This window comes from Stegostoma tigrinum, chromosome 37, assembly GCF_030684315.1.
Source record: "Stegostoma tigrinum isolate sSteTig4 chromosome 37, sSteTig4.hap1, whole genome shotgun sequence".
Lineage (NCBI taxonomy): Eukaryota > Metazoa > Chordata > Chondrichthyes > Orectolobiformes > Stegostomatidae > Stegostoma > Stegostoma tigrinum.
The window spans coordinates 4,756,663-4,828,751 of NC_081390.1; the positions used below are offsets into that span (position 1 = coordinate 4,756,663).

The window sequence follows — 72,089 nt, forward strand, 5'->3', positions numbered from 1 at the left end:
TGGAGAGAGGGGAAAGATTTTTCACCCAGAGGGTGGTGCATGTATGGAATGAGCTGCTAGAGGCAGTGGTGGAGGCTGGTATAATTACAACTTTGAAAAGATATCTGGATGGGTGCATTAATAGGAAGGGTTTAGATTCATGATTCTTATGAATCTTGTAGTGAGTAGAGTCACGGCACCATAGAGCTGTACAGCATGAAAACAGACCCTTTGGTCCAACACGTTCATGCCAACCCGATATCCTAAACTAACCTAGTCCCATTTGCCAGCATTTAGCCTATTTCCTTCTAAACCCTGTCTATTCATGCACCCATGCAGATGCCTTTTAAATGTTGTCAATGTACCAGCCTCCATCACTTCCTCTGGCAGCTGATCCTATACACACACCACTCTGTGTGAAAACTTTGCCCCTTAGGCCCCTTTTAAATCTTTCCCCTCTCACCTTAAACCTATGCCCCTCTACTTTTGGACTCCCCTACCTTGGGGAAAAGACCTTGGCTATTCATCCTATCAATGGCCCGCATGATTTTATAAACCTCTATAAGGTCACCCCTCAGCATCTGACCTCCAGAGAAAATAGCCCCAGCCTATTCAGCCTTTCCCTACGGCTCAAACCCTCCAAACCTCGCAACATCCTTGTAAATCTTTTCTGAGCCTTTTTCAAGTGTCACATCATTCTTACAGCAGAGAGGCCAGAATCAAACACAGTATTCCAAAAGTGGCCAAACTAATGTCCTATACAGTCACAACATGACCTCCCAGCTCTTATACTAAAGCACTGACCAATAACGGCAAGCAAACTAAATGCCTTCTTCACTATCATGTCTACCTGGGACTACACTTTCAAACAACTTTGAACCTGCACTCCAGGGTCTCCACAGGACCTTACCATGAAGTGTATAAGTCCTGCCCTGATTTGCCTTTCCAAAATGCAGCATCTCATTTGTTTAAATTAAACTCCATCTGCCACTCCTACACCCATTGGCCCATTTGATCATGGTCCTGTTGTAATCTTCTTCGCTATCCACCACACCTCCACTTTTGGTGTCATCTACAAACTTACTAACCATTCGTCCTATGTTCACATCCAAATCATTTATGGACGAAGAGCAGTGGAACGAGCACCAATCCTTGTGGCACACTGTTGGTCACAGGCTTCCAGTGTAAAAAGTAACCTTCTACCACCACCCCCTGTCTTCTACCTTTGAGCCAGTCCTAGATCCAAATGACTATTTCTACCCATATTCCATGTAATCTAACCTTGCTAGCCATGAGAAACCTTGTCGAATGCCTTACTGAAATCTGTATAGATCATGTCCGCTACTCTGCCCTCATCAATTCTTTTAGTTACTTCTTCAAAAAACTCCATCAAGTTAGAGAGACACAATTTCCCATGCACAAAGCCATGTTGACTATCCCTAATCAGTCCCTGCCTTTCCAAATACATGAAAGTCCTGTCCCTCAGGATTCCCTCCAACAACTTACTCACCACCAATGTCAGGCTCACAGCTCTATAGTTCCCTGGCTTTTCCTTACCACCTCTTAAATAGTGGCACTGCATTAGTCTTCCAGCATCTCACCTGTAGCTATAAATGTTACAAATATCTCACCAAGTATCACCACCCCCTCATCTCCCCCACAGCCTGTCCATTATTTCCAAGGCACAAGGCAGAAGTGTGATAGCATACTCCCCACTTGCCTGGATGGGTGCAGCTCTAACAACACTGAAGAAGCCTGACACCATCCTGGACAAAGCAGCCCATTTGATTGGCACCACATCCAAAAACATTCACTCCCCCACCCCTAATGTTCAGTAGCAGCAGTGTGTACCATCTACAGGATGCACTGCAGACATTTATCAAGGCTCCTTTGACACCACCTTCTAAACCCATGACCTCTACCATCCAGAATGATAAGGGAAGCAGATACATGGGAACACCACCACCCCCTGCAAGTTCCCCTCCAAGCCACTCACATCCTGATTTCGAAATATATCGCTATTCCTTCAGTGCAACTGGGTCAAAATCCAATAATGCCCTCCCTGAGGCTATTGTGACACCAGTGGACTGCAGCAATTCAAGAAGGCAGCTCACCACCACCTTCACAAGGGCAACTAGAGATGGGCAATAAATTCTGAACTCAGCCAATGACACCCATGTCCCAGATAACAAAAAGTGAGGCTGGATGAACACAGCAGGCCAAGCAGCATCTCAGGAGCACAAAAGCTGACGTTTCGGGCCTACACCCTTCATCAGAGAGGGGGATGGGGTGAGGGTTCTGGAATAAATAGGGAGAGAGGGGGAGGCGGACCGAAGATGGAGAGAAAAGAAGATAGGTGGAGAGAGTATAGGTGGGGAGGTAGGGAGGGGATAGGTCAGTCCAGGGAAGACGGACAGGTCAAGGAGGTGGGATGAGGTTAGTAGGTAGGAGATGGAGGTGGGGCTTGGGGTGGGAGGAAGGGATGGGTGAGAGGAAGAACAGGTTAGGGAGACAGAGACAGGTTGGACTGGTTTTGGGATGCAGTGGCTGGAGGGGAAGAGCTGGGCTGGTTGTGTGGTGCAGTGGGGGGAGGGGACGAACTGGGCTGGTTTAGGGATGCGGTGGGGGAAGGGGAGATTTTGAAGCTGGTGAAGTCCACATTGATACCATTAGGCTGCAGGGTTCCCAAGCGGAATATGATTGCTGTTCCTGAAACCTTCGGGTGGCATCATTGTGGCACTGCAGGAGGCCCATGATGGACATGTCATCTAAAGAATGGGAGGGGGAGTGGAAATGGTTTGCGACTGGGAGTTGCAGTCACTCTCTCCTTGACTCCCTTGTTCGCTCCACACTGCCCTCCAACCCCACCACACCCGGCACCTTCCCCTGCAACCGCAGGAAATGCTACACTTGCCCCCACACCTCCTCCCTCACCCCTATCCCAGGCCCCAAGATGACATTCCACATTAAGCAGAGGTTCACCTGCACATCTGCCAATGTGGTATACTGCATCCACTGTACCCGGTGTGGCTTCCTCTACATTGGGGAAACCAAGCGGAGGCTTGGGGGCCGCTTTGCAGAACACCTCCGATCGGTTCGCAACAAACAACTGCACCTCCCAGTCGCAAACCATTTCCACTCCCCCTCCCATTCTTTAGATGACATGTCCATCATGGGCCTCCTGCAGTGCCACAATGATGCCACCTGAAGGTTTCAGGAACAGCAACTCATATTCCGCTTGGGAACCCTGCAGCCTAATGGTATCAATGTGGACTTCACCAGCTTCAAAATCTCCCCTTCCCCCACCGCATCCCTAAACCAGCCCAGTTCGTCCCCTCCCCCCACTGCACCACACAACCAGCCCAGCTCTTCCCCTCCATCCACTGCATCCCAAAACCAGTCCAACCTGTCTCTGTCTCCCTAACCTGTTCTTCCTCTCACCCATCCCTTCCTCCCACCCCAAGCCACACCCCCATCTCCTACCTACTAACCTCATCCCACCTCCTTGACCTGTCCGTCTTCCCTGGACTGACCTATCCCCTCCCTACCTCCCCACCTATACTCTCTCCACCTATCTTCTTTTCTCTCCATCTTCGGTCCGCCTCCCCCTCTCTCCCTATTTATTCCAGAACCCTCACCCCATCCCCCTCTCTGATGAAGGGCCTAGGCCCGAAATGTCAGCTTTTGTGCTCCTGAGATGCTGCTTGGCCTGCTGTGTTCATTCAGCCTCACATTTTGTTATCTTGGATTCTCCAGCATCTGCAGTTCCCATTATCTCTCACACCCATGTCCCATGTGTGAATGAAGAAAAATTAAGGATTGGCAACAAATTCTAGCCTCGCCAGAATTGTCCAAGTCCCATGAAGAAATAAAGAAAGCTTAGAGAAGTGTTGGAATGATATGGTGTGCCCCAGTCTGATGACAAACTTCTGGGGTGATCCAACAAGGAGTAGATGTGAGGTGTACAGTGTGAATTGTGTGACGAATACTGAAGGGTAGTCCACACTGGCTTGGATATTAGAGGGGCCAGAGATCACTGTAATCACACACTTTTCAGAATGCATGCCTTCATCTTGGGAGACTGGTACAATCGTGGAGACCCTAACCTGGTAGCTCACCCAGCAATTCAGACCTGTAGCCCTTTGCCTTGTCTCTAATCTTCAATACAACAAAACATGCAAACAGGTCCAGTCAGGGTAAATGCAGGAAGTAATTTCCTAATCACCAGGGAGCCAGGAAACATAGGTAATAGTTTTAGGAGATGGGCAAGCCATTTAGGACTGAGTTGAGAAGAAATGTCTTCATCCAGAGAGTGAAGAGCCTGTGGGATTCTCTGCCAAGGACGGAGGTTGAACCTCTCTTCCACCGTCCTACCATTGGCACAAACATCTCCAGCTGCCAGCAGGGGACACCTGCTACGCCCATCCCAAGCCGACCCCAGCTTGCTTCCAGCATGGCTAACAGCAGGGAAGGGAGGCATCTTGCTGGGGTACCTGTGAAAAAAATCAGAAAAGCAACTATGACAGACCTGAGTGATTTTTGTCCGTTTGAATTCCATTTGCAATTTCATAATTTGGAATGAAAAGTCTAAGAAACATTGGTGATTGTCAAGAAAACCCATCAGGTTCACTAATGTGCTTCAGAGAGGGAAACTGTGATTCACAGCTGCTCCGGCCTACATGTGACTCTAGACTCACACAATGTGGTTGACTCTTAACTGGCCTCTGGCCAATTAGGGATGGACAAAAAGTGTTGGTCTGGCCAGTAACAACCACATAACCCATCAACGAAATTTTTTTAAAAATTCAACAATTTTTACATCCTGGGTTAAAAAACACACATTTCAGAACAGGTACAAAGTGCATTTAGACAGCATTTGTTATGTCGTAAGATGTCTCAAGGGATTTCACAGTAGTGTTATCAAACAAGAAATTGACACCCAGCCACATAAGGAGCTATTAGGGCATGTGACCAAAAGCTTGATGGCAGCAGTAGGTTCTAATGAGAGCCTTCATAGAAAAGAGATGGGGAGAGGCAGTGAGGCTTAGAGTGGGAATACTAAAGCATAGGGACAGATAGCTACACCTCCAGGCTTGGACCATTAGAATCCACCTCTGCATGGCAGGTGAGATTGGAAAGGTTCAGAGATCTTTGAGGGTTGTAGGGCTAGAGGGGCATAGTGAGAGTTTGAGAGTGGCAAGACTGCAGAGGGCCTGGAAACCAGTTTGTCCCTTTGTCACAGACTGAGTTCCAGGCAATAGCTGTAACCCAGCCCAGTGCAGAGCTTGGGGGCCAGTTGATTCTGGTTCAGGCAGTGTTGACGCAGTATTTTGCTTAGCCTGAGCCAAGGTTACATTCAATGACTGGAAGTTGGGACGTCACTCTCATTTGGCTGGCTTTTAAATCAAACAGCTATAGCAGAGACAAATATTTTCAACAGGTACATCAATGTGGTCTGATCAGATCAATGACCTGAAGGCAGGTAACACCTGGTCAGGAAGTATCTGAAGTCACCAGCTGGAGAAAGCACATGATCTGTGAATATCCCACAGCCATCAAACACTGAGACCTGTGCTCTCTTTAGGAGGTATAGGACAGAGTACACAAAGTGGGGCTGCCCTGGCAACTTGAGATGGCACATTGCTGTGGCCCATCTAGCTCCCTGTTACCAGAGCTGTCGTCTTCTGGCTAATGTCCCCCATGTAAACAGGCTCAGACCAGTTCAGGCCAGTGTAAACTCACCCTGAAGCTGCCCTACCTTTGCTACACTTTTCAGGTCTGCAGTGAGGTGAGGAAATGGGTCTGTGGTTTGGGTTCGGGTTAGGGTTCAGTTTAGGGCTAGGGTTCAACTTAGGGTTAGGAGTAGGGTTTGGATTTGGGTTAGGTTTAGAGTTAGGGAAGGATTAGGGTTAGAGGTAGAGCTAAGGTTCACGTTAGGGTTAGGGTTAGGCTTAAGGTTAAGGTTAAGGTTGGGTTTATGGTTAGGGAAAGGTTAGGATTAGAGTTAGGGTGTGGGTTAAGGTTAAGATAGGGAAGGGTTAGGGTTTGAGTTAGCATTAAGTTTAGAGTTAGGGGTAGGGTTAGCGTTAGGGTTAGGGTTAGGATTATGGTTAGGTTTATGATTAGGGATAGAGTTACAATTAGGATTAGAGTTTGGGTTAGGGTTAGGGTTAAGGTTAGTGTTATAGTTAGGATGAGGGTTAGGGTTAGGGTTAGGGTTAGGGTTGCTAGGGTCTGGGAAAGCAATTAAAGCAAGAAATGCTATTTGAAAAGACTTACAGAGTCACAGATGTATAGAGTCATACACACAGAAACAGACCGTTTGGCCCAATTAATCAATGTTGATCAGCTTTCCTAAATTGAACTCGACCCATTTGATCCATCCCTCTAAACCTTTCCTATTCATGTACCCATTCAGATGCCAATTAAATGTTGTAATTGTACCAGGTTCCGCTACTTCTTCTGATAGTTCATTCCATACACGCATCACCCTCTGTGTGAAAAAGTTGCCTCTTGGGTGTCTCATAAAACTTTTTCCTCTTTCAAATGTTTTGATTTTATAAGGTCACCCCCCCCCCCCCAGCCTCCTATTGTGCCAGGGAAAATAATCCCAGCCCATCCAGCCTCTTGTTATAACTCAGACCCTCCAGGCTCTGTTACATTGCGCTAAATGTTTTTTTGCACCCTTTCCAGTTTTATAACATCCTTCCGATAGTAGAATGACCAGAATTGTATGAATAAACACTACCTAAAATTTCTGTGGCCATGTGCCGGAGAGGCAGACAGTTTATTCTCACACACAACAGAAACAAAAACAGAAATTGTTGGTAAAACTCAGCAGGTCTAGCAGCAGTTATGAAGAGAAATCAGAGTTAACGTTTCAGTTTCAGTGACCCTTCCACAGTTACCACTCATGTCATTTTCACTTGGGAATTGTCAGTCTTTGGCAATCCCAGATGGATAACCACACCACATTTTTTTTGCCATAAACGGTCAAACGATTTGTGTTGTGCACTACTGTCTAAAAAGTGCAGACACATACTTTTCTGACCTTCATTTTTCCAAGCTCCCCGTCCATGGTTTGCATTTAACTGGCTCCAACCAGTTAGAATGACACTGGCTTTGAGTGACCAGTTCATGTTTGTTGACATCAAGTGTGGCCGGTAATCCTTGTTTGATTTCCTGCCCTTGTCATTAACCACCAGTCCCAATGGCCTTCAGACCAATGCTCTTCTGGGTAAACTGACATTGAAATCATTGATTCTGGCAAAGCCCATATGATTAGCCTTTAATGTGATGTTCTTCAACATAAAGGGTGCTGGATAAATACTAGTTGTCTTGGTGGTTGACACACATTGCTAACTGAAGACTTTACCTGGTACAGTGTCATACCCATTTCACAGTCACTTCTCACACAAGACAACAGGTCAGCATGACTCCAGCTTCAGCCTCGTCAACACTTTTATTTCAGTTTAATCTCACTCAGAGATAGTGAGAACTGCTGATGCTGGAGTCAGTGATAACAAGGTGAGGAGCTGGAGGAACACAGGCAGGCCAGGCAGCATCAGAGGAGCAGGAAAGCTGGCCTTTCAGATTGGGACCCTTCTTCAGAAAAAAGGTCTTCTGAAGAAGGGACCCAACCCAGAACATCAACTTTCCTGCTCCTCTGATGCTGCCTGGCCTGCTGTGTTCCTCCAGCTCCACACTGTGTCATTTCAATTTAATTATTCCTTTGTCTGGACTTTCCAGGCAATGTACGCTACAAAAAAAACAGTCTATAAACAATGCATAAACAGAAGGCCTGAGGTCTTAGCCTGAAGATATTATTCAATTGTCCACTTAAAAGAAATAAATTTGCATTTATAAAATGCTGTCCACAACCTCAGGAATTTTGATGGGCAATTTGAATGAATTGGCCCAAATGCTCTTTTCTTCTATGCAATAAATTTGATCTAACCCAATCTGGTACCAATATTATTGCATTCTCTAGCCTCCAGGAAACTCAGTGTCTCATTGACCTTCATGACATGGTTAAATCATGCCCAATATCAGCAAAATATGTAAGTCACATTCCACATATTTAATCTGTAAATGTTTTAGATATTAGGCTTTTGCTCCTACTTTTAAATCTAATCCTATCAAGAAATCAGTAATGGTATTCTATTGACCGTGTGTTAGGGGTTATAAGATCACTCAGTTCGCCTGTCTTCAGATCAACTCGTATTATTCAGACCGCATTAAACTCAGATCAACCTCAAAAAACTAGAAACATTGAAACCTACAGAATTCTGAACGGGAAGGACCAAAGGAGTCTAGAAACAGAGAGCAGTCTTTTGAAACAAGAAATCTCCCATTTACGATGGAGGTGAGCAAGAATATCACCTCTGAAAGGGTTATGCTGTTCCCCAAGCAGCAGTGGAGGCTTGGTCAATAACAGAACTTGCTGGAAAAATTCAACAGGTCCAGCAGGAATGTGATATATCTGTGGAAATGAGTTTTAGCAAATACCTGGTCAAACACCAGGACTGACAGAGATGTTAATGTCAGTGGGCAAGAAGAAAGGCTGGAACAGAAATCCCGTCAGAGAGAGCAGCAGAACATCTTCAAGGTGGGCATGCTGAAAAGAGATGTGGCAGTGTGTTAAATACAAAATAAAAAAATGAAACAACTGCAGATGCTGCTGGAAAAGCTCAGCAGATCTGGCGGCATCTGTGAAGAGAAAATAGAGTTAACATTTCGAGTCCAGTGACCCTTCCTCAAAATTGATGGTAGCCAGGAAAATGTCAGTTTATATGCAGAAGATACAAGTTGGGGGAGGGGTAAATGATAGGAGTAAATGATGGGTGGGGACAGACCCAAAGAGGGAGAAGAAACAGACAAAGGAGTTGCTAACGATTAGGCTCGGAGGGGGAATAGTTGTTAGTGGGGATTATTGGTGACTAGCAACAGGTGGTGTGTAATGGCAGGCTATGTGACCACAAGGCCTGGTGTGTGGGATAGGGGTCTTGGACATGATAGAGTTCAGGCCCTAAAATTATTGAAGTCAATACTGCGTCTGGAGGACTGTAGAGTCCCCAAGCGGAAAATGAGGTGTTGTTCCTCCAGCTTGCACTGGAACTCTGCAGCAAGCCACAGGCAGAGATGTTGGCCAGGGAGCAGGGTGGTGCATTAAAGTGGTAGGCAACTGGTAGTTCAGGGTCTTTTTTGCAAGCAGAACGTAGACGTTCTGTGAAGTGGTCACCCAGTCTGTGCTTTGTTTCCCGCATGTAGAGGAGACCACACTATGAGCAGCGAATGCAGTAGACCAGATTCTGGGAAGGGAAGGTGAAGTGTTGCTTCACCTGGAAAGTATGTTTGGGCCCTTGGATACTGGGGAGTGAGGAGGTAAATGGGCAGGTGTTGCACCTTCGCTGGTTACAGGGGAAGGTGCCGTAGGGCTGTGGGGAGGTGTTGGGGGTGAAGGAAGTGTGGACCAGGGTATCCCGGAGGGAACGGTCACTGTGGAAGGCGGACAAGGGAGGGGAGGGGAATATGTGTCTGGTGGTGGCATCTTGCTGGATGTGGCGGAAATGGCACCTGATGATTTTCCGGACGTGGATGCTGGTGGGATGGTAGGTGAGGATAAGGGGAACCCTATTGCCGTTGTGGGAGGGAAGAGAAGGGGTGAGGGCGGAGGTGCGGGAGATGGGTCGGACCCAGTTGAGGGTCCTGTTGATAACGGAGCTGGGGAATCCTTGGTTGAGGAAGAATATGGACATTTCGGAGGCTCCCTTGTTGAAGTTGGCCTCATCTGAACATATGCAATGGAGTCACAGGAACTGAGAGAATGGGATGGGGTCTTTACAGAAAGTGGGGCGTGAGGATATATAGTCCAGGCAGCTGTGGGAGTGGGTGGGTTTGTAATGGATATTAGTGGCCAGTCTATTTCCAGAAATGGAAACAGAAATGTCGAGGAAGGGATGGGAGGAGTCAGATGTAGACCAGGTGAAAGTGAGGGCAGGGTGGAAATTGGAGGCGAAATTGGTGAAGTTTTCCAATTCTTGATGAGAGAGGGAAGCAGCACCGATGATATCATCGATGTATCGGAGAAACAGCTGTGGGTGGGGGCCTGGAATAGGACTGGAACAAGGAATGTTGCACGTATCCCACAAAGAGACAGGCATAACTAGGGCCCTGTGGGTACCCATGGCAACCCCTCTTACCTGAAGAAAATGAGAGGAGTTGAAAGAGAAGTTGTTGAACGTGAGGACAAGCTCGGCCCAGCAGAGGAGGGTGGTGGTGGGTGGGGATCTTTCAGGTCTTTGCTCCAGGATGAAGCAGAGAGTCCTAAGTCCCTCCAGGTGGGGAATGCATGTGTAAAGGGGTTGCACATTCACAGTAAAGAATAAGTGGCTGGAACCTGCAAACTGGAAATTCCAAAACTGACATAAAGTATCAGAGGGATCACGGATATACGTGGGCAGGGATTGGACCAGGGAAGAGAAGCCTGAGTAGGAAGAGATGAGCTCTGTGGGCCAGGAACAGACTAAAACAATGGGTCTGCCTGGACAGTCCTGTTTGTGGATTTCTGGAAGGAGGTAGAAGCGAGCTGTGCGGGGCTGGGGGACTTGCAGCCTGGAAGCAGCTGAGGAGAGATAGAATGGCCAGATGTTCCACGGTGGGGTCATGGCCCAGAGAAAAACAGGAGGAAGTATCTGAGAGCTGGCGTTCAGCCTCAGCAACGTAGAGGTCAGTCCGCCAGGCTACAACAGCACCACCCTTATCGGCAGGCTTAATAACAAAGTCAGGGTTAGATGTAAGTGCACGGAGTGCAGACAGTTCGGAGGGAGATAGGTTGGACTGGGTGAGGGGGCCAGAGAAATTGAGGCAATCAATGTCATGTTGACTGTTCTCAATGAACAGATCGAGTGCAGGTAAAAAAGCAGGAGGGAGGGGTCCAGGTGGAGGGACAGTGCTGGAACGGGGTAAAGGGGTCTGTGGGATGGGGAGAGGAATCTTATCCAAAGAAATGGGCCCGGAGGCAAAGATGATGGAAAAAAAGTTCAGTGTCATGTCATGCCCAAAATCTTTTAAGGTGGTAACACAGAGGAATAAAGCTGAGGAGTTTGCCGTGTACAGAACGTTCAGCCTGGGAGAGCGGGAGGTTGGGAGGGATGGTGAATACCTGACAGGAGGTGGGATTGCGGGAGGGGATGGAGTCAGAGGGAAGGGGAGGAGAGAAAGGTTCCAGAGGGTCGTGGGTATCTCTAAGTTGTTGCATCTTGTGGGCCTTGATGCCTGAAAGGAAAAGAAAAAGTTTCTGTTTAGCCTGGAGAAGGATCCGGAGGATGAAGTGGAACTGCAGAGTGGTGCAGTCCTGAGCCAGTGTACGGCGATGCTGTTGGAGAGAAAGGTCGAGGGTGTGCATGTGACACCGCATGGCACTGAGTGTGGCTCTCAGGATGCAGCGAGAGCATGTGGAACGTTGGAATAGGACTGGAACAAGGAATTCTGTGGAACGTTGAACATCACGGAGATATCTGTGATCCTGGCAGGATTCAAAACATGAGGGATGAAACTTCAGTTGGAATCCACGAGGGGGGAGTCTGAGCCAGAGGCAGTCACTAAGGAATGTGATATGGCTGTGGAAACGTGTTTTAGCAAATGCCTGCTCAAACACCAGGATAGACTGTGAAATTAATGTCAATAATGAAATGGACAAGAAGAAAGATTGGAATGGAAATCCCATTGGAGAGAAGTGCAGAACATCTTCACGGTGGGCTTGTCTGGAAGAGATGTGGCAGTGAGTTAAATACCAAATAAAAACCAAATGAACTGCAGATGTTTTAAATCAGGAACAAAAGCAGATGCTACTGGAAAAGCTCAGCAGGTCTGGCAGCATCTGTGAAGAGAAAACAGAGTTAATGTTTTGGGTTCGGAGACCCTTCCTGATGGTAGCTTGGAAGATTGTTGGTTTATATGCAGAAGATAAGGTGGGGAGACAGGATAAAGAGTAAACAATAGGTGGGGATGGAGCCCTAAGAGAGAGAAGAGCAGTTGGACAGACTGAGGAGTTGACAACCTTCTGGCTGGGAGGGTGAATAGCTGTTAATGCAGACCATTGGTAACTAACAATAGGCGGTCTATGAAGGCAGATTGTGATAACAAGGCCTGGTATGTGGGGTGGGATGCTAGGACATGGGAGAGTCCAGTCTCTAAAATAATTGAACTCATTATTGAGTCTGGAGGTCTGCAGGGTCCCCAAGCAGGAAATGAGGTGTTGTTCTTCCAGACTGCATTGAGAGGCAGTGCTCAAGCCTGAGGCAGAGATGTTGGCCAGGGAACAGGGTGGTGCGTTAAAGTGGCAGACAGTTGGAAGCACAGGGTCTTTGAACTCAGGCTCAGTGGAAGTTTGTCATTAAATATATTCAAGGCCAGGTTAGACACACTTATGATTATCATAACTTACAAGACCCGAGTTAAGGCCACACTAGATCAGCCATAATTATTAACTAGCAGACTAGATGGACTGAATGGCTGTATACTGCTCTTATTTCTTACGTTGGATCTTCAGCAGCCCCAGCTTGACTCTCTAAACTCTTATTCTACTTTTAGCGCTTGTCCTAAAAAATCAGACACGTTTCCATCTATTCATGCCTTCTTCTGTGAAGCTGTAAGCTCTGTTTAAAATCCGGACCACTTTCATTGCCCAGGGAGCTGTTCAGAGTCAACCACATTGCTGTCATATATCAGCCAAGCTGGGTAAGGACTGCAGATTTTGTTCCCTAAAGGGTACTGGTGAACTAGATGAGTTTGTACACAATTGTCATCATTAAACTCTTAACTCCAGATTTTTGTTGAATCCAAACTTTACCTTTGCGATGGCAGGTTTTGAACCCAGAACGGTACCTGGGTCTCTGAATTAACGGACTATCAATACTACTCAGCCATTTCCTCCCGCTGCTGATGTATAAGAGAAGATTGAACTAAATTTGCTATTTAGGCCTGAAAATGGGCAGCAACAAGGTGATACATTTATATCCCAGCTTTAACAAAATATTTCAAACTGTTTCACAGGGGGCACCTTCATTCAAAAATTGACTCTCAATCTAAGAAGGAGATTGAGTCCTTGATCAAGAATGTTGAAGGAGGGAATTCCAAAGCTTCGGGTCTAGTCTTTGGAAGGACCAATGATGGTATGAGGGAAGGGAAGAACTTGGATTCTGAGGGACATAGAGTTCTCATAGATTGGAGCAAATTGCAGAGAAAGGGAGGGATGAGGTCAATGAGAGGTTATGAACGTGTGGCAAGAATTTAAAATGAATCCTTTAGGGGTTGAGGAGTCAATATAGGTCAGCACGGTAGTTTCTGTAACATGACGGTAAACTAAAATGAGACCAGTCCTGATGAAGTGTGCCGACCCAAAATGTCTACTGTCCTGATCCTGGCCTGCTGTGCGCTTCCAGCTCTACTCTGTGTTATCTCTGACTCCAGCATCGGCAGTTCTTACTTTTCTGAAGAAGGGTCCAGATCCAGAAGGTCAGCTATCCTGCTCCTCTGATGCTGCCTGACCTGCGTTCCTCCAGCTCCACACTGTGTTAACTAAAATGAGATATGTGGACAACTGAATAAAAAGTGGCAAAGGTCAAATTTGGGATTTTCATCAAGAACGTAGTCAAAATAAGCCTGAGTGGCACATGGAGATTAGTTTTTGGAACAAGCGATGGGAATGTTTCTTATATGAACTGTGTGTCAAAACACTGTCCATGTTTTACAGATTCCTGACAGCCAGGGAACATTCATAAGATCGCTGCCATGGGGTCCATTTCCAGGCGGGAAAGATCAGAAAAGAAGCAATATTGTTCTTTCAGGATGAATGACCAACTAAGAGTCAAACGCCTTTCTCCATATTTTGAACAACTGTTTTCCATTCTGCCCCTGACCTTGACCCTATTTGGTTACAAGGTCATCTTGTCTAAGATGTTGAATCAGACTGTGTATCAACGTGTCTATAACAGCTTGAAGATTGAATGGAGGTTACTGAACTAGCTTTTTTTTTTACCTTTGAATGTAAAAGCAAATTGTAAACAGGTATGAGTTATCTAATGATGGCTTTAGCCTTGAGTTTGGGCTTTGACTTTATGCCAATGCTCTGTTTGTCCATCTGCAGCACTGGGTAACAAACAAATTTGCTGCAAATTGTGTACTTCCATAAGAAAAATATTAAACCACCTGATAAGTAAGCAGCCTTTCAGATGAGTAAGTAGATCCCTACCTTGTAAAGCAAATGTCTTAAGCTGTGTTGGCCAATAGTAATATTTGAATTGGTTTGTAGTATACCATTGACTGCATTCAAATAGCATTCTTTTTGCCCATCCTATCTATGGATGTGAGATGAATTTTACATACGCTAAGATCACTAATCAATATATTCAGAATTAAGTGCTTACAGATGTGTGACAAATAATAGTGTTGTAATTGTTCAAGAAACATCTGGAAAAAGTGCTCTTAATTTACTCCATTCAAGTTTCAAAATGGAATCACTGTGTTTTGGTCAAATATTTCTTCGAATTTAAACTGGACATCAGAATTCAAGTTCTCTGAAAGCACAATTCTACTTTCAGTCAGTTTCGATAGCCATTTCAGCCCTACCATGGGAAGAAAGGAGCACAGCTGATCAACTTGATTTACTAGTCTTAACTCCCAATACATATACCAAAACTCTTCACTCTCTACAGATGCTGTCAGGCCTGCTGAGGTTCTCCATCACTTTCCACTTTTGTTTGGCACCTGGAATGGTAGGTTGTATTGTGGGGAAATGTTGGACAGGCCAGGCTTGAATCTGCTGGAATTTAGAAGAATAGAGGTGACTTCATTAAAACACATGAATCTGAGGGGTCTTGACAAGGTACATGATGAGAGAATGCTCCTTCTTAGGTTTGGCTCAGTGGCTCAGTGGTTAGCACTGCTGCCTCACAGCGCTAGGGGCCTGGGTTTGATTCCACCCTCAGGTGACTGTCTGTGTGGAGTTTGCACTTTCTCCATGTGTCTGCGTGGGTTTCTTCTGGGTGCTCTGGTTTCCTCCCACCGTCCAAAGATGTTCAGGTTAGGTGGATTGGCAATGCTAAATTACCCATGATACGTAGGGATGTGCAGGCTAGGCGTATTAGCCATGGGAAAAGCAGGGTTATGGGATGGGATTCTGTTCAGAGAGGTAGTATGGGCTGAATGGCCTGCTTCCACATTCTAGGGATTCTTTGATTTTATGGGAAAATCTACAATAATATATATGCATACACATGTAAAGCAGAGATTATTTCTCTTGGATGATCATGAGTCTTTGAAACAATCTTCTTGTAAAGATGTTAGAAGCAGATTCCTTGAATATTTTGAAGGCAGACGTGAATAGGTTCTTGTGTTCAAGGTGTGAAAGGTTATCGGCAATGTGGAGGAATTTGAGGTTAAAATCAGATCGCCCATGGTCTTACTGAATGGCAGAACCTGGTCAACATCTGCTCCTGATACTATCTGTATTTTTGCTTGTCAGTGAAGCAAAGCAACAGTGACTGGAGTGAGGTATGTCCCTGAGATTAATACGGAGGCACCGTGGAGTGAGAGGAGTGAGGGGTGGGAAGGTGCATGGGGAACTGAGGAAGAGCAAATGGGTGGGGACACAGCCTTGAGCAGGGAGAAATAGCAGCGTTCATTCAATGTGCCCCAACCCCATTGCCCTTGCCCACCAGCAGCAATGGTAGTGCTGAGATAATGGGAACGGCAGATGCTGGAGAATCCAAGATAATAAAATGTGAAGCTGGATGAACACAGCAGGCCAAGCAGCCTCTCAGGAGCACAAAAGCTGACGTTTTGGGCCTAGACCCTTCATCAGAGAACTCTCTGATGAAGGGTCTAGGCCCGAAACATCAGCTTTTGTGCTCATGAGATGCTGCTTGGCCTGCTGTGTTCATCCAGCTTCACACTTTATTATCTAGCAATGGTAGTGCATTGACTACCTGAGTTGTCACCAAATTGGGGGCAAGGATAGGAGGTCAGTTGGGCAATTTACCCACCATCTGTATTCCGGGTGAAATTTGGGGCAAAAGATGAAGTGGGCTAACTATCCGACATGCCCCACCTCTCGTCAAAAATAGGAGACTGTAGCACCAACTCATGGTGAGCAGACTCAATAGCACTATGCTTCTCCACTCGCCTCTAGTGGCTCCCCTTGTTTCTCCCATAGCTGTGAATACTCAGTAAACACAAACACAGGGCATTTATGGGTCCTATTTGGTGTTGACTGGTTGGAGAGCACGGAGGCAAATGCAGGAGTGGTTTTCCTGTTTGAAGGCTCCAGGGCCGATGTCACTAACGGTTGCTTTCCCTTAAAGGCTCCTGACTTCCAATCCAAAACAAACAGTGCATTTCTGCAGCTATTCAGCCAAAGCAAAGTCAGGCTGGAACATTGACACCAGTTGGAGACTGTCCCCTGTGACGGAGGGTTGTTTGGGTATTTCAGAAATAAGCAGCAGATTTGGTCAGAGCGCCCAGTGGTCAGTTGGTGTCTCCGTGGGAAATATCCCTTGAAATTGCATTGGGTAGCACACTTCGGCACAAAGTTCACGGAGGTGGGCAGGAGCATTTCTGAGGAATTTGTCAGTATCAAAAAAGCTTAGTGAAGCTAGCTCTGCATTATGTCCATCGATAGCAGAGTCCAGCAGCTAACTCATCACATGGCTCAAAATAGTATTGGATATTGGGTGATGAGTTACCCCCATTGTGGTGATACAGCTGGATCTCCGCAACCTTTTATAATGATAATAATCATAATAATCTTTCATGATGACGACAACATAGTGGGTCAGATCTCAAACAATAATGAGACAGAGTACAGGAAAGACATAGACAGCTCAGTGGCATGGTGTCGAGAGAACAATCTGTCCCACAGTGTCAGAAAAATGAAGGAGCTGGTCATCAACTTCAGGAAGCACTGTCTGTAACAATGACCCTGAGGTGGACATTGTCAAAAGCTCAGGTCCTGGTTCATCCACGTCAACGCTACAGTTAAGACAGCACATCAACGCCTCTGCTTCGTCAGGAGGCTACGGAAATTCAGCATGTCCACAATGACTCTTATCAATTTTTATGGGTGCACCATACAATGTGTTCTAAATGATGTATCACAGCTTGGTATGGCATCTGGTCTGGCCAAGAGCTCAAGGAACTACAGAGGTTTGTGAATGCAGTCCATCACGAAAGCCAGCCTTCCTTCCACCGAGTCTGTCTACATTTCCCACTGCCTCGGCAAGGCAGCCAGCATTATTGAAAGACCCTCCTCCCACCCCAGTTATACTCTCTTCCACCCTCTTCCATCGGGCAGAAGGTAGAAAAGTTGGAAAGCACATACCAACAGATTCAAGAACAGCTTCTTCCATGCTGTTATCAGGCTTATAAGCAGAACTCTGATATATTAGCGTTGATCTTTCTCTGTACCTTTGCTGTAGCTGTAACACTATATTCTGCATTCTGTTCTATTGCCTTAATGTACTTTTGTAAGGTATGATTTGCCTAGATTGCATGGAAAGCAATATTTTTCACTGTCTCTCGGTACGTGCGACAATAATAAATCAAGTCTTAAAAACTCTCCCATCCAAGTGAGTCCCCATCCCAAAATTAGCCACACCCTGAAATATCTAATATAAGTACCTTCCAATCCTGTTTGCTCAGGGCCATGTGGAAGAAGTGAGCTCTCTCAGTGACGTGACTAAACATGACAGGAAATCAAAATCAGCTCTTGGATCTACGCATTCAATATTTTGATACAAATTGCAGGGGTTGAGCATTGAGTTGCTTTTACCTGTGTCTTTGACCTCTGCTTTTATGGCAAAGGAGGAGTCACTTTAAAAAAATTGTAACTGATACATCTCCCAACCAGCACGACTGAAACTGATGATATGGTCATTATCATATTGCTGTTTATGGGGTCTTACTGTGCGCAAATTAGCTGCTGCATTATGACAGCCCCAAAGTACTTAATTAGTTGTGAGGTGTGCTGAGGTTGTAAGCGTTACTTCAGAAATGTGAAACTAGGGAACAGATGGTGAATAGCATTAACCTTCAATGTCAGCAGTCGGATGGATGAGGGAATCTCGGCAACGGGAGAGATTTAGGAGAACATCTAGAAACAAAATGTTGTAATAATTCAGCAGTCAGTATATGTTTCAGAAGGGAAAATCTGGCTTGAGCAACCTTGCTGCTTTTTCCTGCAAGAGATAACAGAGAGACAGTGGACAATGTTAACACCAGGAGAGCCAGACTTTGCTGGAGCTGAACAGATTCCCAAATGTACCCCGATATAGGGTGGGTCCCAGCAAGTTGAAAGGGCCATGAGGGTATGCCATCAAGAACTCATTCCACCCCTGCAACAGTATTCACCGGGTTTCACGGCTGAGTAGGCAGCAAACATAATAGACATGTCTCTGGCACTCCCACCTTCACCTACTATCCATTTAGCAGGAAGCACAGAACACAAGACTGTGGGCAGTTCGGGCTGCCCTGTTATGGAAAGCACAAAGCTGCACGGGGAGCGAGTGCAGACAAGATCAACAAGGATGATTCCAGAAATATGTGGGCATAAATATCCAGAAAGGATTGACAGACTGGGCGTCCCTTTTTTAAAAAAATAGAGGGATGAGACATGACCCAAAAGAGGTCATAAAATTATGAAAGTGTTTCGATTAACAGAGAAAGTGTTAAATCATAAGCGATATAAGACTGTCAACAAGAAATCCAATTGGGAATTCAAAAGAAATCTCTTTGCGCAGAGAGTGGGGAGAATGTGGAACTTGCTTCCACAGGGAATTGTCAAGAGAATCATTTGGAGAAATTTAAAGGAAAACTAGACTCGTAGTGGAGCAAGAGGGAATAGAGGTTAATGAAGGTTGATTTAAGTGAGGAAAGATGCGAGGAGTCTCAAGTGTAGCACAAACATGGAGCACACAGGCTGAACAGCAAGTTTAATTACTCTCCGAACCAATCATACATACATTTTGCTTTTTCTTTGCACTATCGTACAAAACGACCCTTGTTGCATCTAAGGTGAATTGGATATGGGCAGAAATTTCATGACAAGCTAAAAACACGCAGATCCCGAAATTGATCAGACTCCTATAACAAAAGTCTATAACAAAAGGACCAGTAATTGATCACAGAATCTCTCCTCTCTAAGAACACAATAGATGATTGCCTTCATCACCTCAGTTAACTAGAATGAAACTGGCCCAGCTCCTCTCCCTGACTTCTCCTCCATTGTATGGGGCTTCTGACATATAACACAGTGTGGAGCTGAAGAAACACAGAGGCCAGGCAGCATCAGAGAAACAGGGAAGTCTGAAGAAGGGTCCCAACCTGAAACATCAAATTTCCTGCTCCTCTGATGCTGCCTGGCCTGCTGCGTTCCTCCAGCTCCACACTGTGTTGTCTCTGACTCCAGCATCTGCAGTTCTTACCATTTCTACTGATATATAAGCTGTCTTTTCTGAAACACATACCTTCTATCATATTTTCCACGGTACTAGCTAGAAGGGGGCGGGGCTTTTACAGTCTAGAAAACTTTGAGAAGTCCAGGGCTTCATGAACGAGAAAAGGCCATCTTCAAATAGGAAGGGCTTGTGCTATACCAAGAGGGATGATATCTGGCTGATTATTTTAACTGTGTTAATAATGCCACAAAACAACTCAATAATTGTGTGTTGTACTCGTCTGTTAAGTCCCATACACCTACGACCAACCGTGCCAGTTCACAATGCTGCCAATCTGATGGATGCAAACAGAATTCAATATCTCAATGGCTCATACAAGTCCTTACAGCTTTCCGTGGTTTATTCATTCACAGGATGAGGGCACCACTGGAGAGACAGCATTTATTGCCCATTCCTATTTGTCCAGAGGGCAGTTAAGCATCAACCACATTGCTGCGGGTCTGGAGTCACATGTAGGCCAAACCAGGTAAGGATGGCAGTTTCCTTCCCTAAAGGACATTAGTGAACCAGATGGGATTTTCTGACAATTGACAATAGATTCACAGTCATCATTAGATTCTTGACTCCAGATATTTATTGAATTCATATTCTACCATCTGCTGTGGTGGGTTTCAAACCTGGTTCCTCAGAATATTATCTAGGTCTCTGCATTAACAGTCCAGTGATAATACCACTAGGCCATTACCTCCCCATGTTCGAATAGTTCAGATGAGTGAAGCCGAGGTGATATTTGGGTGGTGGGAGTCAATCAATTCATCTCACTGACCTCGGAGTCTTTCCACCACTGATACAATTTCAAATATCTGAGGAGGGAGGCACTCAGACAGTTGTGTCTCCGTAGGGGGGTGTCTCAGTGAGGCCTTGGCCCATGTTCTGTTGTATCCAGTTGGTGAGCTTGGGGAGAGCATCCTGTTGTCATGTGGAAGTATCAGATGCTGACTGAGTTGGTTCTGCAATGGTTCCACCCCTTATGGAAAGCAGCTATGGACACAGTGCTTGCAGGCTGGAGACAGGCTCACAGCATTAGGAGTCCAGGATTATGATATAACCTGGTGTGCTTGAACTGAGTGCTCTGTTACTCATTCATAATGGACAATATATTTTGCAGGCATCCAGTACAAAGAAGGAGGCTCGGTCCACTAAAAACTATGCCTTTTAAGTTCAGCAGTTAGCCTGCTGTGTTGCAACCTTTTATTTAGACAAGGAAAGAAGCCTGTAGTATGGGCCCATGGTATTAAAATGTTTCTGGATGTGAGACAAATTGAAACATAACTCACTGGGGTGACACGGTGGCTCAGTGGCTAACTGAGCTCCTTCACAGCGCTGGGAACCTCGGTTTGATTCCATCCTTGGGTGACCGTATGGAGTTTGCACACTCTCCCAGTCTCCCTATGGGCTTCCTCCAGATGTTCCAGTTTCCTCCCACAGTCCAAAGAAGTGCAGGTTAGTTGGACTGGACACACTGAAATTGTCTTGAGTGTTCAGAGATGAGTAGACCAGGTGGATAGATGATGGGTTACGGGGATATAGTAGGGAGCCGGGTCTGGATGCTCTTTGGAGGATCAGTGTAAATTCGATGAGCCGAAAGGCATCCTTCTGCACTGTAGGGATTCTAAAGTAGTTTCACCAATGGGCAAAGCAGTAAAGTTGAAAATGGTCGCTCAATGTTTTAGGGTGAAGCTTTTAAATCCTGTCTATATTAACTGCAGTGACCTGTATTCAATACACATATGATATGAAGAGTCTGAAGTGACCTGTTATCCCTCGACTGTTTGTGACCCGTGTTCCTTAACCGAGTGTTCAAGGTCACTGAGAGCATGCAGGCACAGTTTCAGATAAGAAAAATCTATACAACATATTGCAAAGCACACAGTGATACCATGAAAATAAGAGCAAGTTGTAGATAAACAGTGCCTTAGCATGTCCCTCTGAATAGTCCTAAAGGCATTGCTAATATACCGAATCACTTTGAAGCATGCTTGCAAAGGTGCATGTAAACTATTAGCACACAATGAATCTCATTTCTATCAACACCAGAATTCACCCTCTACTCCCTCTCCTATTTCAGGTTCTCTTTGAAACTTGACTATTTATCAAAGCTTTGGGTCATCCTTTCTGATAACACAAGATTTGTCTCAGCATTGACTTTTGGACTTGGGAAAGTTGCTGGAGACATTTTTTGACTTTAAGCCCTGAATTAAGTTTTTGTTGTTTAAAAGTACTATTTTAGTCCTGACACGGGGAGCGCTGCGGCTACTTCTTTAAATCAGAGACAAAGAAACATAAATCATTGGAGCAGGAGTAGGCCATTCAGCCCTTTAAGCCTGCTCCATCATTTAATCTGATCCTGGCTGATCATCAAACTCTGTTCCTGCTTTCTCCCCATATCCTTTGATCCCCTTAGTCCAAAAAATTCTGTCTAACTCCTTCATGAAAACTTTCAATGTTTTGGCCACAACCACTTGCTGTGGCAGTGCATGTCACAGGCTCACCACCCTCTGGGTGAAGAAATTTCTCTTTATCTCAGTCCTACCCAATATCCTTAAATTGTGACCCCACCCCCCATCCCCGGTTCTGGATTCCCTAGTCATTGGGAACATCCCTCCTGCATTTACCCTCTTTTGCCCTGTTAGATGCCCACAGATTTATATGAGAGCCCCCAACGTCCCCTTTAAGGCGCACATAAACAGGGAGGCTTAAACATCCCAGACAAACATCTGAATCCCTCAGTGATTAAATAATGAACCCACAACTCTGACTCTGAAACAAGAAGGCAACCTAACTAGCAAGTTTTATTATAAGTCGAATACCTCACTGCTAATTCAACAGTTCAATTGTGCCACAGTTGCTAAATGTTGCTGACATCACTAAGATAGCTATGACAGGTAACAGTCAGCAGGACTCCGGGATTGAGCTGTTGGTGGCAGTGATGATGTTGTGATTGCCGGAGAGCAAACATACAGCACAACACATCGTAAGACTTGGCATCAACTCAGCTGCTTTTGGGACTCTCGCTCCTAAATTGGCATCTCTCTACTCGACTCACAAAACTTCAGTGCCCCTTGAAGGCCATGCTGTTAAAAGCAGCAAACAAGCACTGAGTGGTTAACATTCCCCAATGCCCCACCATTTATGATTTACAGCCATTGGATCATCAATGTTAAACTGTCAGACATGGGGTTGACAGGTGAAGTGGTTACATACAGCGCGGGGTCACTGAATGGCTCCTCACTTTGCTCTCTCTTCAAGAGACTGCAGCCGTTTTCTTTCCTTGAAAAGCTCATACTTGGCAATTTAAAGAATTGTTGGTTGATTACACTCTGTGAACACAAAAGAACTAATCAAACACATTTTCTGACTTTGACAACAAGAGAGTTCTTTTATTATTCTTAAGATAATGAAATACACAACAACTGTCACAGATATATTCAAAGTCCACATATAAAAATACAAATTATAGAGCGAGGAAAGAAAGTTTGACAAACTGTAACATAAACTGTGTAATTTTCAACATCATTTATTTTGAGTTTTGAATTTTGGTTTAGTGATATATGGGCTTTCTGTGTGTGTGAAGTTAACTACCTGTACTAATTATTTCCATAGCTACGGTGAGTTATTTTATAAAACAGTTTGCGAGAGTTCTTTTGGCAGTGCTGATGGAGTTTTGCTTGCCTTAGGGTGATTTATGACTTAGCAAAGTAGACTTTACCAAGGTGCTTTAAATCAGTTTGGAATTTCCCGACTTGGGGTTTCTTTAAACATCAGTGGAGTACCTTAATTAGAGGGAGGGACTTCTTTCAGTTTTATTTTGTTTTTGGCAGTTCTAGAAAGTCCTTCAGATGTAAACCATTATAAATATCATTGCTCATGAGAAGGGGAGAACATGGCAAAACTAGATTGCCTCATACTAATGAATGGTTCCAAACCAGAAGTTTTGGAATAAGAAAAGCTGTGAAGAGATTATTTGAAGCTAATTACATTTAAACTCAAGAGTGCGTGATAACTCCAGGAAGATACCAGAGGAGTTTCTAGTCTGTTACTGTCAGCTTAAGCATTCAAGGTGTTAAGAAAGTACTTTTTTCTCAGATGTGTGAACTATGCAAGTGGTGCTTTTGGGTGCAAGAAATGTTATATTATTTTGGAGCTTGTAGATGAGTGTTTGGGGATTAATGGGATTATAATTTTATTGTGCGATTAAAAATCTGCATTTTTGTTATAACCAGAGGTTGATTTACTCACATCTTCCTTTATTGTGGCTAATAAGCTTCTGTTTTGTCATTAAGGTAACATCTTCAGCATTGGATGCTTATGTTTCAGTGAGAGACGAGCTCAGCATAACTAAAACAGAATTAAAATGATCTATCAAGCCAAGTTTCGATCTGGAACTGACTCCTGCACTAATAACCTTAGCTGGGGTCATCACATTGTATAAAAAAAGGCAGAAGAGTATAGGGTCTGTAATTTGGGGACACAGCTGCCTCAAGGCTGAATCCATTGGTGTTTTCAACGTTGAGGTGATTTAAAACCAGAAATCAATGATCAATCTGTTCTTCTGAGCTCTTTGTTTAAAATTCCTGTTCATTACACTTGGTGTGACAGTCAATCAACTTCTTAGCTGCTTAATCTGAGTACTGTAGTTGGAACATGTGCTTAAAGGACACAAGATTGCTGGCTTATTGTGAGACTGATCTCTCCAAATACCATTAATTCAAACATGATTGTATATTCCAACCCTAGCTCAATTAGCTACTAAATAGTGAGCTACCTTGAACCCATGTCCCACCGTCCTAGCAATTAATCCTAAATAGTCCACGCCAACATTTGAATAAATCAGGTGGTTCCCATCAGTGCCTTATTAACAGAATAGAAAACAGTGGGAGTTCCTGGGGATCATTGTCTTTAGTGGTTTTCCAGAGTTGCTTTCTGATCCTCAATGGGTTTGGAATGGGGAATGAAGTGTCTAGGCCCAAAACGTCAGCTTTTGTGCTCCTGAGATGCTGCTTGGCCTGCTGTGTTCATCCAGCTTCACACTTTGTTATCTCACATCATGGATAAGAATGTAAGTCTGGTTTAGCCAACTTGAGCCATGAGTAATTGTTGTGTTTGAATGTCTGTTTCATAAAGATTCAATTTATGTTTCTAGCCATTGGATGAAAATTCATTACATGTTAGACGTCACTCTCAGATAAGTTGCTGATAATGTGATGGGTATAAGAATCTGTTCCTCATTGCAGTCACTGTCCCCCATGTAGGAATGTGCCTGAAATGTTACATCAGTGCTTTAAAAATTGATATGGAGTGGCACGCCTCAAGCTACAGTTTCTGATAACAGGTGCATGAGCTATTCCAGGAAAACAGTCATGGAAGCAAAGATTAGAACATGCTTGAATATTCCTCATGTACAAGTAGGGAAGGGAGAGAACAAGGATAGGAATTATCTCTCACAGTTTACCGACTGATGCCATAACTGATCTATAGTAGTCCAATTTACTAATTTTTGTTTGCACATAACCGAGTCTCCCAGGGCCTAGGTCAGGACAAAATGATGGACTGTTGAGGGCAGGAAAATTGACACTGCAAATTATTTTCTGATAAATAATCTTAAGTATTGTTTTAATTGTGTGTCTATATAAACTCGACTTTATGCTCATAACGCAGCTTTATGTAAACCTCCAAAGGGTCTTGCCCTTCTACATGATCTCTACCATCTAGGGACAAAAGCAGCAATTACATGGGAACATCAGCTCCTGCAAGATACATTCCAAGCCACGCGCCAACCTGACTGGAAACTACATTGCTGTTTCTGTGGGGTTGCTGGGTCAAAATCCTGATGCTCCCTCTATAGTCATTCAGTGAGTATTCTAACTGCCACCACCACACCCTCCTCTCAATAGGCTGCACCTTCTCCAAGGCAATTAAGGATGCGCAATGAATTCTGGCCCAACTATCAATGCCCATATCTATTGAAAGCATATTAAAAACATCTTACAATGTTACACTTGGCCTTTATTCCCTCTTGAAATTCAACTTGGGAATTTCTGTTGATAGCGTAAGGCTTGAGGGGTTAAGAATTTATTTGTGCTAATTAAATCAGGTCATGGTGAATCATAATGTATGGAAAGGAAAACTGATCAGCTTAACAGGGGCAAATGATTCATCAGCAGCCTTTCTACACGGCCATCCAAGCTGCACTGATATCCCTGCAATCTGGAATCATCTTTGTCACTTCATCAGAACCCTCTCCAGTACGAAGGTAGTTTCACCAATGATGCTAAAAGGACTTAATTTGATGTGAATTTCCAAACATCTTCCAGACAACTTATACTTCCATTAAAGAATTAAATTTTAATTATAATTGCACAACTAACCTCACTGTAATTTGGCATTTTAGGGGCTGGCACCAGAAAACAATAATGGAATGTGTTAGTTGAGTAAAATCCCAACTAGTCTCTCAAAGAGAGATCCTTTCTTCCCCTCGTCTGCTTTACACATGCCTCCAACTCTTAATTCAACTCTTAAGTTCAATAAAACAACTCGGATTGACAATAATTGCAGCCTTGTCAGTATTGTGCATGCCCCAGTTGCAAATAAACATAGAACAGTACAGCACAATACAGGCCCTTCGACCCACGATGTTGGGCTGAACTTTTACTCTAAACCTAAGGTCTATCTAACCTCCATCCCTACTTTACACTATCATCCACTTGCCTATCTAATAGCTGCTTAAATGCCCCTAATGAGGCTGGCTCCACTACTCTCTCCAGCAATGCATTCCATGCGCTGGCCACTCTCTGAGTAAAGAACCTATCTCTGACATCTCCCCTATATTTACTCCACTCACTTTAAAACTATTTACCCTCGTAATAGCTACCTCCACCCTAGGAAAAAATCTCTGGCTGTCAACTCTATCTGTATCTCTGATCACTTTGTGCACTTCTATCAAGTCACCTCTTATCCTTCGTCATTCTAAAGAGAAAAGCCCTAGCGCTCAACTTTTCCTCATAAGACCTTCCCTCCATTCCAGGCAATATCTTTGTAAATCTCCTCTGCACCTTTTTCAACGCTTCCACATCTTTCCTGTAATGAGGTGACCAGAACTGGACACAATACTCCAGGTGTGGCCAAACCAGGCTTTTGTACAGCTGGAGCATAACTACACAGCTCTTGAACTCCATCCCTCTAGTAATGAAAGCTACCACACCATATGCCCTCTTAACAATTCTATCCACCTGGGTGGCAGCTATCAGGAAACTGTGAACATGAACCCCAAGATCCCTCTGCTCCTCCACACTGCCAAGAATCTTTCCATTAACCCTGTATTCTGCTTTTAAGTTTGTCCTTCCAAACTGAATCACCTCACGCTTTTCAGGGTTAAATTCCGTCTGCTATTTCTCAGCCCAGCTCTGCATCATATCAATGTCCCTTTGTTAACCTAGAACAGCCCTCTGCACTGTCCACAACTCAACCCACCTTCATGCTTTATTAATGTATGCATATGTTATAGATTCTATAAATTCCAATCAATAATGTGGATCATGTTACATAACTGGAAGTGAGCAGCTGAGTGTAGGATTCATGGAAAGTTTCACGTTGGTGTTTGGAAGAACGGATTTTGTATTGATTCTGTACAAAACGTTGGTACAGGTAACAACAGAGTTGCATCAACTTTGCTGTCTCTCATATTTTCTATATCAAAATTTTGATCATGTTGTCATCCTATCCCCTCAAACCACCACCCCACCCTCTCCAATCCCTCCAACTCATCAAGTGATTATTACAATAGTATATTTTATCAAGCCTGCCCCAAACTCATGGGCTGGATTCTTACACCAGTTTGGTTGACTGAATTGGCTGTTGGTCTGTTAACTGAGTCAGGGCATATCCTTTTGAAAGGAAATCCCACTTCCAAGGGCTGCTGGCCAGGTGAATAGCTGAAACCCTCTAACCTTACCTGAGAAGGAAAACCTAATAAAACTGGCAAATGACATATACTGGTCTTGTACGCTTTTAAATTAAGCTTCAGTATAACCAATATGATCATTTCCAAATGTTATTGCGTTCTGACTGTTTTTATTCTCTTTCGCATGACTGGTTTTGATTGTCAAAGGAGTCAGAGCCATTTTTAAGAGATTTTGTTTATGTTTTAGCTTTGGTTCTTGCCCTGATCTGGTATCCCATCCACATAGCCATGGAAGATGGGCAAGATGGCAACAATGTGTATATGTGGGGTGGGATGTACAGTCATGTGACAAAGAGGGGATAAGTTCAGAAAGATCTGGTCATGAGGCAACAGGCACTATGTCTTGAATTTTATGCCTCTATTCAACCTCCTATCTGGATACCCATGGTGAGACATAAAATTGGGTGCCAGGTTGGCAGTACCATACTCATCACATACCCACCTCCAATGGCATTTCACCAGTGGGGCAGGACATGTGTTGGATAGCTTGCTCAATCTTGGGCCAACTCTTGGTCCTAATTGCATAATAAATGGTCACTTAGGTGCGCCCTTCCTGTGAATACTGTTTTTTTTTAAAAAGTCGCTCCCAGTGGCCACTGCTTGGATTGCAGGCTGTCCCCAACACCACGGAACGGAGGAGGAAGACAATGAGGTCAGATCAGGCTCTCTCCAGTGAATGGAGTGGTCATCCAGGGTCAGGGTGGTAGCGCTGGGGATTACACAGGGTGGGTTACGGACCACAGGGCACCTGCAAATCTCAACATCTTCTAGCACCAAAGACAATGGGAACTGCAGATGCTGGAGATTCCAAGATAATAAAATGTGAGGCTGAATGAACACAGCAGGCCAAGCAGCATCTCAGGAGCACAAAAGCTCTGATGAAGGTCTAGGCCCGAAACGTCAGCTTTTGTGCTCCTGAGATGCTGCTTGGCCTGCTGTGTTCATCCAGCCTCACATTTTATTATCTTCTAGCACCAACACAGGCTTGAACTCTCAGTCTCTCCAATAACGTGGACGGCCCCTGCTACTGGGAATGTTTGATTTTCCAATATCATTTGACCACAGCAATAAAACAACCTGACTTGATATTCACCCATGTTTTCCCTTCGGTGGCACACTTTTTTTTTCCCTCCGATTCCCCTCCTCATTTTGGAAGCTAAAAGCTGAAATGCTCCCTTGAAAATTCATAGTTTTTAAAAGTGACCAAAAGCAAATTACGTTTCTCGATGAAGTCGCTCGAATTAACGCTGCGAAGAGATCCAACAGAAAAATCTGTCAACCCTTTCTTCAAATCCACAAAACTGCTGTAGCAACAGATGTAGGTTTCCGAGGATGCTTGAAGATATTTAGGATCCAACATTTTGGAGGGGACTGTGAACCGTGAGCTGCTGGGGTCTTTCTTTTTTGCCTCAGAACGGTTTCTAGAAAGGAAACTGCAACAACTTTCCCTGCCTTTCTCTTGGTTCGTGATAACAGCTTTTAAAGAGCCACCAAGTGGAAAAAGTTTGCACAATCATTAATTGCCCGTTGCATCATCTCGCCAAGTGTGCTTCCAAAACAAAACCCCTCCGGGCTGGACCGTCCCCTTTCACCCTCCCCCTCTGTATCCATCAATCAGATCCAGCTCTCCAACAGGTCTGTCCAAAAGCAACATTGTCGGGGGGAGATCCCACCCTTAAATGTTACAAACGATTAGCAACAAGTAAGAAGAAATAGATACGGCTGATCAAGTACAGTTGGCTAGGGTGTGATTGACTGGGTACTGAGTGTCATGTGCTGCCTGGGTCGTTTACAGTAAATCAATGTCCTGGCTTTCAGTGGGTCAGTCTCTTGCCCCCTCCTCCCTGCTCACTTTGAACCTCACATGGTGCTAGTAACATTTCCCTTGGCCTTATAAAGGAACCACCGGAGCTCACTACAGCCAGACTTTGGACGCAGGAGATCAGGGACTTTCCTTGTCCCCCACCATCCCCTAACTTGAAGGGAAGCAGAGAACTGTACGAACATCCACCAGCATTTCCAACTCGTCAAACATGAGTCGACCGCTGAATGGAATCCATGACAACGCCGTACACGATGAAAGGACCTTCATGTTCACGTCAGAATCTGTGGGAGAGGGACATCCTGGTAAGTCAGAGCACAGAGGGGGCTTGCATTTCTGTAGCACCCTTCGGGACGCCCCCACAGCGCTGCCAAGTGAAATGCAGTCTCAAGGTGGGAAATGTAGCAGCCAGTTGGTGCACGCAAGATCCAAAGTGATCGTGACTGAATAACTTGTTTTTTTATGGAGGGGGGATCTTATTGGTTGAGGGATAAATACTGATCTTTGGACACTTACCCTGCTCTTTTTTGAAATAATACCAGAGGATCTTTAATGTCCAGCTGCAGAAGCAGGCAGAATCTCTGTTTATGTCCTTTTTAGAAAAGACAGTGTCCCTGACACTGCTGCACTCTCTCTGCACTGCTCTGGGAGTGAAGTTTGAGAGAGTCTGCTGGTAGTAGTTACAACGTGAGACAGTAGTGCTCGAAACGTGGAGTGGGTGAAGCAGGGGGTGCACAAGTGAGAAGATATGTTATGAGCCTTGGTCATTTTGGGGTTTGGTTAATGAGGGGAACCCAGCTTTCCGTTGGTAGGAAGTGGGGTGCCTGTGTGACAGTGGTTAAGAGAATAATGTAGAGAAGCAGACCAGTGCATTTGGCCGATTTTATGTAGGTATGGAAATGTGGGGATAAGGTAACAATCTCAGCAGTGGGGTGCCAGAGGTGGAATTTTTTTGTGTAAAGGTGCTGTACAAGTCAGTTATTCCCAAATGACTTGTGGTGATAAAATAGTTTGACTTCAGTCAGTGTTGTTCTGAGAGGCAAACCACACATTGATTTGAAATTTAGTTCATTTTGGTGCTGGGGTTTGAGGAATGAATGTTTGTCCAGATGCTGAGAGAAATCTTCCTTGTGATGTGCTGCCCCTGCCCAATGGGTGGCATCTCTGGTTGATGTCTCACCTCAAAGTCAGTGATTCCAGCACCAGACAATCCCAATGAACACAATTTGTCAATTAGCACTCCGAGGTTTAATTATCTGAGCGTATGACAACTGAAACAACCCCTGTTTTTGTGTTTTGGGGGGCTTTGGACTGATGGCCTTGCACTCTGCCTAGAGATAGTGGCTAGGAATATCCTGAGTGCTCTCCAACATGGACTGTCATAACATCAGCAATGGATCACCAGAAAATGTTGTGCAATGGTTTTGGGACCCTGAAGCAACCTTGCAATAATGTCACAGTGTAGTGTGCAGCTGAGCATAAATGGAACAGTGTGAGCAGAATTGAAACTTTGGGAGAATCAAGTGGGCATGAAACGTTAAAGTTCATTAGTCCTTGCCTAACATATCTATAAGATCAGAGCTTGATATGTTTACTATCATGTACAGCAGTATTTAGAATTAATTTTATATTACATACTGTTATTTTGAAGTTGTTGACTTTGTCTTATCCTTAACTAGTGTGTCTAGAACACAAACTCTCTCCATATGGCGAGAAACTTAAGAGAAATCAGGCCATTCCCATTCCTTGTTTTATTTCTCTCACTCCAAACCTGAACAATTTGTTTCCCAGTTGCCCTTCCTTGCAATGCCAAATAGTTTTGGGGGCTCTTTGGCAGATCATTCCACTTGCACCATCTCTTTACTTGGTGGGGATAGTCTGGGGAAGGCTGCCTGCATTTGCCACAGCTTTGCTCATTCTGGGTGAGATCTACCCACCAAGTAGAAACCTCTAGGATTCGGCTGCACAACCTGTAGTGGAATAAGAGTTATAGACTTCCAATCCCACTGATATACCACCTTACCCATAGAACTTGGTGGGTAACTGTCATTCCATTCAGTGTTAGAAAGCAGTGAACACTGACTCTCTGACTTTCCTCTATCAGTTTCCTAAGAGGGACAAAGTATTTGGTAGATATGCCCCCTTTTATATTATTGATCAATTCTTGCAAAAATAATTTGCAGGGTATATGTATAATTGGCTGGCCCTACATCTACTGCATATTTCCCCCCCCCCCCCCCCCAAACTCTTCTCAAAGGTAGATTTCTTGAACTACTGCAGTCAATGTGTTGTGACCATGCCCACTGTTCTGAGGGAGTTCCATGATTTTGACCAGTGACAGTGAAGGAATAGCAATATATTTCCAAGTCAGAATGCTTTGAGATTTGGAGGGCTCTCTGCAGAAGGTGCTGTTCCCATGTCTCTGCTGCCCTTGTCCTTATAAATTGTAGCAGTTGCAGATTTGGAAGCTGCTGCCAATTTTGGCTACAGAAGTACAATGTGCTTGGGTCTTAGGATTTCAAGAGTTCTCCATCCCACTTACATTTCTTTAGAGGTGAAGATTTGAAATGATGCGGGCCTCTAACCCTTTTATCCACAGAGAATCTGGATGTTTAGAAAGATGGGCTCACTTTGTTTTATGTTCGCAGTAGCAGGTTTCTCTTGTTGCACTCAGTTGAGGTGCAAAAATTAATCCCTAATAATTGAATGTTATAGTTCCTCAAGTTGAGAGTTCAAAACAAATTCATTTCTCTGAATGCCCCACTCCTATTTCATAGGCAGGGTCAATTTTCCTCCTCTGCTCAGAATATGCCTACAAAATCTTCTTATCAGAAACCTAATTTTATGTCCTATAACCAGAGGATTTATTTCCACTTGGCCTCATATGTAGTCTTTGATGGTTGGACCAACAGTTTTAGTATCACCCATCCACATACCAGCTTGATAAGATTGATCTTTTCATGCTCATTTTCTGGATTTCGTCTCTGCAGCGGCAACGTTGGTGAATGTTATTTGTGGAACAGGATTTTTAAATTGTTGGAGCAGTGCAACCATTAACCACAAGAAGGATCATTTCTCATTAGGAAGAGACCATATGTGAAGATTAACCGAAGGTCCTTTGTAATTCCAATATACTTCAGCAAGAAAGAAAAGGTCACCTGACCTCTCGACTCCATTTTCTCAACAATAAAGTGACTTTTTGGGTTTACTTTTCAGTAGTTCACATTTAAGTGACAAGCCTGCAATGTACAATCATGGCAAAGATGCATTTGAAGAGACTGCCATCACTAAGGCACTTGGGGGAGTTAGGCAATAGGTTTGGATCTTTCTACCATCACTCTCTCACTTAAAAATGAACTTTTAAATAAAGAACCAGCTGACCAGCTCTTCCATGTTGCAATGTATCTCTATCATACCCTGGAGAAGTGAAACTTTGCACCCAAATGATTTTAATGTTTACCCCCCCCCCCTGTCATCCCCTTACCATCTTTGTTCAATGCAAGGGATGAAGGCACTTGCCTCCACAGCATTGTAATTTTATTTGGAATGTATCAATAGTTGTGAAGTTGTTGACTAGTTTAGCACTTATTTCCTAGCCTGATTAGTGGTTTAAATGATCAGATACTACAACTGGCAATGACCAGTCTCCTTACTTACCAGTCAGAAAATCTATATTCAAGTCCCACCTGGAGATATGTCATAACATGTACAAACAGGTTGATTAAGCATTAAGATTTTCCTTGGAAGAAAATAGTGCGGGATAAAAGGTCATAAATTTAGTGCTAGCATTTTGTGGCATCTTAACCTATGCAATCCGTTCTTAACCATTTTATCACTCTGCACTCCCTCCAAGGCTAATCTTTCCTGAGCGTACTGTCTGAAGGAGGAACTTGATGTGTAAGTTCTGAAAAAAGAGTGGAGAATGACATGCATGAGGAAAACAGGAATGGTGGGTTCCAGGGAACAGGGGTCTCTCAATCCCTCTGAATACCCAGTCGCTGCAGGCAATCTCTTTTCCTGGAATGATCCTGAGTACGATTTTCACTGACAGATGTAACACAAGACAATCCTAGGAACACCCAGCTGTGCCCATTCCCCACTCTACAGTGAGCAGTTAGAAGTAGGCCATTCAGCTCATTGACTCTGCTCTGACATTCAATGAGATCATGGTTGCTCTGATAATCTTCAATTCTATTTTCCTGATATATCCCATTTCCATCCTTTGCCCCCCCCCCGCCATAACTCCTGATTCCCTTCCTGATTAAAAATCTGTCGATCTGTCTTTAACAGACCGAATACCCAACCTTGACAGCCCATTGCAGTGAAGAGTTCTAGGGATTCACTATCCACAGAAAATATTCCTTCTCCTTTCTACTTTAGATACGAGCCTTTACTGTAACCTACTCATCTCCTGTCCCCTGCCCTGGAATTTTAAAGCAGAGTCCCAAGTGTGAAATTGCAAGGGTAGGTGGTGAAGGGGGAGGGGGGGGGGGGGGGTCCTAACTTGTAACCCAAGTGTCAGAAAAAACATATTTCTGAGGGCAGGGAATCTGGTTCCATTTTCAAAGCCTATCACTAGTCCTGGAGATTGGGGGGAGGGGGGCTGGAATTTTGCAGCCTTTACCTGCAATCTAGTACATAGAACATTACAGTACAGGCCCTTCAGCCCTCGATGTTGTGCCGACCTGTCATACCGATCTGCAGCCCATCTAACCTACACAATTCCATGTACGTCCATACGCTTATCCATATTCCATGTATGTCCATATGCTTATCCAGTTGCCAGTCAGTGTGCCAGCCACGCAGCGAGAACTGACACTGGTATCAATACGTGGGAGTGCAACTCAATCAATCCTGGAGTGTCTCACACAGGAAGAACGTGGAACAGTTTGTCAAGAGGCAGCACAGCATGATCTCAAGACTGTAGATCTGAGTTGGATGAGAAATCTTATAGACATCACCTTGGCATCGACCTTGGCATAGGCTGTCAATTTTTGTTGTTGCTGCTCGTGATTTAAGTGTCTTGCCTTCTGCCACCTGGGACTCTGAAGGCAGATTTGTTAATGTGAAATACTGGGAATGCTGCCCTCTAATACCCAACTGTCCTAGGAATTCCCTGAAGAGAATCACCAACTTTTCTAAAACTGTTAGGTGACTTTCTGCTCATCATCATGACAGCTGATAGCAGCCTAACACTGTCACCTCTCAGCAGAGAGTGGGCATAGCTACGTTTCAAAGTCACAGGGTCTCACACTGGGGTGAGCTGTGCTCTTTACTGACAGTGTAATCCCAGTACAATCTGCATTCTTATTCCCATCCCACGATAAGCACCAATACTGAGGTGGAGGATAGTCCCATGTACATCAGTCGCCCTACTGCAATCAGATCCCAATAGTCAAGTCAACGTCAGCCAACACCCTCCCTATCACTGTTCTGCATCTGGAAACAGCAGCTCTGGCTGATTCTTTCTCAGCATATGCATTCCAGAGGTGCTGCAATGTCTCCAAATAAAAATGTTCATTTACATAGCATTTTGTGTGTCAGTCATCCCAAGACACTTTATGATCAACCAAGTAGACTGTGAAGCTGTTGTAAAGGCAAACACAGTGGCTAATTCACAAAGAGGAATGGTGAGTCTGTTCCTGATGTTTGGTAAGGGCTGGCTATTGGCCAGTTTACTAGAGAAAGTCACCCATCCCATCGCCCAACTCTTCTTTGATTTAATGACAGGGGAATTGTGGTATGGTAGTCAGCTCATTTTAGATGAGAATGTGGGTTCAATTCCCTCTACAGCAACCAGTGAAATTGAATTTGAATTATCATAGGGTTTAAAATCTGGTCTCTACAATAGTGACTGGCAATTTGTAGCAAAGGTTCACGCAGCTGATACAGGGGATGACCGTACTGTTCTATGAGGAGAGATTAGTTTGACTGGGCCTGTATTCACTAGAGTTCAGATGGATAAGGCAGGATCTGAGTGACAAGTGTAAAACTCTAACAAGATGGACAGACTTGATTCAGGGAGGATGATCCCACTGGTTGGGGAGTCTAGAACAAGGGATCATAGTCTCAGGAGACAAGGTAGACCATTTAGGTCTGAGATGAGGATTTATCTCTTCAGTGGTTGACCCATCACATGCTCTACCACACAAGGTTGTGGAGGCCAGGTCACTGAATATGCTGAATGAAGAAATTAGTGGTTTTTTAAAAAAGATCTTCAATGCACCGACAGGTGTGGAGTGACACTGGGAATATGGTATTGAAACAGAGGATCAGCCAAGATCATACAGAATGGCAAAGCAGGGTTAAAGGTTTCTGGTTTTGCTGCTTCTACAAAGCTTACAGGAGAGGTGATTAATTATAGATCCAAGGAATTGTTTTCTGCACCCAAGTTTGAATCCCACCATGGTAGATGGTGGAATTTGAACCTCATTAAAAATTTGAAATTAAACAGTTGAAAGAAACTGTTATGAATGTCAGGGAAAAACTCATTGGGTTCAATTATCACCTTTTTTAAGGAAGGTGACTGCTATCTTTACCTGGAATGACTTCAATGTCATTACAGACCCACAGCAACTTGGCTGAATCTTAACTGCCTGCCAAGGATAAGGGACAATAATAAATGCTAGTCTGGCCAATGATGCTCACGTCCCAAGTAGGAATATTTTTTAAACTACTTCCACAGACACTATCTGCTTCAGGGATTGCTTGTTCGTTAGCACTACTGCCTCACAGCACCAGGGACCCAGGTTCAAATTCACTCCTGGGCGACTGTGGTGTTTGCACATTTCCCTGTCTCTGTATTAGTCAGCCTTTCATAACCTTCCTCCTCTTTTCTCCATGGCTCATTCTACATCTCAGACCTCAGGACATTCCAAAGTCAAAGTCACGTACACAAATTCACTTTGTTGCTGCTGATAATACAACATTTCTCTTCCTCAGATAAAATCTGTGACCAGATCAGTGACGCTGTGCTGGATGCCCATCTTAAACAGGACCCTGATGCTAAGGTTGCCTGTGGTGAGTGAACTGTCATTGAGTCTGCAGCAATGTGATGTTCTCAGCCATTTGACTGCTGGACCCAGGAACGATTGGAGATGAATTATCTGACAGCAACAGGAATAAATTAACTCATCACCATCACCAAAGAGGTTAAAATTCATTGGCAAAACCAAGTCTGAGAGGTGATTTGATTGAAATCTTTCAAATACCCAGGGGCTTAACTTGTTAAGCATAGATGTTGTTTCTCAACTGGAGACAAATCCAAAGTTCAGTCCCATGAATATGATAGTTATCAGTAAACCCAACAGGGATCATATTAGAAGTTTCTCTATCAGAGTGATGAGTCTGTATAGCTTGCTATCACAAGAAATGGTTTAGATGAAAAGCAGAAGAATTTAAGCGAGAAGGTACATAAGGCTGTGAGAGGGAAAATAATAATTTCATTGGTGAGGTGAAGATAATAGGAAGTTCACTTTGAACATTAACACCAGCATGTGCCTTTAGGGCCTAATGACCTGTTTTTCAGTGGTTAATTCTCATCTACAGAGATGTCCTGGAGCATACATAACTGGCATCCAACAACGACAACCATCTTGATTTGTGCCACATGATTCAAACCAATGGCAAGACATACCCCCACCCCAGCCCCGATTCCCACTGATTCCAGTTTTGCTAGGGCTCCTTTGATAAGCCACCCTTATCAGCATCCCTTGGCATCTTCTAAACATTGATAATTTTGGATCTGAGGATCCAGCAAAAATGAGGTCCGATTTACTGGATGGAACTTGTGAAGTGTAATAAAATGAAAAGGATTGTGGAATGCAATTGATTACCATCTGTGCTCTGATTAGAAAACCACTTTACTGAACTTAGCAATTAACAAACATTCTCCAGAATTCAGCCAATTAAACCAAAATTCCACATAATTTCAATGGTCTCACCTACAGACCAGAATAGGGAGCATACTCAGAAGCTGCAGTGAGATATTTTGGAGCACACTGCAGGTTTCCTTCTGTACCATCACCATATTCTTTGTGGCTATGGTTAATGTTGGTTCCAGATGCTGGAAATGGCAAGTGCTTCAGTTTCCACCTCCCCACAAGTAGCAGAATAAAATGCCTCCTAATCTGACAGTGGCTTTTACACTCATTGTCACTTCCCTCCTGTGTTCCACAGAGACTGTCTGCAAGACTGGGATGGTGCTGTTATGTGGGGAGATCACCTCTCGTGCCTTTGTTGATTACCAGAAGGTGGTGAGAGACACAATACAGTACATTGGATATGACAATTCCACTAAAGGTTAGTGAAAAGTCCCATGGTGTCAATTTGTTTAAATTAAAAGATCAACACCTTGCATTGCATTAAGCAGGAACTACCATGTTAAAAGCCTCCCCATTTCAATTCTCATAATATATTTTGAACTATTTTACAAAGTAATTTGACACTGAATCTATCCAATGACTAACCACTTTGGGAACTAGCCAAAAGCATTATCAGTTTGCTCGCTTTCTCTGCTTACCATGCAGAGCTTAGCCAGATGTTCCCAGGCAGTGAAAACTGTTGTGCAAGTCATCATTCTTCACACGAGCCCAGACCACTGCAGGGTTTCACAACAAACTCTCTCTCCTGTCCCAGTGTTGATTACTGTCCAGTTGGTGCTTTCCACATGGTTTGTTGATGGTGTTCAGGTTGAATAAACTCCTGGTGGTGCTTTGACTAAATGTATCATCGCTGCTGAGATGTAGTAACTCAGCACAAAGCTCCTAGTATAGATCCATTACATGGCATTAGTGGCAATTTCTCACCACCCAAAATCTGTAAACTTGCCCTCCAACACCAGAACAGCCTTAACCCAAAGGAGCACTAAGACTGCACACTGACACAGCCAGGAGAAATCCTTACTCCTGTCTCATCCCTTCCCTCACTAACATATACTTAAAACAATCTGCACATTTAATGGTAACAGTCCTCAACTTGCTGACACAGGTGTAAACCCTAACCTTATAGCTCCACCATCTTCCAAACAATCCCTGCCAGATATCTTGACAAATTGAACTATCCTACACATGGAGAATGTGTTCATTATTCATAAAACAGTTACGGGCTTTCTCAATTCATATGGCCTGGAATTTCATGTGAGCTTATTAAAATCTTGCTCCCTCGTTTTCACTTCAGCTTAAACTTCTTGCGATTTGCACCAATAAAATAACTCTCATCATGGCACAAGCAATATAGCAAACAGAAAAAGCGCTGGCGAAACTCAGCAGGTCTGACAATGCCCGTGGACAGAAATAAGGCTCATGTATTGAGTCTGGTATGACTCCACTTCAGAACCACTGTTTCAGAATCAACAGCATTTTGCTTTTTGTAATCATTGGTGAGGTTCTGAGTGCTGCCGTGTTCCAGGATTGGCCACTGCTGCAGTGAGTGGGAAGGCAAAGAGAAATGGAAAATCTCCTCTTTAGGATTCCAGACTCTGTGCTATATGCTCTTTGCTGTGTGAGATGTGTATCTGTTGCTGGGCTCTCACTGCCTTTTGCTGTGTACAGGCTTTGACTACAAGACCTGCAATGTGCTGGTTGCCTTGGAGCAGCAGTCACCTGACATTGCACAGGGAGTCCATCTAGACAGACACGAAGATGACATTGGCGCCGGAGACCAGGTGTGTTAATGGCCATCACCATTGTGTGTGTGTGAGAGAGACCACCACATCAAGGCCCCTCTCCGTCCCAATCCAGTGTGCACTCTGAGTCAACCACCAGAGCATTGTATCTGTGACAAAACACTGACTGTCGTGAAGAATCAAGGATCTTGGGAGTATAGAGTCTCTCCTTATTGGAACACCATGTGCTTGTACTCAGTCCATCTCACTTGTTTAGCTTCAAAGCACACAGCAAGTAGCCTTTTCAAGTCCAACTCACAAATAACAAACTCCCAGCAGGTACATTATTTCTGGATTCAAATCCAAAGCTTCCCCCCCTAAGTTGAAATCAACTTTTGCTTTTAGCCTTATGGACTCCTGCAGTTGGAGCTGTTGAGAATTGGTTTAGAGAAGCTGGTAAGCCCTGCCTTTTTAAAATCAAGCTGGCACTGATTCCGCCTGAGAACAGAGGATAAATGGCTCAGACTGCCTTGGGCCTCAAACTGGCAGCCTGTGTAAAATAGTATCTAAGAAGGGACCACAAACTTTCCATTTTACACCCATGAGCAAAAGGCAACAATTATCAAAAAACCTCTTGCTCCAAATCAGAGATACTGGCCACGAAGCTGATATTTTGCTCAAATATTATCATTGCTGATAGTGTTGAGCGCAATGGCAGTATGTTAGTGATGCTGTCTATGCTTAAAATAGAAAATTGTGCCATTTAATACAGATGGTGCCAGCCTTGCTGTTCAACAGGTCAGATCACAGTTTTCAGCTCCTACTCATAGACATGAATGTAAACTGACACTCCGACTACAGCTCTGAGGGAATGCTACTCTGTAGAAAGCCCTACCTTTCTGAAGGAGCAATAAACCAAAACTCATTTTAGCTAGTCAGGAGGGGCATGCAAAACTAATTCAGTGTTGTCACTTGGAGCAGGGGAGGGGGAAGTTGGGAAGGGTGTCCTGGCTGATAAAGAATCACTAAAATTATGAGTCACTCTGTCACATTTGTTTTTATTTTGAAAGCTTGCTGTGCATATGTTGGCTACCGCTTTGCAAAAACGACTTCATTCTGAAAGTGCCGTGTTGGCTGCTGCAGAGTGCTTTGGGACATATTGTCGTTGTGAAAGATGTCATATAAATATAATCCTTCTTATTTTGAATTCCAAAGTTAGCACACAATTCGCCAAACTGAGGCAGTGCCATCTGTCGCACATTGTGACAATAAATTTCACAAACAATGCCTGACTGTCTATCAGTGTACAATCGCACTGGGTAGTGCAAAACTGCCCAAACAAAATGTTGTGAGCCCACATGGGCACAGTCTCTTGGTATCAAACAGGCAGATTATTAATACTGTATCTTCTAAATAAATTGGGGGCCAACACAAGGTCTCTCTTGGATTTTCTGCTGAGATGGCTCTGAGGTCCCGGATTTCAAGAGATGCAAAATGCTGACAGTTGCTAATGTGTCATGTTCCGTGTTCACTACAATCTCCTGTCTCCAAGTAACAGCTGGCTCCTGGTTTGTTAGCAGTGCTGAAGCCGGATTAACTATTGCATCAGTCACGGTTGTGATTCTAAGTAGTAGCAACAGTGCTGTCGGATCAGGTTGCTGTAAAACTAGACTGGGAGGCTGTTTGAATGGAATATTTCTGATTGTTGCTCAGGATTATTTGATTGCACTTTCTCTTATCAGCTAAGGGCTTTTGAGTCCATCTGATTTTTGGAGTATGGTGAGACTGAAAATCCAACTGCCAACTAACAGAGCCAGAAAACAATCTTTTAAAGGCGTCAGATACAACAGTGGACAATCCCAACATCTTTCCCCTGGAACCCCAATACAGATAATCATTGTGTCCTAAAGGAATATACATGACTGTATCTTCTCCCTCGCTGTCTGTCAGGACATTTGAATGAACCCCCAGACAATTTTGTACCACACCCCACCCCACCCAGCACCACCAATAATGCCAGCCCCCACCTGTCTATTTTGTAAGAACCAAAACAGTAACGCACCCATTCGCAGCTCATTAAGTAGGCCAGGGGTACCACTGTTAGCCTGGTTCCTTGGCTCAAGGAATCTATTCAGCTCATAGCCAAAGTGTGGCAGGAACTGAAAGACAGCTTTGGATATTAGCTAGAGATTTCCATTAAATCAAACCTGCCTTTGGCTAAGCAATGTGCATGATCAGTACGTTTATACACAGAAATGCAACTTGGGGGGGGCGGCCAGCACGGTGTATCTGAAAGACTCCAACATTGCAGGATAGCTGAACAAACATATGTATGCTAAAGAATCAACAACCATTGCAGCTAAAGCTATACTCTCACTTCCAACTAACTGCTGGTTACAAGCTGCTTTGCAGTCTGGTCACTGACATCATTTGCATAATCTTTTAAAGTGATATCACAGCAGAGCACAACCACAAGAACGTCAAGGGTGAGTAGTGAACAAATGGGACAGTGAGAGATCTCTGAAAGACAGATTCTGTGAAATTCAGGGCACACATGGGAACCGTATAAAACTATCCCATTAACTCCAGGGAAGCCTTAACAGTACAGACAGCATCTGAGGAGAAAGAAACAATGATGCTGAAACAAAAGCAGAATTTGCTGGAAAACCTCAGCAGGTCTGGCAACATCTGTGGAGAGAAATCAGTTAATGTTTCGGGACAAGTGACCCTTCTTCAGAACTGATAGTAGCTACGAAAAGTTGGTTTTCATGCAGAAGGTATGGTAGAGGAAGGGTGTAAGGAGTAAACGATAGGTGGAGATACAGCCCAAACAGAAAGAGCACTTGAACAGAGAAAGGATTGGATATCGGTCAGCTTAGGAGAATGATTGGCTGCTAATGGCTATTATTAGTGGCTAACAATGGGTAGTGTGTAATAAGTGAGATAACAAGGCCTGGCGTGTGGACTTTGGGGTAAGGACATGGGAGAAGGTGCCTCAAGCTCTAAATCTGTGAACTCGGGAGGTATGGTTAGTAAGTTTGCAGATGACACCAAAACTGGTGTAGTGGACAGTGAAGGAGGTTACCTCAGAGTTCAACAGACCTTGATCAAATTGGCCAGGGAGTGGCAGATGGCATTGAATTTAGAAAAATGAGGTGTTGCATTTTGGAACAGTAAATCAAGGAAGGACTTACAATGGGGAGTGTCACTGAATAAAGAGACCTTGGAGTGCAGGTCCATAGTTCCTTGAAAGTGGAGTCATAGATAGATAGATAGATAGAATAGTGAAGGCAGCATACGGTCTGCTGGTTTTAATGGTCAGTGCATTGAGCATAGGAGTTGGGATTTCATATTGCGTCAATACAGGACATTGGTGAGGCCACTTTTGGAATACTACATTCAATTCTGGTCTCCCTGCTATAAGAAGGATGTTGTGAAACCTGAAAGAGTTCAGGAAAGATGTTACTAGGGTTTGAGCCACAGGGAGAGGCTATTTCCCCAGACTGTCAGAGCTGAGCTTTTTAAAAAGTCATGAGGGGCATAGACAGGGAGAACAGACAAGGTCTTTTTCCTGGAGTAGGGGAGTAAAAGAACTAGACGGCAGAGGTTTAAGGTGAGAGTGGAGAGATTTAAAAAGGAACCTAAGTGGCAACATTTTCATTCAGATAGTGGTGCATATGTGGAATGAGCTGCCAGAGGAAATGGTGGAGGCTGGTACAATTACAACATTTAAAAGGCATCTGGATGGATATACAAATAGGAGGAGTATAAAGTGATACAGGCCAAATACTGGCAAGCAGGACTAGAGTAATTTAAGGTATCTGGTCAGCATAGACAAGTTGGGCCAAAGGGTCTGTTTCCATACTGTACAGCTCTATGCTGAACTCCAATAGACTCCAGAAGACTGTAGAGTTCACAAATGGAAGAGACAGGTGACAGCAAACTTTCATCAATAATTAAGATTGTCAAAAGGTTCAACATTATTTCCATTTGCAGAGAAAAAAAATTAGGGACAGTCAACGTAAGAGAATCACTACAAGATCAAACAGAGAATTCAGATGTTATCTCTCCCGACACAGCACTGAAAATCTGGAATCACTAGGAGTGACTGTATAAATATATTGAAGGCAAAGTTAAATAAACAGATGAGGAAGAAAGGAATGGAGAAATAGGTGGACAGAATAAAGCTATGTGGAGCTCAAAAAACTGCTCGACACCATATGGTTTGAGTGTAAATTCAGTCGTGTTCGTGAGGCAGGAATCTAGCCTAGAGTTTTACAGCTGTAGAAGATTAGGTTTTTCCATTTGTGCCACTGTACAAATTGTACTAGGAACAAAGTTGCTGGAAAAGGTAGCAGGAACAAAAAAGAGAGTTAACGTTCGGATCCGGAGACACTTGCTCAGAAACGTACCAGGACGAATCGGTCTCCAATGCGCCCCTATCATAGTCATAGGCAATGATATACGAAAGATGGAGGCCAGTCTATCATGTGTGCTGATATCCCAGAGCTCACTGATCTAAGTCACGGGTGTTCCAGGGCCAAGGAGGGATGGCCCAGTCCAGTTGGGGGGAAAAAGGCAAATCGAGTCCTTTCGTTTTCTAAACGTGTTTGTGCCCCGTTCTCAGGGCCTGATGTTCGGATACGCTACCGATGAGACAGAAGAGTGCATGCCGCTAACCATTATCCTCGCTCACCAGCTCAACGCTAAGATGGCCCAGCTCCGCCGTGACGGAACACTCCCATGGCTCAGGCCTGACTCGAAGACCCAGGTACATGACGCTTACCCGCGAGCTTCTGCAGGGCCGGCGGAGGCTTATGGGCCAGGTGTGCAGTCCTCCAGCGCTGGCCCTGCCCATTCCGGCGCCGGGAGCCCGCCTCCCTGCACTAGCCCCGCCCCGCAATAGCCTGGCCCACCAAACCATGTTAATAAAATGTGAGATAATGGGAACTGCAGATGCTGGAGAATTCCAAGATAATAAAATGTGAGGCTGGATGAACACAGCAGGCCAAGCAGCATCTCAGGAGCACCAAACCATGTTCCTGGCCCCTGCCCTTGGAGTCAGTCTTTGAGGTTTACAGCATGGAAACAGGATCATGACCCCACCCCCGAGCACCAAACCATCATCTCCAATACAATCCATGACCTCATCATCTCAGGGGACCTCCCACCCACAGCCTCCAACCTTATTGTTCCCCAACCCCACACAGCCCGTTTCTATCTCGTTCCCAAAATCCACAAACCTGCCTGCCCTGGTTGACCCATTGTCTCAGCCTATTCCTGCCCCACCGAACTCATCTCCACCTATCTGGACTCCGTTTTCTCCCCTTTGGCCCATGAACTCCCTACCTACGTCCGTGACACCACCCACACCCTCCACCTCCTCCAGAACTTCCAATTCCCTGGCCCCCAACACCTCATTTTCACCATGGACGTCCAGTCCCTATACACCTGTATTCTTCCTGTCCCGCAGGCCCAACCAGTCCCACTCCACCGACACCCTCATCCGCCCAGCCGAACTCATCCTCACCCTCACCCTCAACAACTTCTCTTTCAATTCCTCCCACTTCCTACAGACAAAGGGGGCAGCCATCGGTACCTGCATGGGCCACAAGCTATGCCTGCCTCTTTGTAGGTTATGTGGAACAGTCCCTCTTCCGCATCTACACAGACCCCAAACCCCACCTGTTCCTCCATTACATTGATGACTGTATCAGCGCCGCCTCTTGCTCCCCAGAGGAGCTCAAACAGTTCATCCACTTCACTAACACCTTCCACCCCAACCTCAAGTTCACCTGGGCCATCTCCAACACACCCCTCACGTTCCTGGACCCCACAATCTCCATCTCAGGTAACCAGCTAAAAACTGATGTCCATTTCAAGCCCACCGACTCCCACAGCTACCTAGAACACTCCTCCTCCCACCCACCCTCCTGCAAAAATTCCATCCCCTATTCCCAATTCTTCCGCCTCCACTGCATCTGCTCCCAGGATGAGGCATTCCACTCCCTCACATCCCAGATGTCCACGTTCTTCAAGGACCGCAACTTTCCCCCCATGAGAATGCCCTTGACCACGTCTCCTGCATTTCCCGCAACACATCCCTCACACCCTGCCCCCACCACAACCACCCCAAGAGGATCCCCCTCATTCTCACACACCACCCCACCAATCTCCAGATACAACGCATCATCCTCCGACACTTGCGCCATCTACAATCCGACCCCACCACCCAAGACATTTTTCCATCCCCACCCTTGTCTGCCTTCCGGAGAGACCACTCTCTCCGTGACTCCCTTGTCCGCTCCACACTCCCCTCCAACCCCACCACACCTGGCACCTTCCTTTGCAACCGCAGGAAGTGCTACACTTGAACCCTCACCCCCATCCCAGGCCCCAAGATGACTTTCCATCTTAAGCAGATGTTCACCTGCACATCTGCCAATGTGGTATACTGTATCCACTGTACCTGGTGTGGCTTCCTTTTCATTGGGGAAACCAAGCGGAGGCTTGGGGACCGTTTTGCAGAACACCTCCGCTCAGTTCGCAATAAACAACTGCACCTCCCAGTCGTGAACCATTTTAACTCCCCCTCCCATTCCTCGACGACTTGTCCATCATGGGCCTCCTGCAGTGCCACAATGGTGCCACCCGAAGGTTGCAGGAACAGCATCTCATATTCTGCTTGGGAACCCTGCAGCCCAATCTTATCATTGTGGACTTCATCAGCTTCAAAATCTTCCCTTCCCCCACTGCATCCCAAAACCAGCCCAGCTCATCCCCTCCCCGCCACTGCATCCCAAAGCCAGCCCAGCCTGTCCCCGCCTCCCTAACCTGTTCTTCCTCTCACCTATCCCTTCCTCCCACCTCAAGCCGCACCTCCATTTCCTACCTACTAACCTCATCCCGCCTCCTTGACCTGTCCGTCTTCCCTGGACTGACCTATCCCCTCCCTACCTCCTCACCTATACTCTCCTCTCCACCTATCTTCTTTTCTCTCCATCTTCAGTCTGCCTCCCCCCTCCCCTCCCTATTTATTCCAGAACCCTCACCCATCTCCCTCTCTGATGAAGGGTCTAGGCCCGAAACGTCAGCTTTTGTGCTCCTGAGATGCTGCTTGACCTGCTGTGTTCATCCAGCTTCACACGTTGTTACCTTCGGCCCAACTTGTCTGTACCGCCCAGTTTTCACAACTTAAATTAATCCCATTTGCCTCTGTTTCACCTCAATACCTGTTCCATCCATGTACCTGTCTAAATGTTTCTTAAATGACCAAATTGTACTCACCCGTACCACTACCTCTTATAACCCATTCCAGAGACTCATCACCCATTGTGCGAATAAAATATTGCCCCTTTGGACCATTTTGTATCTCTCCCCTCTCACCTAAACCTATACCGTCTCGATTTAGATTCCCCTACCGTGGGGAAAAGCTGTTGGCTATCTAACTTATCCATGCCTCTCATGATTTTATTCACCTCTGTTAGATCACCCTTCAGTTACCTATGCTCCAGGGAAAGAAGTCCCAGCCTTCAGCCTCTCCTTTATAACACAAACTTTCCAGTCCAGGTAGCGTCCTAGTAAACACCTTCTGCACTCTTCCTAGTTTAATAATATCCTTTCTATAGTATGGCAACCTGAACTGCACACAGTACTCTAAGTGTAGCCCCACTAACGTCTTATACAGCTGTGACATGGCAACCCAGCTTCTATACTCACTGTTGTGACTGATGAAAGCAACTATGCCAAAAGCCGCCTTCACCGCCCTGGCTACATGTGACTCCACTTTCAAGGAGCCACAAACTCGTACCCCGAGATTTCTTTGTTCTATACACACTGCAGGGCCCTAACATTGTGTAAGTCCTGCCTAGGTTTGACCTACTAATTTCCAACACCATGCATTTCTCTAAATTAAACTGCATCTGCCATTCCTCAGCCCATTGGCCCAGTTGATCCAAGATCTCGCTGTATTCCCAAAAAGCCTTTTTCAATGTCCACACTACTGTCAACATTGGTATCATCTGCAAACTTGCTAACCATATGTCATAAATTCTCATCCAAATCGTTAGCCCCCCCCCCACCCCCGACCCCACGATTTCCATGCACTTGTCCTCACCCATCGCTGCACCAGGCCCCATCCATTCCTGGGGCTGACCAGACTGCTGCTTTCTCCCCTCTCCCTCTCTATCTCGCTGTCTCTTTCTGCAGGTGACAGTCCAGTACAGCCAGGAGAATGGGATCGTTGTCCCGACTCGTGTGCACACTATCGTTATCTCTGTGCAACACGAAGAAGATGTGACGGTGGACGAAATGCGAAGTGCCTTGAAGAAGCTGGTGGTTGATGCCGTGGTGCCCAGCAAGTACCTGGATGATAAAACTGTGTATCACCTCCAGCCCAGCGGGAGGTTTGTCATTGGAGGACCCCAGGTTGGTCTAAAGAACGTAATGTGGGCAGTTTTTTAATTCATTCATGGGACGAGGGTGTCACTGCCTGGGCAGCATTTCTGATGAAGGGTCTAGGCCCAAAACATCAGCTTTTGTGCTTCACTATCGGCCATGGTGGGATTTGAACCCATGTCACCAAAGCTTGGCCTGGGATTTTTGATTGAGAGTCCAATGACATTACCATTGAACCACAACCAAATGTAACAAAAGTGTTCAAACACTTAAGGAATATTGACTGAATTGACAGAGGGAAACTGTTTCCAGTGGCAGGAGGGTCAATAACCCGAGGACACAGATTGACAAATGATCATGGAGGAGGTTAAAATAAATGTTTTATGTAGTGGGTTATTTAATCTGCACTGTCTGTAATGGTGGTGGAAGAAGATTCAAGGGTCAAGTTGAAAACAGGAATTAGGTAAATACATGAAAAGGAAAAATTTATAAAACACTGGGGAAAGAGTAAGCATGCTGGACTAATTGAAGAATATGCAATGGGCCAAATGTCTACCATCTGTGATAAACACAGATTCCAAGCCAATCTGCTCAGCCTGACTTTGCCAATTTAAATCACACTTGCAGCTGGGATTACACCATTGCAGTCTAAGTGTGATCTCCAGAGGAGCGTGTGGGAAGGACCTGATCTCTGAACCAAGAGAGATTTAGAGAGTTAGAACTGAGGTGTGACAATGACCCACCCCTAAAATAGACATTGAATGCATCAAAATATGAACCATTAAACAGCTCTTGTGCTTTTTATATTACAACATACAGCATAGTAACAGGCCATTGGGCCCAGTCGGTTTATGCTAGTTTTTATGCACCATGTAATCCCCGTCTTATTTTGTTTCCAACAATCAATGTATCCTTTTGTCCCTTGCACTTATCAAGCTTCCTGTGGATTGCGTCAATGTTGTTCACCTCAGTCAACCATTCCTTGTGCTAGTGAGGGGCTGAATGGTCTACACCTATTTTCTATGCTACTATGTTCCAAGCCATTGTCCATGTCAAGACTCCTGTCCATGTCTCCTGATTTCCTTATTAGTTACCATCTTATATTTAAGGTCCCAAGTCTCGGAAATGGAATCAGTGTTTTAATACTAAGCCTATCGAAGAATTTCATAATTTGAAAGAGCTCTGGCCAGTCAGCCCTCAGCTGCATCAACTATCCTTGTGATGGGGGCAGATCTCACCAAGTGTCTTGTGTTTGGATTGTTTTAGGGTGATGCTGGAGTCACTGGGCGGAAGATCATTGTGGACACGTACGGGGGATGGGGAGCTCATGGTGGTGGTGCCTTTTCGGGAAAGGACTACACAAAGGTTGACCGCTCAGCAGCCTACGCTGCTCGCTGGGTGGCCAAATCCCTCGTGAAGGCTGGCCTTTGCAAACGTGTCTTGGTGCAGGTGAGGACCAAGTGACATAAAGACTCCGGTGTGGGAATGAATGATGTGAGACTTGGAGTCGCTTATTACCTCTGTGAATTAATTCCGCTTTCCCGTCTAACGAAGGCTGTTGTTAGTCTTACTTTGAACAGATTCCTGCCTCCACTCAATTAATGCAGTCATACCATATGACCATGGTGAACTACGGAGAATCAACATAGAGTACTGTCACTTCAATACCATGTGGGTTTGGCTGATGAGGGGAATTTGGCTCATTAACTGGGCTGCATTGGGCTTTAAAGAGTAAACATCATTGGTAGTCTCAAAAACTCCCTTTCTATAATGCTTGTTAGATCTGTGATATTTGCATTGTTTAGAGTCTGTGTTTCCAAGTGTTTTTTTTCACAGGATGTGGACTTCACTGGCAAGGCCAGTATTTGTTCTCCATCCCTATTTGCCCTTGGAGTGAGGAGGCTGTTTTAGAGTCAACTACTTTCCCACCAGCTTGGAGTCACATGGAGGCTCCTCCTTGTAAGGAGAGCAGATTTCCTTCTCGAAAGACTCTCTCTCTGTTGACCAGATAGATTTCTACCATAATTGATGTAATTAAAACAAGGTTTCCATTCCAGATTTTAACCCATGAAATTCCACCAGCTGCTGCAGTGGGATATGTCTCAGAGATTTAACCTGGACGTCTGGATTGTGAGTCCAGTCACACTGCCACTAGCCTAGAGTCGTACCCTAGAGAGCCCTCACTGGGAGCTAATGGGCAGAAAATAGTAACCATGAGAGGGTAGTCATAGAGCCATACAGGATGGAAACAGACTCTTCAGTCCACACCAACATAATTCCAAACTAAGCAAGCCCCACCCACCTACTCTGATCCATATCTCTCCAAACCTTTCCTATTCATGTACTTACCTAAATGTCTTTTAATCCTGTAACTGTACACATATTCACCACTTCCTCTGGAAGTTCATTCCACACACGAACCACTCTCTGTGTAAAAACTTGTCCCTCGTCTTTTTTTTTAAATCTCTCTCCTCTCACCTTAAATATGCCCCATAGCCTTGGAAAGTCCCATTCTGGGAGAAAGGCCACATACTGTTAACCCTGTCTATACTGTTCATGAATTTATAAACCTCTGTAAGGTCACCTCTTAACTCCCTGCATTCCAGTGGAACAAGTCCTAGCCTATCCAGCCTTTCTTTATAACTCAAACCTTCCCTATCCAGCAACATCCTGGTAAATCCCTTCTGAGCTGTCTCCAGCTTAATAATATTCAGACACTTTCACCTGAATTGTTGCTGTCCTTGTCCTGTAGGCACTTGCAGAATTTCATCAATTAAGAAATTCCAGGATTTTGTAACAGTAGCAATGAGAAGAATGGAGTTGCACATGAAAATCAGGATGGGTGTGAGTTAGCGGAAATGTTCACAAACGTACAAGGTTGTAATGTATTATGGATGTGTGGCTGGAAGTGAGTACATTAATGTGCTTCTGATTATCCATGAGTGTGTCTGAGAACCTTGGTGCGTGTATGTGTGTGTAATTCTGTGCGTGTGCATGTGCATAGGTGTTTGTGCTTGCCTGTGATTGCCTAAGCCAACACCAGCAGTTGTTACGCTTGCTCTTCTGTTTTGGGATGGTTTTTAACTGTGTCATGTGTCAGCTGCAATGAAGCAGCTTTCTTGAGCCAAAACTCATCGCTGTAAATTTTCCAGGTTGCCTATGCCATCGGAGTCGCTGAGCCACTGTCTATCTCTGTTTTCTCGTATGGAACCTCACAAATAGGCGACAAAGCATTGATGGAAATTGTGAAAAAGAACTTCGACCTTCGACCCGGAATGATTGTCAGGTAAAAATAAGCTTCCGCCTTCGGTTCTGGGATTGATGGGTGAGGACTGATAACCATTCTCCTCAGTAGTTTGATGCAGTGTTCTGGTGATGGATAGAATTTTTATTGTGAGGCACTACAAGTATAGTTCCATGGAAAAGCCTGCCCTATCCTGACCCCTCCCTGATGTGTACAGCCGGTCCTTGAGCTTGGATCTGTAAAATGTTTCCTGGAGTTCAGAAAGGAATCGGCCTGCAGTTTGAGGCTATCCTTGTAGATGACATTGCTTCCATGCAGGATAACTAGCAAATCTGTGACATGAACTCCAGTTGGCAGAACATAGAATAGTACAGCACAGCACAGGCCCTTCGGCCCACAATGTTGTGCCTAACTTATCCTAAACCTAATGTCTATCTAACCTCCACCCCTACCTTATATTATCACCCCAATGCCTATCTAGTAGCCACTTAAGTGCCCCTAATGAGGGCGACTCCACTACCCTCTCTGGCAATGCATTCCACGCCCCTACCACTCTGAGTAAAGAACCTACCTCTGATGTTTCCCCTATATCTACCTACACTCTATCTATGGCCCCTCGTAACAGCTGGTTCACAAGGAACGCATCTCTTGACACTAGACCTCCCACTGCCTCATCCAGTTTAACAGCTTACCTTCCTTCATCCTTGGGCCAAGATGGGGGCTGACGTTAGCCAAGGCTAAGATCTGGGATAACCTTTAGTCAAGACCGGAATCAGGAGGCTTTTGCCAGATCACTGTGTTCCAGGAGCTGGATCCAGACTGGGGATATTTGCTGGGACCAGGATGAATGCAGATGAAATTTGATAATATTATAAGGGAGGGGGAGGATGCAACAGAGAGAGAATAGTTTTAAATCTGAATTGAAAGGAATACTTAGTTCACTGTGATCAGAGAAAACTCTATATCACAGAGGTAATGAATTTCTTACAATTGAATGTGGAATCTCTGATTTAAGTCTGCGTAGATTCAGGAGCTATTATAATTACAAAAATAATTGATCTTATTGTAATGAACATAGTTAGCTTGCTCCACCACTCAATACAGTAATGGCATAGGATGACATCGTGGCTCAGTGTTTAGCTCTGCTGCCTTACAGCACCAGGATCCAGGTTTGATTCCACCCTCCGGTTTCTGTACAAACTCCACACAGCTATTCTCCCCATGCCTGCATGGGTTGCCTCCGGTGGTCCAGTTTCCTCCCAAGATGTGCAGATTAGATGAATTGGGAACTGCAGGGTTACAAAGAAAGGGTAGCGGCCTGATTGGAGGGTTCAGTATGGATTAGATAGGCCAAATGGCCTGCTCCCATGCTGTAGGGATTCTATAATTTGATGAATGGCTGATCTGGTTATGGTGTCGTCTCCACCTTCCCTCCTACCCCATTGATGTTTTGACTCCCTTATCAGTTATTATAAAGCAAGCCCTTGAGAAGTTATCAGCGTACAATAAGTACATTTGGAAAAATCCTTGAAACAATACCATGACAATAAGAAAAAGAGGCTAGGCTTCAAATGGGGTAAAGACAAAGTTCACTCTCACATCGGAAAAATCTCAAATCTTTTAGAAAAAGTTGAGTGTCTGTTTTCTTCAGAGATCAAAAAGATAATCCTGTGTGGATGAACTGAGAAGGCATCTTGGCAGGGAAATGGCGTAAGGTGAATTGGTCATTCGGAGAGCTTACCTAGGCAGGATGAGCTGAATGGCCTCCTCCTGTGCTGTAACTGGGCTGTTGTTTGTATCTGTTTTTGTGATTCTGTATCAAAACAAAAAAAAATGTTTCCTTTTCCAGGGACCTCAACTTGAAGAAACCAATCTACCAAAAAACAGCTTGCTACGGCCATTTTGGCAGGAGTGAATTTCCTTGGGAAGTGGCCAAGAAGCTGAATTACTAATGTGTCCTGGCCTCGTATCCCGAAACTGCCACTGCTGCTGCCCATTGCAGTGACCTACAGTGCGGCACTTTGTCCTGAAATTCTGTGATAAAACTGGCTTCGGCCTGTCCGCATCAAATCCTTGTCTCCAGGAGGGACCAAATCACAATTTGTGGGGAGAATTTAATCATCAGCAACAATGCCACGTTGGGGAAGACTGGCCTCTGCTTTCCTGGGAGAATTCCATTATTCTTTACATTGCTGTCATTTTACAGAAACATAACCGGCTCCTTTTTCTGCCATAGGGAAAGGCCAGCACCAGGGTTCCACCGTCTGTATGCTATCTTCACTTCACTACCTCCGAGCCTGGTGACGTGGGACAAAACCCAAAACTGAACCACAAGTGACCAAAATGGTGGATGCTCATGCCTTGCTGTGAGTTAGTTTCCCCGAGGTGGAGTGTTGAGGTGAATAGCTGCACCTGACTGCCAACGGCATTTCAATTCTGTTCTCCTTCATCACCCCATCTCACATGACAAGGGGAATGTTTCCCTCTATTCTGCGCCCATGAGCTGGAATTACTGTAGGCTGGAATTTGTCATTTTCAGTTACCTGGACATCCTCGGCAGTATACCCACTTGGGTTAGTAATCTTGGGATCAAATCTCGCCTCCTCTCCCCGCCTGACAGAACATGTAAAGAAAACATAACCTTTTTTAAAAGTTATGTTTTAAAGTAGCAATCAGTGACTTAAAATGCATAGGAACACGCAAAGTTGAAGCAAAGGGAGGACATTCAGCCCCTCCATCATTCGGTGGAATCTCGGCTGAATAATTGTGAGTTTAACTTTCCAGCGCGTCCCCAGTATCCTGAACCTGGCCAGCTATGTGTTAAAAATATTCAGTGATCGTGCCTCCACTGTTCTCTGGGAAAGAAAATTCCAAGGACTCGCACATCTCCGGGAGGAAAAAAGAATTCTTCCTCATTTTAATCCTAAAAATGGAGACCCCCTGATTTCAAAACACTGACACCCAACCCCCCACTCTTACCTTCACCTCAGTTCTAGCCTCTCCCACAAGGAGAAACATGCTTTCAGAATCATCTCGATAATTCCTCTATGCTTCAATAAGATCAGCTCTCATTCCTCTAACTCCTGGTTACCTACATGCTTTCTGACCACAGTCCTCACTCTACAGCTTAAACAACATATTTCAAGTGAACCAGTCATACCTCCATGAAAGCAGATGGACAGCCCCTCTCTGTCTAACTGTGTGGAGTACATGTTTCTTAAACTCATCATGAATTACTCTGGTCTCTCTGGTTCTACACTTTGTTTTTTTTTCTCAAGTTTAACTTTTAACTGATCACACAGTGGGGGAGAGAAAAAGCAGTCTCACTTTGAGACAGGCTGTTTTGCGAATTTTCAGGTCATGAATTATGCTGCAAAAACAGGACAAATCAACTCCAGTTTTGGTGTTTTGTTCCCTTGCAGTGTCAGTCTTGGATCAGAGCTAACACTCCCTCACTGCTTAATTGCAGGGCTAGGGCTCACTCCAGAGGCTTGAGCATATCATCCATTCAGTAGTGAGGGAGAGGCAATATCCTTTGACCTTTAACACCAGACCCTGTCTGGTCACTGAGGTGGGCATCAAAAGACCACATGGCAGAACTCAGAGAGCAGTTGGGGTGCTTTTTGGTGTTCCAACCAATATTTTTCCCTCAACCAATATTGTAATTTTGGTCATTATCTCATTGCTATTTGTAATTGCTGCATTTCCTATATTACACATTCAAAATTGGTTGGGACAAAACATGTTGGGACATCCTATGGACATAAATAGGACAAAGAAAAACAATCTCTTTCTTATTATCTTAATCTACAAAGAAAATACAACCTGTTGCTTTGTGATTTTCCCATTCTTCTTATTTTGTTCATTATTTAATGTTAATTTATATTCAGGCTGAATCTAATTCATCTTCTAATGCCTCTAATCCCCTAACAATTTCCTTTTGCCTGTTTCCATTTTGGTGTGTTTACCATTTTAAAAAAAAAGAATTTTGATTTATTTCTGAACTGATATTGATAGTGCAAAGGAGAAACAGTAGTCTGTTATATTGCAGCAGTGGCTAAATCAGTCTGTGATTTAATTCAAAGCTCCAAAGTCATTCAAAGCATTTGAAAATTAAGTTTTGTATCAATGTGCCTGGTACCCAGATGTGTGGTGCTGTGAAATGCTTGAGGGATTTGACTGCGGGGGAGCTGTGCACCCCATAGAATTTTCCAAATAAATGGACAGAAAACTCAGTTGGGTCCTTGGATCTCCATGTCCCCATTCTCACTGCTCAAAGTTCTGTGGCAGGATCTCTCCTTAGCAAAAAACCCACATCGTAAGGCTTCACTTTATATATCAAAACAAAATTTGCATCTTGCAGGAAAGGATCCCTCAAGCCTTTTATCTTGCCTTAATCAGGACAAACACAAAAATACCAAATTTCCCACAATCACAGCAGTTTATACCACAGCAAAAGAAGGTGCTGATTGGTTGACTAATCAATTCTAATTGGCTAAGACATTGCCGTGGAGAAAACAAAGGATCGAATAGAACCCCTACAGTGTGGAAGCAAGCCATTCAGCCTGTTAAGTCCCCATTGACCTCTTGAACCTGAACCATTGACCTGTGACCCCTGCACGTCCTCCAACACAATGGTCAATCTACCTAGCTTGCACATCTTTGGACTGTAGAAGGAAACTGGAGCACCCAGAGGAAATCCACACAGACAAGGGGATAATGTGCAAACTCAACACAGACAGTCACCTAAGGGTGAAAGCGATCCCTGGTGTCCATGCTGTGAGGCAGCAGTGCTAACCACTGAGCCACTGTGCATACATGCTTTCTGCAAACAAAATAAATGTGTTCGAGCAATGCAACTTTTTTGAATTACCTGGGAACTTGGAGACATCAGTTTCCTGTGATAACACAGAGTGGAGCTGGAGGAACACAGCAGGTCCTGACCCAAAACGTCAACATTCCTGCTCCTCAGATGTGTTCCTCCAGCTCCACACTGTGTTACCTCTGACTCCAGCATCAGCTGTTCCTTACTATCCCGAAAATTTCCTGTTCTTTCTCTGTAGCAATTACTTGGCCAATCAGTGTTGATTTGCCAACTACCCAGTACTCTTTTCTCATAAAGTTGCTGTGATCATTCGAAATTTGGCATTCTTGCATTTGTCCTGTGACAGTAGGACATCTCTATCTTCAGCAATGGTCCTGTACAGCCAAGTAAAATTGAAATAACGTTAAGATAACAAGGTGTAGATCTGGATAACACAGCAGCCAAGCAGCATCAGCGGAGCAGGAAGGCTGACATTTTGGGCCTAGACCCTTATTCAGGAAATACCTATAGAGTCCAGCTAGGTGTACAAGTGGGTTAGCCATGGGAAATGCAAGTTACAGGGAAAGGGTAAAGGGGATGGGTCTGGGTGGGATATTCTTTAGAGGGTCGGTATGGGCTGAATGGCCTGCTTCCACACTGTAGGTATTCTAAGAGAAGAACTTCTTCATTTTCTTTCCTTGCCCTGTGAGTCAGGCATGAGCCAGGAAAGATGATGTTCAGAAATGTTCTGAAGAAGGGTCGAGGCCCAAAACGTCAGCTTTCCTGTTCCTATGACTCTGCTTGGCCGGCTGTGTTCATCCAGCTCTACACCTTGTTATCTCAGATTCTCCAGCATCTGCAGTTGCTACTATCTTTGAAATAATGTTTCCTTTTATGACAGCCTGAAATCCCATCAGCACCTCCAGGTGGCGCCAAGTACATACATTGTGTTCAGTTTTGTTCAGAAGAAACAATCCCAGAAAACTAAACCAAACTACCGTCTTTCTTCTGTGCTGAAGTTGCCTTCTCTTACCCAATGGAAGATGCCTGGCTCACAGGGCAAGGAAAGCTAACTATGATGCTTGTTTCTCCTAGAATTACTACAGTGTGGAAGCAAGCCGTTCAGCCCATACCGACCCTCCAAAGAATATCCCACCCAGACCCATCTCCTTTACCCTTTCCCTGTAACTTGCATTTCCCATGGCTAACCCACCTAGCCTGTATATCCCTGGACCACTACAGGCAATTTAGCATGGCCAATCCACCTAACCTGTACATCTTTGGACTATGGGAGGGAACCCAAGCAGACACAGCGAGAATGTGCAAATTCCACACTGGCAGTCACCCACGGCTGGAATTGAACCAGGGTTCCAGGTGCTGTGAGGCAGCAGTGCTGACCGCTGAGCCACCATGTCGTCCTTGAGGGAAAAAAATTACCTTTGCAAGAGAATATGCAAGTACAGAGACCCATTCAAGGATTCCAGGAATCAAGCAAAGTTTAGAATGATCTCTCTCAAATTTTTCAGATCTGAGGACATGCTAAAGGAGCAATTAACAGGCCTTGCCCTGCTGGGTGGCGTAATCAGAAATTTTACTCTGGACAATCACTGGAGTTTCTAACATGCACCCTGCCCCATCCAGGCTTCCTTCAGGAAGCAAAAAGTCCAAGCATTATCCCATCTGACTCCTTGCATAGCTCAGAAATTGCACTAAGAGAGACCAGCATTTATCCAAAGTTTCTTTGCCACACACTTGGGCTACCTAAAGTTGATGGGGTTGTAGCATTCACTAAAACAGACAAGAGAATTTTGGGCAAACTACTGAGTGTGCAAAACACATAACATCTGCACAAATACGATGTTTCGTCCTTCAACAATCAAGTTCTTGTCTTGCTATTCTTGCTCCAGGGAATGTACATCATTTTTTCAGTTATTGAGTAAAATGAACTCTGGTGGCCATGAACTTGGATCAGACAATGATGGACTTTAGCTGAGTGTCCATGTGTCTCAAAGCAATGTTCACTTGAGAGTTGTCCAGGAATTACATTGGTGAAGCTTGAAAGTGGGCAGTACTTGCACCACTCTGGGAATGAAATGTGGCACATGGGTGCCATTGTGAAGGATGAAGATGGGAAGTCAGAGGTATCTCATGAGAATATTAATGCACCTTTTTTTCTAAAGGCAAATCACTGACATTCATTAATATATTTATTATTAACTAAGTTGAAGTTTTAATTTCGTGTGGGAAATTGGCACCTTTCCAACATCCAATGAAACTTCCAGGGTTAGAGGTTTCCGCCTCTTCCTCCCAGTCTGCACCAGCATGCGGTGCTACATGAAAGCATGCACAAATAGCTCAACAAGATAACAAAGTGTGAAGCTGGATGAACACAGCAGGCCAAGCAGCATCTCAGGAGCACAAAAGCTGACGTTTCAGGCCTAGACCCTTCATCAGAGAGGGGTTGGGGAGAGAGGGGGAGGCAGACCGAAGATGGATAGAGGAGAAGATAGTTGGAGAGGATAGTAGGGATGGGAAGGGGTTTGGTCAGTCTGGGGAGGACGGACAGGTCAAGGAGGCGAGATGAGGTTAGTCGGTAGGAAATGGAGGTGTGGCTTGAGGTGGGAGGAGGGGATAGGTGAGAGGAAGAACAGGTTAGGGAGGCGGGGAAGAGCTGGGCTGGCTTTGGGATGCAGTGGGGGGAGGGGACAAGCTGGGCTGGTTTTGGGATACAGTCGGGGAAGGGGAGATTTTGAAGCTGGTGAAGTCCACATTGATACCATTGGGCTGCAGGGTTCCCAAGCGGAATATGAGTTGCTGTTCCTGCAACCTTCGGGTGGCATCATTGTGGCACTGCAGGAGGCCCATGATGGACATGTTGTCTGAGGAATGGGAGGGGGAGTGGAAATGGTTCGCGACTGGGAGGTGCAGTTGTTTATTGCGAACCGAGCGGAGGTGTCCTGCAAAGCGGTCCCCAATAGCTCAACAATGCGTGTCTGATTGGAACACTTTTGTTTTCACCCTTCCCTTGTTCTTTCACACCAGTGCCGTTGCTTAAATTAGCAAGAAGTCTTCTGGAGAAATATCATGACCATCATGGACACTGTTGAATTTCACAAGTTTTCAGTGTATTGAGGTAATTTGTCTTTGTTTTCCTTCTCTATGTTCTTTTGCATCTCTATCTTTTACAATCTCTATTTCTCCCCTTTTTTTAAACTGTTGCTCCATCTTTTCTCTCCACTTGAACATTTCTTTCTGGTTTACTTCAGAACATAGGAACAGGAGGAGGTCTCTCAGCCCATCACATCTGCCCCACCTTTCCAGACAATGATGACTGATTGAACGCTTCAATGCCCTTTACTAACACTATTCCTGTAATCCTTAACAAAATTAATAATGAAAAATTTATCCACCTCTACTATAACTGTACTCAAAGACTGAGCTTCCAAAGACCCCTGGGGCAGAGAATTCCAAAGATTCACCCCCGCACCTGAGTCAACAAACATCTCATCTCAGTCCTAAATGGCATTCCACTTATTTTGAAACTGGCTCTAGACTCCCCAGATATGGGGGATATCTTACCTACATTTACCCAGTCTAGCTCATTAAGTGTTTTGTTGGTTTCAACAAAATCACCTCTCATTCTTTAATACTCTGGAGAATGCAGGTCCATTTGCCCAATCCCTCTTAGTAGGACAGTCCCCCAAGCCTTTGTTTAAAAAACATTTTCTCCTGATTGTTTCGCTAATCCCTTCACAAAAAAATTGAACATTTACTATTTTCTTCCAACTCATCGCACACAATCTCATTTGTTTAATTGGCCCTGCCTCAAGCTCACTCCCAATCTCTGTCTCGGGCTGAATATCCTCAGTGTTGGTGTCCATTTTATGTCCTCCTGGTCTATTTTTTTAATCCCATGTCAAAATTCTCCAACTCCATATCATTACATTTGTGCCTGCATCAGCCAAGCCATTGCTAAAATGCTTGTTCATACCATTATCTGCATGTTTGAAAACCACCAGCCAAATAACCTTCCATCCTACACCCTCCAAAACCCTCAGCTCATCCCAATCTCATTTGTCTGTACTGTGCTAGGTCTCACTTGTCCGTACTCCAGTCTTCACTACTTCAAGCAAGCTTGATTCTTGTGTTTGCTTCTTCCCATTGTGGTCTTTCATCTTCCTCACTGTAACCCATTCAAAAGCTTTACAACAAGCTCGTCCCCTTAACTCTTTCCCTCTGGCACCCACCACGGACAACCACACCTTCAGACATATATGCCCCAATCTCTGGAATTCCTGCTTTGCTTTCTTTCAGACTGTCCTGACAATCTATATCCTTAGCGAAGTTTTTGATCATTGCTGCTAGTCCCTCCTTATCTGCGATCAGTTTCCATTGTTTTCCATTGAAGTCTTTACGTAACTCTTGGGATTGGACATTAACCTTCAGAATTGCCTGGTCATGAGACATCGTAACATATTTGAGAGCATACAGTGTGGAAGTCCTGTTGTGCAGAGGTAAAGTCCCTACCTCCAGGTTGAAGCACTGCGCCAGGACTTGTTTGATAATGCAATTATAGACTGGCCAAGCACATTGATTATCAGCCAATGAATCATTTTAATAAGCAGATGGTAAGAGTGGGAGAGTTTCCTTGTCAGCCACATTATAGAAAGCAAAAGCATAATGCTGCATTTACTTTACCCATGAACATGAATCATTCCAGTGGGTGTTCATGGGCCAAATCTTGGAAATGTGGATGGAAGAAAAAGCAGATAGACCTGCTAGGGTGTCCTGCCATTATTATAACTAGTGCTTGGAACAAGTTTAGGACTTGGCGGATTCGGTGCCTGAGTAATGGACAGGAATTAAATCATCCCTTAGATGTGAGACTTTATTTCAGTCTTTTCCCATGATCTGTTAACAATTGAACCATTTACAATGACTTCATAAATCATGATGGAAAGGAAGATCAAAGAGGTTCCAATTATTGCAGGTGGAGACCATTTGCTCTCAAGGTAAAGAACTCTTTCTACAAGATTCTTTTAGTGATTAGAAGTGTCCTTTCTTCGCAGTTTAATTCACCGAGGAGGACTGGTAAACAGATGGACGTCATAGTCATATTAACCAGGCTTACAATGCAGTAAGAGATAGCAGGAACTGCCGACGCTGGAGAATCTGAGATAACAAGGTGCAGAACTGGATGAACACAGCAGGCCAAGCAGCATCAGAGGAGGGGGAGGGCTGACGTTTCGGGTTCTGAGGAAGGGTCTAGACCCGAAACATCAGCCTTCCTTCTCCTCTGATGCTGCTTGGCCTGCTGTGTTCTTGTTATCTTAACCTTATTATCTTACAATGCAGGAAGCTTCCTTTCTCTAGCTGTGCCTTTGGAAGGTTCTACTGTTAGTGTTCTGGCACAATTTCTGTTTAAGTTGTGGCAACTGTAGTGGAAAACTTAAACAGAAGAGACGCAAGATCGAAAATTGCATGACTGTAGAGTGTGAGGTGCTCCAGACTGGAACTTGTGCCTCAAATCAAGTTATTGTGTCTTATCCCGATCTATTGTTTGTTCCCACTTCCTACGGATGAAGAGGAGAAATAATGGCCATATCCCCCAAGGTTACTGGTTTAAGTTGCAGTCTACTCACCACATTACTTACCCGATGGGGTGAGATATTGTGAAAGAAATTTCTAATCTGGAATGTTTAGGAGTAAACTCTGATTATTGAATTAGCTTTAGATTAGATTAGATTCCCTACAGTGTGGAAACAGGCCCTTCGGCCTAACAAGCCCACATTGCCCCTTGGATCATCCCACCCAGGCCCATCCCCCTATAACCCCCATGCGCCTGAACACTATGGGCAATTTAGCATGGCCAATCCACCTAGCCTGCACATCTTTGGACTGTGGGAGGAAACTGGAGCACCTGGAGGAAACCCACACAGACACGGGGAGAATGTGCAAACTCCATGCAGACAGTCGCCCGAGGCTGGAATCGAACCTGGGTCCCTGGCACTGTGAGGCTCCAGTACTAACCCCTGAGCCACTGTGCCGCCCCTGACATATACACTCACATGAGTATGGTAAAACATTTACAAGTCACCACTTACAGCACCATCTTAGGTACAAAGGTATCTCGGTACAGAATCTTGGTACAATAGCAGAAAAATAAAGAAAACAAAGTTAAGAAGTTAACTGAGATAGTAGGACCTGCCGATGCTGGAGAATCTGAGATAACACGGTGTAGAGCTGGATGAACACAGCAGGCCAAGCAGCATCAGAGGAGCAGGAAAACTGATGTTTCGGGTCGAGACCCTTCTTCAGAAAATTCCAAAACGTCAGCCTTCCTGCTCCTCTGATGCTGCTCGGCCTGCTGTGTTCATCCAGCTCTACACCGTGCTATTAAATAAGTTAACTCTTATTCCTCTCCTCAGTTGGATTTCTATCCAGTAGCATGTGTGAAAGTTTTCCAATATATAAACAATATCCTATTTAGCTCAGGTCATGTGCTTATGTTCAGATTTTTTTTCCTCAGTAGGGCAGTCATGTAAAAATAATGCTACACTTGGGAGGATCAAAGCATCAACAGACCAGACTTTATTAAATAGCACTTTGCAATAGCCCTGATAGCAATTTCTTGGAGCAAGGAGAATACCTAATACAGAGCCCAGACTGTAGAGCCCAGACTTAGGAGACAGAGCGAGAGAGAGAGAGACAGAGACAGAGAGAAAGACAAAAGGAAAGCATTTAAAATGCTGAGGCACAGTAGGCTACGACCAAATGAGATCAGTGTAGTTTGGTCTTTGTTGGTCACATAGTCAGGGTGCACTGAAGGACCTCTCTCTACTATAAAAAGGGTACAGAAAGTGCAAGAGGCTGTGAGAGATAGGGGTTAAGTCACGGAATTGTAAAGGCGGGAATGAAAAAACGGGAGAAGTGGAAGGTGAATGATTAAACAATATTTCAAAACAACACATTCCATATTGGTAATCAGACATTAGTTAGTCAAACGGTGAGTCAGTGGTTGATAATGAGTTGATATCTTGAGCTTTCCTTCTGTTTTTTGTCATTGCCCCCGGTTCCACAGCAGCTACATCTCAGAAAAGCCGAAGTTATCATTGTGGGTGATCCATCTAGCTATAAAGATGAAAGCTAATCCTTTTCAACCTGCCCGCATACCACAACACTGACCAGGCCACTTCTTAAAATGGATCTGCTGTGCACACCCTTCCCAAGTTCAAAAAATGAAGTCAGAGAAAGAAACTTGGCGCTTTCTCCCAGAAACCTTAGTTGTTATACCCATTGGTCATTTCAGATGGTACGCCTCCATTTAATGAAAAATGCTCATTCAATTTGGGCAGAAGTGCATCCTGTTTTCCTTCTATTTACTTTGGAGATGTCAGTGTTGTCAGTATTTATTGTTGTTTTTCTAATGCTGTTGAGAGGGTGATGGGAACCCATCTCAAACTGCTGTAGTCCATGGTACATACTGACACCTCCCTCACAGTGCTGTGAGGAAGGACATTCTAGGATTTTGACCCAATGACTGTGAAGAAACAGCGATATATGTCCAAGTCAGGATGATGGGTGGCTTGGAGGGGAACTTGTGGGTGCATTTCCATGTCGGTGCTATTGATGAATGGTATCGTCAACAATCTTGCAAAGATCAAACAAAACTATTCCAGTGATCAGCAACCTTCTGTTACAGTAGCACCTTACCTTCCTGCCCTGTCAATCGGACAGAACACTGGCGAACCTGCAGGATTATTGGGTATTTTTCCAGATGGCTAATCTTAGTACTTTGCAGTATTTGCCATCTCTACCAGTATGTGTGGTTTTGGGCAGTTTGAGGTAACTGACTGATACTATGTCTTGGGCCTGTCCAGTGATTAGTAGCTGAGATGCACCATGATAAACTAGCTACAGAAGATGACTATTCTTTGTTAAACGATAGGTTTATTGAATGATATCTATAGTACATCAACATTTGGTCAGGCATGATTTTAAACAGTTTATGTACTTAGTATAGAACTGTCTGCTCCCTCCAAAAGCCTTGTGAGCAACATTTGGGTGGCACGGTGGCTCAGTGGTTGGCACAGCTGCCTCACAGCACCAGGGACCCAGGTTTGATTCCACCCTTGGATCACTGTATGAATGGAGTTTGTGCAGTCTCACTGTGTCTGTTTGGGTTTCCTCACAGTGCTTTGATTTCCTCCCTCAGTTCAAAGATATACAGGCTAGGTGGGTTAGTCATGGGAAATGCAGGGTTACAGGGATAGGGTGGGGAGAGGTTTCTGGGTGGGATGCTGTTTGGAAGGTCAGTGTGGAACTCAATGGGCTGAATGGCCTGCTCCACACTGTAGGAATTCTATGGACATTCCTTGTAAAATGGACGGTTGCAGTCTGGACAAGGTTCACTCCAATGATCATGTCGATGGAGGGACTGTCTAATGAGGAGAGGTTGAGCAGATTGAGCCTGTACTCATTGGGATGTAGAAGAATGAGGTAGTTTGAATGAAACGTACAAGGTTCTTAGAAAACTTTACAGGACAGATGTGGAACAGTTACTTCTTCTAATGGGATTGTCTCAGACCAAAGGCCACAATCTTAGAGTAAGGGGTCGAGCTTTTAGGACAGAGATGAGGAGGAATTTCTTCTCTCAAGGATTGTGAATCCTTAACCATAGAGGGCTGTCAAAGCGGGGTCAGACAGATTTTAATGAAGGGAATCAAAGGTTATGGAGAAAAGGCAGGAGAGCGGATTATCAGATCAGGCATGATCTCACTGAATGGTGGAATAGACTCAATGGGCTGAATGGTCTCCTTCGGCTCCTTTGTCTTATGGTCTCTGGAGCTTCTGAACAACCTGATTGGCTGCCCTGGAAGTGTCAAGAGCTTGATAATGTCTCTATTGTAACTATTCTTCCAAAGACGGCCAAACAAATGCCAGAGTTAGGTAATTGGGAGAAGACAAGGGCCTGGCTACTTTAGAGAAATTTGATGAAGAGTGCAAGGGGTTGTCTTCATTGAGCAGGCAGGTGGGAAAGAATTTGGGGAATTATCTTTGGGTTCTGTGCCATTGAAGCCCAAGGGTGGTCACCCCCACCACCTTCCAACCCTGTAAAAACAAGACAGGTCGCCTTCTCCTGCTTCACATCCCATTTTGACATGGGCAGTATCTTAGTACTGTTGACAAGATCTCTAAAGATTTAAAACATAGAACATAGGACATAGAACAGTACAGTACAGGCCCTTCGGCTCATGATGTTATGCCGAACTTTTACTCTAAACCTAAGGTCTATCTAACCTCCATCCCTACCTTACACTATCATCCATTTGCCTATCTAATAGCTGCTTAAATTCCCCTAATGAGGCCAACTCCACTACCCTATCCAGCAATGCATTCCATGCCCCGACCACTCTCTGAGTAAAGAACCTATCTCTGACGTTTCCCCTATATCTACCTCCACTCACTTTAAAATTATGCCCCCTCATAATAGTTACCTCCAACCTAGGAAATAGCCTCTGGCTGTCCACTCCACCTACACATCTGTTCATTTTGTACACCAATGATTTATGAGAAGATCGCAGGCAGGCTGACAATATTGATGCCTACCACCTGACAGTATGATGGAGGGGACTGACAAGGACCCCCCTGTAATTATCATCCAGTATATAACCCAGTTATCGGAAGATTTGACTTGGATCCGTTCCTTACCAAAGACTTCAGTCCTAAGCTGAGTTCCTTCCTAAGAAGAGATAATGGGGACTGCAGATGTTGGAGAATCCGAGATAACAAAGTGTGGAGCTAGCCAGAATCCTTACCCCCTCCCCCTGTTCTGACGCAGGGTCTAGGCCCAAAACGTCAGCTTTTGTGCTCCTAAGATGCTGCTTGGCCTGCTGTGTTCATCCAGCTCCATACTTTGTCATCTTCCTTCCTAAGAACATTGTTGTTCAGTCAAACAAATGGGTTTAGCTCACTCACTGTTGTATTGCACCATTTGCTTTTAATCTGTGGAATTGTTCTGTCAAGTGAAACTGCCAATTAGTTTCCTAACAGTCAGCACCACCTTAAATCCCCCATGAAAAGGAGTTTCTAGTTGTAGTTTTCTCTTGCAGGGCAAATTTTTAACCCATTCCCTCTTTATCAGTATTTGCGGCTAACTGAAACTCAGGAACTAATCTACAGATGTCTTACTAATTCCTCTTGTTGAGCAAGTGGTTACGTCAAACCCAATACCTGCCAGAGCTGTGAAGGCCATTCTCAGTTCAAAGGTTCCGTGGTCTGCCCCTCAGAATGGAAAGGTAGTCTCATCCAAACAAACTAACACTCAAAGCTAACATTACCACATCATGAAGATTAATCAGTAGCAGTAATGCATTTATCAGATCTATAATCAGGTTGATTAACCCTTTCCTTACAGTGTTGGTGCAGCAATGGGAATAAATCAGACCTAATTGCATTGCCTCATTCTCCCCATAGTCCTAAATCTTCCATTGTAAAATCAGGCATGAACTTCAATAGACTACACATATTTGAACACTTTCGAGCTAATCTCTGTGACATAGAACCTAAACTAGGTTTTGCATTTATGCCAGCTTTATGAGGAAATTGGAGCAGGGCCAATCATGAATTACATGCCAGAAAAAAAATGACAAATGTTAAATAAATGTTAGCTGCCAGAATTTGCCCAGAGGAACTGATTAGTAAATCTCGCATTCAGGAATTGAATGAGTCAGAGGTAGATATGGATTGAGAAAACTGAAGGACATTGGCCTACCTCTTTATAGAGAAGATATTTCAGGATCCAAATTTTAACTCTATAACATCTTACGAATTTTTCTCCATCAATGAAATCCTTTGCATTTTATCTTTGACATCCTCAGGACTTTTCTACATGATTCATGCCTTGTTGCGCATGTCGGGTCGAGCTCTCAATTGAAAGCAAACTGCTGCTGGTACTAGAAATCTGAAACAAACGCAGAGAATACTGTTGACACTCAGGAGGTCCAACAGCTATTGTGGAGAGAAAAACAGAGTTAATGTTTCAAATTCAGTTCAAAACAAGTTCAGTTCTGAAGAAGAGTCATACTGGACTTGAAACATTATCTCTGATTTCTCTCTTCCCAGATTCTGCCATATCTGCTGAGCATTCTCTGTGATTCTTTGAGGTTAACCATGTTCAGGTTCTGAAAGTAATGCTGCTGGAGTCTGTGGAATTTTCTACGGAATGTTTTATTTGCAGCTTGACCTATTTGTGATCAGTCCCTAAACAAGCCCCTTGAACATGTTTCAGTCCGAAGTGGATGCTCCAAATTGTTAAGTTCCTGGGTGAGGAAGGATGAACTGGTTCACCTTCAGTAGCCGCAAAGCCCCCTCAATTAGTCACAACAAGATTAATTTAGAAAGGATCTTTCCTTTATGGATACCTTTATGAATGAATTGATGTTTTAAAAGGGGCCAATCTAACCAGACTTTCTTGAGTTGACAAAGGATGGAGATTATTGGTTACTGCCCACAAGAAGAAATAACAATGCAGCAACACTCACACAGATTATGAATAAGCACAAAAATATGTTTAAAAAGGACACTCAGATCAGACTGCACCACTTGTGAAAAGTTGACAGTAAAATATTGCAGCAATTACATTGGATATTATCACTGACGTTGATGGTTGAGCAGGTGATTTTGAGATGATGTTTGATTGAATTTCTTCTGTCATTGTTCCTTTTGGTGGTAGTTGACTGGACAACACTTAAAGTGACAGATGTTTATGTCTTTTACTTACAGTGCAGGGATGTTTAATGGCCACCTCCAATCCATGTCCTTTGCAGCATACTGTTCCAATCACTAGTACGCCACATCACTAACACACCGAGACCAGCAGTTGTAGTCGATTTTAAAACCCCTCTTTTGGAATGTCAGTGGAAGAGTAAAACATGAACATCACTTAACAAAGTGGCCTTCTCCTCAGAAGGTGGGTGGTGGACACTCCGCCTCTCGCTAGCTCTTCCTTGTTACTCTTTCTGTTTGACTCTGTAAAAGGGACATTTCATTGATCTACACAGACACCGCACTCCACATTTGGCCAGTATCCCTCTAACCTTTCCTAATCATGTCCTTACCCAAATGTCTCTTAAATGTTGTAACTGTACCCATAGTCACCAATTCCTCTGACAGTTCATTCCACACACGAACCACTCTCTGTGTGAAAACATTGCCCCTCAAATCCTTTTTAAATCTTTCTCCTCTCACCTTAAAATTATGCCCCCTGGTTTTGAACTTCCCCACCTCAGGAATAAAACCTTTGCTGTTCACGTTATCCAAGCCCCTCACGATTTTGTATGGTCACTGAATGTACATCCACAGTCAGCTTTTGTCTTTAGCAGTCCTCTTTTTAAAAAGAATACACACATTGGAATTACATGTTCAATATCTCCAGAAGTGCTTTGGAGTTTTGGTCTGTCTCCATGGCACAGTACATGTATCATCATCACATGGTGTGGGAGCTTCTGCTCCTTCCAGCTCACTCCACTTAATCATGTGACCCTGCTATAATTTACCATCGTCATTCTCTGTGCTTTTAATGTTAATCCCTTCACAGTTGCTATCTCAGCTGACACAACAGTTTAAATTACACACAATAAATTCCTTATAGTAATGAGACAATTGACTGGTTATTCTGATTATAATTGTTCCTCGAACATTTTGAATTAATTGAACTGATTTTGAAGTTATTGTCACATGTGCCAAAATACAGTGAAAAGTTTTGTTTATGAGTGGTACAGGCAGATCTCAGTAAACAAAGGATGTACAGAGCAAAATAATTTGGAGGCATCCAGGTTACATTGCAGGTTACATTATTTGAGGCTGTAGTCAATCAACAGTCTGGTACGGCCGGAAAGAAGCTGTTGCTGAACCTGTTCGTGCATGTGCTCAGGCTTCTGTATCATCTACCTGATGGAAGAAGGTGTAGGTGGTCATTACCAGGGTGCAGTGGGTTTTTGATAATAAGAAATGTTCTGAAGAAGGGTCGAGGCCCGAAACGTCAGCTTTCCTGCTCCTCTGATGCTGCTTGGCCTGCTGTGTTCATCCAGCTCTACACCTTGTTATCTCAGATTCTCCAGCGTCTGCAGTCCCTATTATCTCTGCAATGGGCCTTTGATGATGTTGGAAGGTTGGTTTTGTGATGGTCTGGGCTGTGCATACCACCTTCTGTACTTTCTTACACTCCTGGGCAGAGCAGTTGTCATACCAGGCTGTTATGCACCCGGACAGTTTGCTTTCAATGGTGCATTTGTAGAAGTTGGTGAGGGACCTTTTGGATGTGTCAAATTTCCTGAGCCACCTGAAGAAGAAGAGGTGCTGTTGTGCCTTCTTGACTGTTACATTTACGTATGAAGTCCATGGGATCTGTCAGACTGTCCTGTGAGGGCAGACAGGACCTTAGATTAACAGCATCCTCAACAGGGCAGCACTCGCTCTGTACTGCGCTGAAGTGAAGATTGATCACAGGGCCTCCTAACACCCTCAGTGGGAATGTCATCAGTGAACCAATGCTGATCCCTGTGTGCACCGTGTCCTTCAATTCACAGGACTCTTAAATACATTAATATTTAGCAACAGGGAAGGGCCTTTAGTTCCAAAAATCACTCTCCGTGACTATTGCCAAGATATTATCTGTCCAACCACTCATATCCCGGCCAGGAAATATTGATAAATGACTTCAAAATGATAACAATGCAGATAAAAACGTGCAAAAATGTGACTGAATATCTTGAATTTCAGTGTTTCTTTAATTGGTGCTCAAGTTGTTTTATCATCATTTAAGTTGTGTATGAGTCTGAAAGGGTCAACACTAAGGAGGTCCAACAGCACTGCCCACTGCGATGATGTCATACATACTTGTGGGCAGAACAGTTTAGGATCATGAAGGAGTGAAACCCAACATTCTGTCTAATTAGAGTCATGGATTCACACAGCACGGAAACAGAACCTTCAGTCTAACTAGTCCAAACTGACCATGCACCCAAACTAAACTAGTCCCACTTGCCAGCGTTTGGCTCCTATCCCTCCAAACCATTCCATGAACTTATCCAAATGTCTTTTAAATGTTGTAACTGTTCCCACATCCACCACTTCCTCTGGCAGTTTATTCCACACAAAAACCACTCTATGTAACAACATTGCCCCTCATATCCTTTTTAAAACTTTCTCCTCTCACCTTAAAAACATGCTCCTTCATCTTGAACTCCTCCACCCTAGGGAAAAAACCCTTGCCATTCATCTTATCTATGTGCCCCCCCCCCCCCCCCACCCCCGTAGCGACTTGGAACGCAAATTTGAGGAACAACACCTCATTTTCCGCCTGGCCACCGTACAGCTCAGAGGACTCAGCAATGAGTTCACTAATTTCAAATAAGCTTGCTATCCATCCCCCACCTCCCATTCCGACCCCACCTCCTCCCTTCCATTCCACCTACTGACCCTCCTTTTCAGCCACTGACCAGATTCATCCATCCCATCGACCAGCCAGGTCATTCCTGCGACCGGTGTCCACCTCTCACTACCATTCCATCTCCAATCCTCTCTCCCACTTTATCTGCAGCTCCCCCTACCCCCACATCCAGCCCTGAGGGTGGGTATTACCCTTCCCTCCAATGCTGCCTGGCCTGCTGTGTTCTTCCAGCCTCATGTTTGCTGACTTTGGATTCCAGCATCTGTTAGGTTTTTTCATCTGAAGGACTTTTTTAACAAGTTGCTAATATGTCGTTATAAATTATGTCATGTTAACTACAAGGGGCTCCTCTATTTAGACAGCAAGTGGATTACCTCCAACTCACAATACCAAGCATGTCCCTGTAGCTTCTTACACCTAAACAAGACGGTGTCAGCATTGTGAGCCACAGCTCATAGGGTGACGTGAACTTTCATGGCCAAACAATCTCCAAATTACATACCGACTTCCATGTTGACCGTACATCTGCAGCACAGAAACAGGCCATTCAGCCCAACTCATCTGCATTGATATTTATGCTCCATATAAGCTTCCTCATCCCTCCTGTCATTCAACAAAGTTAAATACAGTGGACGTCCAATTAGATTTGGGGATTCAGGGGCATAGTTCTTTAAAATGTCACAAACAGGTGCAGAAAATTTTCAAGAAAGCTAACGGAATGCTGGCCTTCATATCTTCATATCCCTGGAGTAGAAGAATGCAGACATTATGCTGCAGTTATACGAAATATAGTTAGAATCCACTTACAGTAGCGTGAGCGGATCTGGGCACCACACCTTAGGAAGGATGTTTTGGTTCTCAGGGGAGTTCAACACAGGTTTACAGGAATGACACCCAGACTTCAGTGCTTATGAGCAGAGATTATGAGCAGAGATTGGACAAATTAGGTCTTTATTCTCTCTAATTTAGAAAGCTAAGGGGTCTTTATAAGGCTCTAGTTAGGCCCCATTTAGAATACTGTGTCCAATTCTGGGCCCCACACCTCAGGAAGGACATACACATACTAGCCCTGGAGCGTGTCCAGTGGAGATTCACACAGATGATCCCTGGAATGGTAGGTTTAGTGTATGATGAATGGCTAAGGATCCTGGGATTGTACTCATTAGAGTTTAGAAGGTTGAAGGGAGATCTAATAGAAACTTAGAAAATAATGTATGGTTTAGAAGGGGTGGACGCTAGGAAGTTAGGAAGTTGTTTCCGTTAGGAGGGGAGACTAGGACCCATGGACACAGCCTTAAAATTAGAGGGGGTAAACGTAAAACTGAAATGAGATGACATTTCTTCAGCCAGAGAGTGGTGGGCTTGTGGAATTCATTGCCACAGAGTGCAGCGGAGGCCGGGACGTTGGATGCCTTCAAGGCAGAGATCGACAAATTCTTGATCTCAAAAGGAATCAAGGGCTACGGGGAGAGTGCAGGGAAGTGGTGTTGAAATGCCCATCAGCCGTGATTTAAATAGCAGAGTAGAGTTGATCGGCTGAATGGCTTTACTTCCACTCCTATGTCTTATGAGTGATCTTAACATGTCTTCGGAAACTTTATTCAGGAACTTAGGGTGGCACAGTGGCTCACTGGTTAGCACTGCTGCCTCACAGCACCAGGGACCTAGATTCGATTCCAGCCTTGGGCGACTGTCTGTGAGGAGTTTGCACATTCTCCCTGTGCCTGCATGAGTTTCCTCAGGGTGCTCCAGTTTCCTCCCACAATTCAAAGATGTGCAATCTAGGTGGATTGGCTGTGCTAGATTGCCCATGTGTGTAGATTCAGTGGGTTATAGGGGGTTGCATCTGTGTGGGATGCTCTGTGGGTCGGTGTGGACTTGTTGGGCAAAGGGGCCTGTTTCCACACTGTAGGGATTCTATGATCTATTCTTCTACTCTATATGATATTACCAGGTAAAGACAGGGTAGATAAAGATAAACTATTTCCACTGGTTGAAGATTCGAGAACCAGGGACCCAGTCCAAAAATTGGAGCCAGGCCATTCAGGAGAGATGTTAGAAAGCATTTCCGCATACAAAAAGTAGCAGAAGTCTGGAACTCTCTTCCTCAAATGAAGGTTGATGATAATTCAATTGCTCAATTTAAATCTGAGATAGAAAACTTTTATTAAGCAATGATTTCAAGTGATTATGTGCCCAAGACAGGTATATGGAGCTAGACCACAGGTCAGCCATGCTGTTCTTGAATGGCAGACCAAATTCAATGGTTGAATAGCTTACCACTTTCCCTATGTTTCTGTAACTCAAATAGCC

At 44.4% G+C, this 72,089-nt stretch overlaps 1 protein-coding gene across 1 annotated transcript; it reads left to right on the forward strand.

Annotated features, from left to right (window-relative positions):
• Positions 1 to 29,155: 29,155 nt before the first annotated feature.
• On the forward strand, positions 29,156 to 54,755 carry LOC125467622 (S-adenosylmethionine synthase-like). Its single transcript, XM_048563737.2, has 9 exons — positions 29,156 to 29,580; positions 36,218 to 36,295; positions 37,454 to 37,576; positions 38,827 to 38,939; positions 43,507 to 43,650; positions 47,088 to 47,306; positions 48,543 to 48,725; positions 50,429 to 50,562; positions 52,370 to 54,755. Exons 1-9 carry the CDS (start codon positions 29,487 to 29,489, stop codon positions 52,470 to 52,472), a joined length of 1,191 nt encoding a protein of 396 aa, XP_048419694.1. The 5' UTR covers positions 29,156 to 29,486; the 3' UTR covers positions 52,473 to 54,755.
• Positions 54,756 to 72,089: the final 17,334 nt, after the last annotated feature.

Coding starts and splice junctions, on each gene's coding strand:
- LOC125467622 (XM_048563737.2), top strand. CDS start 29,487: ATGAGTCGACCGCTGAATGGAATCCATGACAACGCCGTACACGATGAA. Junction 38,940..43,506: donor ACATTGGCGCCGGAGACCAG/GTGTGTTAATGG, acceptor CCCCGTTCTCAG/GGCCTGATGTTCGGATACGC. Junction 43,651..47,087: donor GGCCTGACTCGAAGACCCAG/GTACATGACGCT, acceptor CTCTTTCTGCAG/GTGACAGTCCAGTACAGCCA.